Source organism: Schistocerca gregaria, chromosome 8 (assembly GCF_023897955.1).
Source record: "Schistocerca gregaria isolate iqSchGreg1 chromosome 8, iqSchGreg1.2, whole genome shotgun sequence".
Taxonomy (NCBI): domain Eukaryota; kingdom Metazoa; phylum Arthropoda; class Insecta; order Orthoptera; family Acrididae; genus Schistocerca; species Schistocerca gregaria.
The window spans coordinates 44,296,363-44,368,451 of record NC_064927.1 but is presented as its reverse complement, the minus strand read 5'-3'; positions in this window follow the sequence as shown (position 1 = coordinate 44,368,451).

The following is a 72,089-nucleotide window of genomic DNA, read 5'->3' as shown; positions in this document are numbered from 1 at the left end:
CAAATTCTGTGTTTAATCAACACTTTGAAGGTCCACAGATTACAGAATGCCTCCATATGGGCATCGGAAACTACTACTGGACTCCCAGGGAACGATCAAAACGTACACAGTTTGAGACATTACTCCCATGGAGGAAAATGCGCATGATGACTGTTGTATTCAATCCGAAGGCAATTTCTCTGTTTCATCAACATTTTGAAGGTCCACAGATTACAGAATGCCTCCAGATGTGCATCGAAAACTACTACTGGTCTTGCAGGGAACGATCAAAGCGTAGTCTGTTTGAGACATTACTCCCATGGAGGAAAGTGTGCATGGTGACTGTTGTATTCAATCCCGATGCAGTTTCTGAGTTTGAACAACACTGTGATAGTGTACAGATTACAGAATGCCTCCAGATGTGCATCGGAAGCTACTACTGGTCTGCCAGGGAACGATCAAACCGTAAACTGTTTGAGACATTACTCCCATGGATGAAAGTGCGCATGATGACTGTTGTATTCAATCCCGAGTCAATTTCTGTGTTTCACCTACACTTTGAAGGTCCACAGATTACATAATTCCTCCAGATGTGCATCGGAAACTACTACTGGTCCTCCAGGAAACGATCAAAGCGTAGACTGTTTGAGACATTACTCCCATGGAGGAAAGTGCGCATGGTGACTGTTGTATTCAATCCCGATGCAATTTCTGTGTTTCATCAACACTCTGATAGTCCACACATTACAGAATGTCCCCAGATGTGCATCGGAAACTACTACTGGTCTTGCAGGGAACGATCAAATCGTAAACTGTTTGAGACATTACTCACATGGAGGAAAGTGCGCATGGGGACTGTTGTATTCAATCCCGATGCAATATCTGTGTTTGAACAACACTCTGATAGTTTACAGATTACAGAATGCCTCCAGATGTGCATCGGAAACTACTACTGGTCTGCCAGGGAACGATCAAAGCGTAGACTGTTTGAGACATTACTCCCATGGAGGAAAGTGCGCAAGATGACTGTTGTATTCAATCCCGAGTCAATTTCTGTGTTTCACCTACACTTTGAAGGTCCACAGATTACAGAATTCCTCCAGATGTGCATCGGAAACTACTACTGGTCCTCCAGGAAACGATCAAAGCGTAGACTGTGTGAGGCATTACTCCCATGGAGGAAAGTGCGCATGGTGGCTGTTGTATTCAATCACGCGGCAATTTCTGTGTCTCATCAACACTTTGAAGGTCCACAGATTACAGAATGCCTCCAGATGTGCATCGAAAACTACTACTGGTCTTGCAGGGAACGATCAAAGCGTAGAATGTTTGAGACATTACTCCCATTTAGGAAAGTGCCCAAGGTGACTGTTGTATTCAATCCCGAAGCAATTTCTGTGTTTCATCAACACTCTGATAGTCCACAGATTCGAGAATGATATCAGATGTGCATCGGAAACTATTACTGGTCTTCCAGGGAACGATCAAATCGTAAACTGTTTGAGACATTACTCCCATGCAGGAAAGTGCGCATGGTGACTGTTGTATTCAATCCCGATGCAATTTCTGTGTTTCATCAACACTCTGCTAGACCACACATTACAGAATGCTCCCAGATGTTCATCGGAAACAACTACTGGTCTTCCAAGGAACGATCAGAGCGTAAACTGTTTGAGACATTACTCCCATGGAGGAAAGTGCGCATAATGACTGTTGTATTCAATCCCGAGGCAATTTTTGTGTTTCATCAACACTTTGAAGGTCCAAAGATTACAGAATGCCTCCAGATGTGCATCGGAAACTACAACTGGTCTTGCAGGAAACGATCAAAGCGTAGAGTGTTAGGGACATTACTCATATAGAGGAAAGTGCGCATGGTGTTTCTTGTATTCAATCCCGATGCAATATCTGTGTTTCATCAACAGTCTGATAGTCCACACATTACAGAATGCCCCCAGATGAGCATCGGAAACTAGTACTGGTCTTCCAGGGAACGATCAATGCGTAAACTGTTTGAGACATTACTCCCATGGAGGAAAGTGTGCATGGTGACTGTTGTATTCATTCCGGATGCAATTTCCGTGTTTGAACGACACTCTGATAGTTTACAGATTACAGAATGCCTCCAGATGTGCATCGGAAACTACTACCGGTCTTGCAGGGAGCGATCAAAGCGTAGACTGTTAGAGACATTACTCCCATGGAGGAAAGTGCGCATGGTGTCTGTTGTATTCAATCCCGATGCAATTTCTGTGTTTCATCAACACTCTGATAGTCCACACATTACAGAATGCCCCCAGATGTGCATCGTAATCTACTACTGGTCTTGCAGGGAACGATCAAATCGTAGAATGTTTTAGACATTACTCCCGTGGTGGAAAGTGCGCATGGTGACTGTTGTATTCAATCCCGATGCCAACTCTGTGTTTCATCAACACTCTGATAGTCCACACATTACAGAATGCCCCCAGTTGTGCATCGGAAACTACTAGTGGTCTTGCAGGGAAAGATCAAAGCGTAAACTGTTTGAGACATTACTCCCATGGAGGAAAGCGCGCATGGTGACTGTTGTTTTCAATCCCGATGCAATTTCTGTGTTTGAACAACACTCTGATAGTTTACAGATTACAGAATGCCTCCAGATGTGCATCGGAAACTACTACTGGTCTTCCACGGATCGATCAAAACGTAGAATGTTTGAGACATTACCCCCATGAAGGAAAGAGCGCATGATGACTGTTGTATTCAATCCCTAGTCAATTTCCGTGTTTCACCTACACTTTGAAGGTCGACAGATTACAGAATTCCTCCAGATGTGCATCGGAAACTACTAACGGTCCTCCAAGAAACGAACAAAGCGTAGACTGTGTGAGGCGTTACTCCCATGAAGGAAAGTGCGCATGGTGACTGTTGTATTCAATCACGCGGCAATTTCTGTGTTTCATCAACAGTTTGAAGGTCCACAGATTACAGAATGCCTCCACATGGGCATCGGAAACTACTACTGGACCCCAGGGAACGATCAAAACGTAGACAGTTTGAGACATTACTCCCATGGAGGAAAATGCGCATGATGACTGTTGTATTCAATCCGAAGGCAATTTCTCTGTTTCATCAACATTTTGAAGGTCCACAGATTACAGAATGCCTCCAGGTGTGCATCGAAAACTACTACTGGTCTTGCAGGGAACGATCAAAGCGTAGAATGTTTGAGACATTACTCGCATTTAGGAAAGTGCGCAAGGTGACTGTTGTATTCAATCCCGAAGCAATTTCTGTGTTTCATCAACACTCTGATAGTCCACAGATTCGAGAATGACACCAGATGTGCATCGGAAACTACTACTGGTCTCGCAGGAAACGATCAAAGCGTAGACTGTTAGAGACATTACTCCCATAGAGGAAAGTGCGCATGGTGTCTGTTGTATTCAATCCCGATGCAATTTCTGTGTTGCATCAACACTCTGATAGTCCACACATTACAGATTGCCCCCAGATGTGCATCGGAAACTAGTACTGGTCTTCCAGGGAACGATCAAAGCGTAAACTGTTTGAGACATTTTTCCCATGGAGGAAAGCGCGCATGGTGACTGTTGTATTCAATCCGGATGCAATTTCTGTGTTTGAACAACACTCTGATAGTTTACAGATTACAGCATGCACCCAGATGTGCATCGCAAACTACTACTGGTCTTGCAGGGAACGAGCAAAGCGGAGACTGTTTGAGACATTACTCCCGTGGAGGAAAGTGCGAATGGTGACTGTTGTATTCAATCCCGATGCAATTTCTGTGTTTCATCAACACTCTGATATTCCACACATTACAGAATGCCCCCAGTTGTGCATCGGAAACTACTAGTGGTCTTGCAGGGAACGATCAAAGCGTAAACTGTTTGAGACATTACTCCCATGGAGGAAAGCGCGCATGGTGACTGTTGAATTCAATCCCGAGTCAATTTCTGTGTTTCACCTACACTTCGAAGGTCCACAGATTACAGAATTCCTCCAGATGTGCATCGGAAACTACTACTGGTCCTCCAGGAAACGATCAAAGCGTAGACTGTGTGAGACATTACTCCCATGGAGGAAAGTGCGCATGGTGACTGTTGTATTCAATCACACGGCAATTTCTGTGTTTCATCAACACTTTGAAGGTCCACAGATTACAGAATGCCTCCAGATGTGCATCGGAAACTACTACTGGACTTCCAGGGAACGATCAAAACGTAGACAGTTTGAGACATTACTCCCATGGAGGAAAATGCGCATTATGACTGTTGTATTCAATCCGGAGGCAATTTCTCTGTTTCATCTACATTCTGAAGATCCACAGATTACAGAATACCTCCAGATGTGCATCGAAAACTACTACTGGTCTTGCAGGGAACGATGAAAGCGTAGAATGTTTGAGACATTACTCCCATGGAGGAAAGTGCGGAAGGTGACTGTTGTATTCAATCCCGAAGCAATTTCTGTGTTTCATCAACACTCTGATAGTCCACAGATTAGAGAATGACACCTGATGTGCATCGGAAACTATTACTGGTGTTCCAGGGAACGATCAAATCGTAAACTGTTTGAGACATTACTCCCATTTAGGAATGTGCGCATGGTGACTGTTGTATTCAATCCCTATGCAATTTCTGTGTTGGCCCCCAGATGTGCATCGGAAACTACTACTGGACTTCCAGGGTACGATCAAAGCGTCAACTGTTTGAGACATTACTCCCATGGAGGAAGGTGCGCATGGTGACTGTTGTATTGATTCCGGATGCAATTTCTGTGTTTCAACAACACTCTGATTGTTTACAGATTACAGAATGCCTCCAGATGTGCATCGGAAAGTACTATTGGTCTTGCAGGGAACGATCAAAGCGTAGTCTGTTTGAGACATTACTCCCATGGAGGAAAGTGCGCATGGTGACTGTTGTATTCAATCCCGATGCAGTTTCTGTGTTTGAACAACACTCTGATAGTTTACAGATTACAGAATGCCTCCTGATGTGCATCGGAAACTACTACTGGTCTGCCTGGGAACGATCAAAATTGGACTGTTTGAGACATTACTCCCATGGAGGAAAGTGCGCATGATGACTGTTGTATTCAATCCCGAGTCAATTACTGTGTTTCACCTACACTTTGAAGGTCCACAGATTACAGAATTCTTCCAGATGTGCATCGGAAACCTCTACTGGTCCTCCAGGAATCGATCAAAGCGTAGACTGTTTGAGGCATTACTCCCATGGAGGAAAGTGCGCATGGTGACTGTTGTATTCAATCACGCGGCAATTTCTGTGTTTCATCAACAGTCTGATAGTCCACACATTACAGAATGCCCCCAGATGTGCATCGGAAACTAGTACTGGTCTTCCAGGGAACGATCAAAGCTTAAACTGTTTGAGACATTACTCCCATGGAGGAAAGTGCGCATGGTGACTGTTGTATTCATTCCGGATGCAATTTCCGTGTTTGAACAACACTCTGATAGTTTACAGATTACAGAATGCCTCCAGATGTGCATCGGAAACTACTACTGGTCTTGCAGGGAACGATCAAAGCGTAGTCTGTTTTGAGACATTACTCCAATGGAGGAAAGTGTTCATGGTGACTCTTGTATTCAATCCCGATGCAGTTTCTGTGTTTGAACAGCACTCTGATAGTTTACAGATTACAGAATGCCTCCAGATGTGCATCGGAAACTATTACCGGTCTTGCAGGGAGCGATCAAAGCATAGACTGTTAGAGACATTACTCCCATGGAGGAAAGTGCGCATGGTGTCTGTTGTATTCAATCCCGATGCAATTTCTGTGTTTCTTTAACACTCTGATAGTCCACACATTACAGAATGCCCCCAGATGTGCATCGTAATCTACTACTGGTCTTGCAGGGAACGATCAAATCGTAGAATGTTTTAGACATTACTCCCGTGGTGGAAAGTGCGCATGGTGACTGTTGTATTCAATCCCGATGCAATCTCTGTGTTTCATCAACACTCTGATAGTCCACACATTACAGAATGCCGCCAGTTGTGCATCGGAAACTACTAGTGGTCTTGCAGGGAAAGATCAAAGCGTAAACTGTTTGAGACATTACTCCCACGGAGGAAAGCGCGCATGGTGACTGTTGTATTCAATCCCGATGCAGTTTCTGTGTTTGAACAACACTCTGATAGTTTACAGATTACAGAATGCCTCCAGATGTGCATCGGAAACTACTACTGGTCTTCCTCGGATCGATCAAAACGTAGAATGTTTGAGACATTACCCCCATGAAGGAAAGTGCGCATGATGACTGTTGTATTCAATCCCGAGTCAATTTCCGTGTTTCACCTACACTTTGAAGGTCCACAGATTACAGAATTCCTCCAGATGTGCATCGGAAACTACTAATGGTCCTCCAGGAAACGATCAAAGCGTAGACTGTGTGAGGCATTACTCCCATGGAGGAAAGTGCACATGGTGACTGTTGTATTCAATCCCGATGCAGTTGCTGAGTTTGAACAACACTGTGATAGTTTACAGATTACAGAATGCCTCCAGATGTGCATCGGAAGCTACTACTGGTCTGCCAGGGAACGATCAAATCGTAAACTGTTTGAGACATTACTCCCATGGAGGAAAGTGCGCATGATGACTGTTGTATTCAATCCCGAAGCAATTTCTCTGTTTCATCAACATTTTGAAGGTCCACGGATTACAGAATGCCTCCAGGTGTGCATCGAAAACTACTACTGGTCTTGCAGGGAACGATCAAAGCGTAGAATGTTTGAGACATTACTCCCATTTAGGAAAGTGCGCAAGGTGACTGTTGTATTCAATCCCGAAGCAATTTCTGTGTTTCATCAACAATCGGATAGTCCACAGATTCGAGAATGACACCAGATGTGCATCGGAAACTACTACTGGTCTTGCAGGAAACGATCAAAGCGTAGACTGTTAGAAACATTACTCCCATAGAGGAAAGTGCGCATGGTGTCTGTTGTATTCAATCCCGACGCAATTTCTGTTTTGCATCAACACTCTGATAGTCCACACATTACAGAATGCCCCCAGATGTGCATCGGAAACTAGTACTGGTCTTCCAGGGAACGATCAAAGCGTATACTGTTTGAGGCATTACTCCCATGGAGGAAAGTGCGTATGGTGACTGTTGTATTCAATCCCGATGCAGTTTCTGTGTTTGAACAACACTCTGATAGTTTACAGATTACAGAATGCCTCCAGATGTGCATCGGAAACTACTACTGGTCTTGCAGGGAGCGATCAAAGCCTAGACTGTTAGAGACATTACTCCCATGGAGGAAAGTGCGCATGGTGTCTGTTGTATTCAATCCCGATGCAATTTCTCTGTTTCATCAACACTCTGATAGTCCACACATTACATAATGCCCCCAGATGTGCATTGTAAACTACTACCGGTCTTCCAGGGAACGATCAAAGCGTAAACTGTTTGAGACATTACTCCCATGGAGGAAAGTGCGCATGGTGACTGTTGTATTCAATCCGGATGCAATTTCTGTGTTTGAACAACACTCTGATAGTTTACAGATTACAGAATGCCTCCAGATGTGCATCGCAAACTACTACTGGTCTTGCAGGGAACGATCAAAGCGTAGACTGTTTGAGACATTACTCCCGTGGTGGAAAGTACGCATGGTGACTGTTGTATTCAATCACGATGCATTTTCTGTGTTTCATCAACACTCTGATAGTCCACACATTACAGAATGCCCCCAGTTGTACATCGGAAACTACTAGTGGTCTTGCAGGAAAGATCAAAGCGTAAACTGTTTGAGACATTACTCCCATGGAGGAAAGTGCGCATGGTGACTGTTGTATTCATTCCCGAGTCAATTTCTGTGTTTCACCTACACTTTGAAGGTCCACAGATTACAGAATTCCTCCAGATGTGCATCGGAAACTACCACTGGTCCTCCAGGAAACGATGATAACGTAGACTGTGTGAGGCATTACTCCCATGGAGGAAAGTGCGCATGGTGACTGTTGTATTCAATCACGTGGCAATTTCTGTGTTTCATCAATACTTTGAAGGTCCACAGATTACAGAATGCCTCCAGATGTGCATCGGAAACTACTACTGGACTCCCAGGGAACGATCAAAACGTAGACAGTTTGAGACATTACTCCCATGGAGGAAAATGCGCATGATGACCCTTGTATTTAATCCGAAGGCAATTTCTCTGTTTCATCAACATTTTGAAGGTCCACAGATTACAGAATGCCTCCAGATGTGCATCGAAAACTACTACTGGTCTTGCAGGGAACGATCAAAGCGTAGAATGTTTGAGACATTACTCCCTTGGAGGAAAGTGCGCAAGGTGACTGTTGTATTCAATCCCGAAGCAATTTCTGTGTTTCATCAACACTCTGATAGACCACACATTACAGAATGCCCCCAGATGTGCATCGGAAACTACTACTGGTCTTGCAGGAAACGATCAAAGCGTAGACTGTTAGAGACATTACTCCCATGGAGGGAAGTGCGCATGGTGTCTGTTGTATTCAATCCCCATGCAATTTCTGTGTTTCATCAACACTCTGATAGTCCACACTTTACAGAATGCCCCCAGATGTGCGTCGGAATCTACTACTGGACTTCCAGGGAACGATCAAAGCGAAAACTGTTTGAGACATTACTCCCATAGAGGAAAGTGCGAATGGTGACTGTTGTATTCATTCCGGATGCAATTTCTGTGTTTGAACAACACTCTGATAGTTTACAGATTACAGAATGCCTCCAGATGTGCATCGGAAACTACTACTGGTCTTGCAGGGAACGATCAAAGCGTAGTCTATTTGAGACATTACTCCCATGGAGGAAAGTGCGCATGGTGACTGTTGTATTCAATACCGATGCAGTTTCTGTGTTTGAACAACACTCTAATAGTTTACAGATTACAGAATGCCTCCAGATGTGCATCGGTAACTACTACTGGTCTTGCAGGGAGCGATCAAAGCCTAGAATGTTAGAGACATTACTCCCATGGAGGAAAGTGCGCATGGTGACTGTTGTATACAATCCCGATGCAATTTCTGTGTATCATCAACACTCTGATAGTCCACACATTACAGAATGACCCCAGATGTGCATCGGAAACTACTACTGGTCTTCCAGGGAACGATCAAAGCGTAAACTGTTTGAGACATTACTCCCATGGAGGAAAGTGCGCATGGTGACTGTTGTATGCATTCCGGATGCAATTTCTGTGTTTGAACAACACTCTGATAGTTTACAGATTACAGAATGCCTCCAGATGTGCATCGGAAACTACTACTGGTCTTGCAGGGAGCGATCAGAGCGTAGACTGTTAAAGACATTACTCCCATGGAGGAAAATGCGCATGATGACCGTTGTATTCCATCCGGATTCAATTTCTCTGTTTCATCAACATTTTGAAGGTCCACAGATTACAGAATAGCACCAGATGTGCATCGAAAGCTATTACTGTTCTTCCAGGGAACGATCAAAGCGTAAACTGTTTGAGACATTAGTCCCATGGAGGAAAGTGCGCATGGGGACTGTTGTATTCAATCCCGATGCAATTTCTGTGTTTGAACAACTCTCTGATAGTTTACAGATTACAGAATGCCTCTAGATGTGCATCGGAAACTACTACTGGACTTCCACGGAACGATCAAAACGTTGACAGTTTGAGACATTACTCCCATGGAGGAAAATGCGCATGATGGCTGTTGTATTCAATCCGGAGGCTATTTCTCTGTTTCAGCAACATTTTGAAGGTCTACAGATTACAGAATGCCTCCAGATGTGCATCGAAAACTACTACTGGTCTTGCAGGGGTCGATCAAAGCGTAGAATGTTTGAGACATTACTCCCATGGAGGAAAGTGCGCAAGGTGACTGTTGTGTTCAATCCCGAAGCAATTTCTGTGTTTCATCAACACTCTGATAGTCCACAGATTACAGAATGACACCTGATGTGCATCGGAAACTATTACTGGTCTTCCAGGGAACGATCAAATCGTAAACTGTTTGAGACATTACTCACATGGAGGAAAGTGCGCATGGTGACTGTTGTATTCAATCCCGATGCAATTTCTGTGTTTCATCAACACTCTGATAGACCACACATTACAGAGTGCCCCCAGATGTGCATCGGAAACTACTACTGGTCTTGCAGGAAACGATCAAAGCGTAGACTGTTAGAGACATTACTCCCATGGAGGGAAGTGCGCATGGTGTCTGTTGTATTCAATCCCGATGCAATTTCTGTGTTTCATCAACACTCTGATAGTCCACACATTACAGAATGCCCCCAGATGTGCATCGGAAACTACTACTGGACTTCCAGGGAACGATCAAAGCATAAACTGTTTGAGACATTACTCCCATTGAGGGACATGCGCATGATGACTGTTGTATTCAAACCGGAGGCAATTACTCTGCTTCATCAACATTTTGAAGGTCCACAGATTACAGAATGCCTCCAGATGTGCATCGAAAACTACTACTGGTCTTCCAGGGAACGATCAAACCGTAAACTGTTTGAGACATTACTCCCATGGAGGAAAGTGCGCATGGTGACTGTTGTATTCATTCCGGATGCAATTTTTGTGTTTCAACAACACTCTTATAGTTTACAGATTACAGAATGCCTCCAGATGTGCATCGGAAACTACTACTGGTCTAGCAGGGAACGATCAAAGCGTATTCTGTTTAAGACATTACTCCCATGGAGGAAAGTGCGCATGGTGACTGTTGTATTCAATCCCGACGCAGTTTCTGTGTTTCATCAACACTCTGATAGTCCACACATTACAGAATGCCCCCAGATGTGCATCGGAATCTACTAGTGGACTTCCAGGGAAGGATCAAAGCGAAAACTGTTTGAGACATAACTCCCATGGAGGAAAGTGCGAATGGTGACTGTTGTATTCATTCCGGATGCAATTTCTGCGTATCATCAACAGTTTGAAGGCCCACAGATTACAGAATGCCTCCAGATGTGCATCGGAAAATACTACTGGTCTTCCAGGGAACGATCAAACCGTAAACTGTTTGAGACATTACTCCCATGGAGGAAAGTGCGCATGGTGACTGTTGTATTCATTCCGGATGCAATTTTTGTGTTTCAACAACACTCTTATAGTTTACAGATTACAGAATGCCTCCAGATGTGCATCGGAAACTACTACTGGTCTAGCAGGGAACGATCAAAGCGTATTCTGTTTAAGACATTACTCCCATGGAGGAAAGTGCGCATGGTGACTGTTGTATTCAATCCCGACGCAGTTTCTGTGTTTCATCAACGCTCTGATAGTCCACACATTACAGAATGCCCCCAGATGTGCATCGGAAACTACTACTGGTCTTCCAGGGAACGATCAAAGCGTAAACTCTTTGAGACATTACTCCCATGGAGGAAAGTGCGCATGGTGACTGTTGTATGCATTCCGGATGCAATTTCTGTGTTTCAACAACACTCTGATAGTTTACAGATTACAGAATGCCTCCAGATGTGCATCGGAAACTACTACTGGTCTTGCAGGGAGCGATCAGAGCGTAGACTGTTAAAGACATTACTCCCATGGAGGAAAATGCGCATGATGACCGTTGTATTCCATCCGGATTCAATTTCTCTGTTTCATCAACATTTTGAAGGTCCACAGATTACAGAATGCCTCCTGATGTGCATCGAAAGCTATTACTGGTCTTCCAGGGAACGATCAAAGCGTAAACTGTTTGAGACATTAGTCCCATGGAGGAAAGTGCATATGGGGACTGTTGTATTCAATCCCGATGCAATTTCTGTGTTTGAACAACACTCTGATAGTTTACAGATTACAGAATGCCTCTAGATGTGCATCGGAAACTACTACTGGACTTCCACGGAACGATCAAAACGTTGACAGTTTGAGACATTACTCCTATGGAGGGAAATGCGCATGATGGCTGTTGTATTCATTCCGGAGGCTATTTCTCTGTTTCAGCAACATTTTGAAGGTCTACAGATTACAGAATGCCTCCAGATGTACATCGAAAACTACTACTGGTCTTGCAGGGAACGATCAAAGCGTAGAATGTTTGAGACATTACTCCCATGGAGGAAAGTGCGCAAGGTGACTGTTGTGTTCAATCCCGAAGCAATTTCTGTGTTTCATCAACACTCTGATAGACCACACATTACAGAATGCCCCCAGATGTGCATCGGAAACTACTACTGGTCTTGCAGGAAACGATCAAAGCGTAGACTGTTAGAGACATTACTCCCATGGAGGGAAGTGCGCATGGTGTCTGTTGTATTCAATCCCGAAGCAATTTCTGTGTTTCATCAACACTCTGATAGTCCACACATTACAGAATGCCCCCAGATGTGCATCGGAATCTACTACTGGACTTCCAGGGAACGATCAAAGCGAAAACTGTTTGAGACATTACTCCCATGGAGGAAAGTGCGAATGGTGACTGTTGTATTCATTCCGGATGCAATTTCTGTGTTTGAACAACACTCTGATAGTTTACAGATTACAGAATGCCTCCAGATGTGCATCGGAAACTACTACTGGTCTTGCAGGGAACGATCAAAGCGTAGTCTGTTTGAGACATTACTCCCATGGAGGAAAGTGCGCATGGTGACTGTTGTATTCAATACCGATGCAGTTTCTGTGTTTGAACAACACTCTGATAGTTTACAGATTACAGAATGCCTCCAGATGTGCATCGGAAACTACTACTGGTCTTGCAGGGAGCGATCAAAGCCTAGAATGTTAGAGACATTACTCCCATGGAATAAAGTGCGCATGGTGTCTGTTGTATACAATCCCGATGCAATTTCTGTGTATCATCAACACTCTGATAGTCCACACATTACAGAATGCCCCCAGATGTACATCGGAAACTACTACTGGTCTTCCAGGGAACGATTAAAGCGTAAACTGTTTGAGACATTACTCCCATGGAGGAAAGTGCGCATGGTGACTGTTGTATGCATTCCGGATGCAGTTTCTGTGTTTGAACAACACTCTGATAGTTTACAGATTACAGAATGCCCCCATATGTGCATCGGAAACTACTACTGGTATTGCAGGGAGCGATCAGAGCGTAGACTGTTAAAGACATTACTCCCATGGAGGAAAATGCGCATGATGACCGTTGTATTCCATCCGGATTCAATTTCTCTGTTTCATCAACATTTTGAAGGTCCACAGATTACAGAATGCCTCCTGATGTGCATCGAAAGCTATTACTGTTCTTCCAGGGAACGATCAACGCGTAAACTGTTTGAGACATTAGTCCCATGGAGGAAAGTGCGCATGGGGACTGTTGTATTCAATCCCGATGCAATTTCTGTGTTTGAACAACACTCTGATAGTTTACAGATTACAGAATGCCTCTAGATGTGCATCGGAAACTAATACTGGACTTCCACGGAACGATCAAAACGTTGACAGTTTGAGACATTACTCCCATGGAGGAAAATGCGCATGATGGCTGTTGTATTCAATCCGGAGGCTATTTCTCTGTTTCAGCAACATTTTGAAGGTCTACAGATTACAGAATGCCTCCAGATGTGCATCGAAAACTACTACTGGTCTTGCAGGGAACGATCAAAGCGTAGAATGTTTGAGACATTAATCCCATGGAGGAAAGTGCGCAAGGTGACTGTTGTGTTCAATCCCGAAGCAATTTCTGTGTTTCATCAACACTCTGATAGTCCACACATTACAGAATGACACCTGATGTGCATCGGAAACTATTACTGGTCTTCCAGGGAACGATCAAATCGTAAACTGTTTGAGACATTACTCACATGGAGGAAAGTGCGCATGGTGACTGTTGTATTCAATCCCGATGCAATTTCTGTGTTTCATCAACACTCTGATAGACCACACTTTACAGAATGCCCCCAGATGTGCATCGGAAACTACTACTGGTCTTGCAGGAAACGATCAAAGCGTAGACTGTTAGAGACATTACTCCCATGGAGGGAAGTGCGCATGGTGTCTGTTGTATTCAATCCCGATGCAATTTCTGTGTTTCATCAACACTCTGATAGTCCACACATTACAGAATGCCCCCAGATGTGCATCGGAAACTACTACTGGACTTCCAGGGAACGATCAAAGCATAAACTGTTTGAGACATTACTCCCATTGAGGAACATGCGCATGATGACTGTTGTGTTCAAACCGGAGGCAATTACTCTGCTTCATCAACATTTTGAAGGTCCACAGTATACAGAATGCCTCCAGATGTGCATCGAAAACTACTACTGGTCTTCCAGGGAACGATCAAACCGTAAACTGTTTGAGACATTACTCCCATGGAGGAAAGTGCGCATGGTGACTGTTGTATTCATTCCGGATGCAATTTTTGTGTTTCAACAACACTCTTATAGTTTACAGATTACAGAATGCCTCCAGATGTGCATCGGAAACTACTACTGGTCTAGCAGGGAACGATCAAAGCGTATTCTGTTTAAGACATTACTCCCATGGAGGAAAGTGCGCATGGTGACTGTTGTATTCAATCCCGACGCAGTTTCTGTGTTTCATCAACACTCTGATAGTCCACACATTACAGAATGCCCCCAGATGTGCATCGGAATCTACTACTGGACTCCCAGGGAAGGATCAAAGCGAAAACTGTTTGAGACATTACTCCCATGGAGGAAAGTGCGAATGGTGACTGTTGTATTCATTCCGGATGCAATTTCTGTGTTTGAACAACACTCTGATAGTTTACAGATTACAGAATGCCTCCAGATGTGCATCGGAAACTACTACTGGTCTTGCAGGGAACGATCAAAGCGTAGTCTGTTTGAGACATTACTCCCATGGAGGAAAGTGCGCATGGTGACTGTTGTATTCATTCCGGATGCAATTTTTGTGTTTCAACAACACTCTTATAGTTTACAGATTACATAATGCCTCCAGATGTGCATCGGAAACTACTACTGGTCTTGCAGGGAGCGATCAAAGCCTAGACTGTTAGAAACATTACTCCCATGGAGGAAAGTGCGCATGGTGTCTGTTGTATACAATCCCGATGCAATTTCTGTGTATCATCAACACTCTGATAGTCCACACATTACAGAATGCCCCCAGATGTGCATCGGAAACTACTACTGGTCTTCCAGGGAACGATCAAAGCGTAAACTGTTTGAGACATTACTCCCATGGAGGAAAGTGCGCATGGTGACTGTTGTATGCATTCCGGATGCAATTTCTGTGTTTGAACAACACTCTGATAGTTTACAGATTACAGAATGCCTCCAGATGTGCATCGAAAACTACTACTGGTCTTGCAGGGAGCGATCAGAGCGTAGACTTTTAAAGACATTACTCCCATGGAGGAAAATGCGCATGATGACCGTTGTATTCCATCCGGATTAAATTTCTCTGTTTCATCAACATTTTGAAGGTCCACAGATTACAGAATGCCTCCAGATGTGCATCGAAAGCTATTACTGGTCTTCCAGGGAACGATCAAAGCGTAAACTGTTTGAGACATTAGTCCCATGGAGGAAAGTGCGCACGGGGACTGTTGTATTCAATCCCGATGCAATTTCTGTGTTTGAACAACACTCTGATAGTTTACAGATTACAGAATGCCTCTAGATGTGCATCGGAAACTACTACTGGACTTCCACGGAACGATCAAAACGTTGACAGTTTGAGACATTACTCCCATGGAGGAAAATGCGCGTGATGGCTGTTGTATTCAATCCGGAGGCTATTTCTCTGTTTCAGCAACATTTTGAAGGTCTACAGATTACAGAATGCCTCCAGATGTGCATCGAAAACTACTACTGGTCTTGCAGGGAACGATCAAAGCGTAGAATGTTTGAGACATTACTCCCATGGAGGAAAGTGCGCAAGGTGACTGTTGTGCTCAATCCCGTAGCAATTTCTGTGTTTCATCAACACTCTGATAGTCCACACATTACAGAATGACACCTGATGTGCATCGGAAATTATTACTGGTCTTCCAGGGAACGATCAAATCGTAAACTGTTTGAGACATTACTCACATGGAGGAAAGTGCGCATGGTGACTGTTGTATTCAATCCCGATGCAATTTCTGTGTTTCATCAACACTCTGATAGACCACACATTACAGAATGGCCCCAGATGTGCATCGGAAACTACTACTGGTCTTGCAGGAAACGATCAAAGCGTAGACTGTTAGAGACATTACTCCCATGGAGGGAAGTGCGCATGGTGTCTGTTGTATTCAATCCCGATGCAATTTCTGTGTTTCATCACCACTCTGATAGTCCACACATTACAGAGTGCCCCCAGATGTGCATCGGAAACTACTACTGGACTTCCAGGGAACGATCAAAGCATAAACTGTTTGAGACATTACTCCCATTGAGGAACATGCGCATGAAGACTGTTGTATTCAAACCGGAGGCAATTACTCTGCTTCATCAACATTTTGAAGGTCCACAGATTACAGAATGCCTCCAGATGTGCATCGAAAACTACTACTGGTCTTCCATGGAACGATCAAACCGTAAACTGTTTGAGACATTACTCCCATGGAGGAAAGTGCGCATGGTGACTGTTGTATTCATTCCGGATGCAATTTTTGTGTTTCAACAACACTCTTATAGTTTACAGATTACAGAATGCCTCCAGATGTGCATCGGAAACTACTACTGGTCTAGCAGGGAACGATCAAAGCGTATTCTGTTTAAGACATTACTCCCACGGAGGAAAGTGCGCATGGTGACTGTTGTATACAATCCCGATGCAATTTCTGTGTTTCATCAACACTCTGATAGTCCACACATTACAGAATGCCCCCAGATGTGCATCGGAAACTACTACTGGTCTTCCAGGGAAAGATCAAAACGTAAACTGTATGAGACATTACTCCCATGGAGGAAAGTGCGCATGGTGACGATTGTATTCATTCCGGATGCAATTTCTGTGTTTGAACAACACTCTGATAGTTTACAGATTACAGAATGCCTCCAGATGTGCATCGGAAACTACTACTGGTCTTGCAGGGAGCGATCAAAGCGTAAACTGTTAGAGACATTACTCCCATGGAGGAAAATGCGCATGATGACTGTTGTATTCAATCCGGAGGCAATTTCTCTGTTTCATCAACATTTTGAAGTTCCACAGATTACAGGATGCCTCCAGATGTGCATCGAAAACTACTACTGGTCTTCCAGGGATCGATCAAAGCGTAAACTGTTTGAGACATTACTCCCATGGAGAAAAGTGCGCATGGTGACTGTTGTATTCAATCCCGAAGCAATTTCTGTGTTTCATCGACACTCTGATAGTCCACAGATGAGAGAATGACACCAGATGTGTATCGGGAACTATTACTGGTCTTCCAGGGAACGATCAAATCGTAAACTGTTTGAGACATCACTCCCATTGAGGAAAGTGCGCATGGTGACTGTTGTATTCAATCCCGATGCAATTTCTGTGTATCATCAACACTCTGATAGACCACCCATTACAGAATGCCCCCAGATGTTCATCGGAAACAACTACTGGTCTTCCAGGGAACGATCAAAGCGTAAACTTTTTGAGACATTACTCCCATGGAGGAAAGTGCGCATAATGACTGTTGTATTTAATCCCGATCCATTTTCTGTGTTTCATCAACACTTAAAAGGTCCACAGATTACAGAATGCCTCCACATGTGCATCCGAAACTACTACTGGTCTTGCAGGAAACGATCAATGCGTAGACTGTTAGAGACATTACTCCCATGGAGGAAAGTGCGCATGGTGTCTGTTGTATTCAATCCCGATGCAATATCTGTGTTTCATCACCCTTTGAAGGTCCACAGATTACAGAATGCCTCCAGATGTGCATCGGAAACTACTACTGGTATTGCAGTGAACGATCAAAGCGTAGACTGTTTGAGACATTACTCCCATGGAGGAAAGTACGCATGGTGACTGTTGTATTCAATCCCGATGCAATTTCTGTGTTACATCAACACATTGAAGGTCCACAGATTACAGAGTGCCCACAGATGTGCATCGGAAACTATTACTGGTCTTCCAGGGAACGATCAAATCGTAAACTGTTTGAGACATTACTCCTATGGAGGAAGGTGCGCATGGTGACTGTTGTATTCAATCCCGATGCAATTTATGTGTTTCATCAACACTCTGATAGACCACACATTACAGGATGCCCCCAGATGATCATCGGAAACAACTACTGGTCTTGCAGGGAACGATCAAAGCGTAAACTGTTTGAGACATTACTCCCATGGAGGAAAGTGCGCATAATGACTGTTGTATTCAATCCCGAGGCAATTTCTGTGTTTCATCAACACTTTGAAGGTCCACAGATTACAGAATGCCTCCAGATGTGCATCGGAAACAACTACTGGTCTTGCAGGAAAGGATCAAATCGTAGACTGTTAGAGACATTACTCCCATGGAGGAAAGTGCGCATGGTGTCTGTTGTATTCAATCCCGATGCAATTTCTGTGTTTCATCACCACTGTTATAGACCACACATTACAGAATGCCCCCAGACGTTCATCGCAAACAACTACTGGTCTTCCAGGGAACGATCATAGCGTAAACTGTTTGAGACATTACACCCATGGAGGAAAGTGCGCATAATGACTGTTGTATTCAATCCCGAGGCAATTTCTGTGTTTCATCAACACTTTGAATGTCCACAGATTACAGAATGCCTCCAGATGTGCATCGGAAACTACTACGTGTCTTCCAGGGAACGATCAAAGCGTAGAATGATTGCGACATTACTCCCATGCAGGAAAGTGCGCATGGTGACTGTTGTATTTTATCCCGATGCAATTTCTGTGTTTCATCAACACTCTGATAGTCCACAGATTAGAGAATGACACCAGATGTGCATCGGAAAGTATTACTAATCTTCCAGGGAACGATGAAATCGTAAACTGTTTGAGACATCACACCCATGAAGGAAAGGGCGCATGGTGACTGTTGTATTCAATCCCGATGCAATTTCTGTGTTTCATCAACACTCTGATAGACCACACATTACAGAATGCCCCCAAATGTTCATCGGAAACAACTACTGGTCTTCCAGGGAACGATCAAAGCGTAAACTGTTTGTGACATTACTCCCGTCGAGGAAAGTGCGCATAATGACTGTTGTATTCAATCCCCTGGCAATTTCTGTGTTTCATCAACACTTTGAAGGTCCACAGATTACAGAATTCCTCCAGATGTGCATCGGAAACTACTACTGGTCTTGCAGGAAAAGATCAAAGCGTAGACTGTTAGAGACATTTCTCCCATGGAGGAAAGTGCGCATGGTGTCTGTTGTATTCAATCCCGATGCAATTTCTGTGTTTGAACAACACTCTGATAGTTTACAGATTACAGAATGCCTCCGGATGTGCATCGGAAACTACTACTGGTCCTCCAGGAAACGATCAAAGCGTAGACTGTTTGAGGCATTACTCCCATGGAGGAAAGTGCGCATGGTGACTGTTGTATTCAATCACACGGCAATTTCTGTGTTTCATCAACACTTTGAAGGTCCACAGATTACAGAATGCCTCCAGATGTGCATCGGAAACTACTACTGGTCTTGCAGGGAGCGATCAAAGCCTAGACTGTTAGAGACATTACTCCCATGGAGGAAAGTGCGCATGGTGCCTGTTGTATTCAATCCCGATGCAATTTCTGTGTTTCATAACACTCTGATAGTCCACGCATTACAGAATGCCCCCAGACGTGCATCGGAAACTACTACTGGTCTTCCAGGGAACGATCAAAACGTAAACTGTTTGAGACATTACTCCCATGGAGGAAAGTGCGCATGGTGACGGTTGTATTAATTCCGGATGCAATTTCTGTGTTTGAACAACACTCTGATAGTTTACAGATTACAGAATGCCTCCAGATGTGCATCGGAAACTACTACTGGTCTTGCAGGGAGCGATCAAAGCGTAGACTGTTAGAGACATTACTCCCATGGAGGAAAATGCGTATGATGACAGTTGTATTCAATCCGGAGGCAATTTCTCTGTTTCATCAACATTTTGAAGGTCCACAGATTACAGAATGCCTCCAGATGTGCATCGAAATCTACTACTTGTCTTCCAGGGAACGATCAAAGCGTATACTGTTTGAGACATTACTCCCATGGAGGAAAGTGCGCATGGTGACTGTTGTACTCAATCCCGAAGCAATTTCTGTGTTTCATCAACACTCTGATAGTCCACAGATTAGAGAATGACACCAGATTTGCATCGGAAACTATTACTGGTCTTCCAGGGAACGATCAAAGCGTAAACTGTTTGAGACATTACTCCCATGGAGGAAAGTGCGCATGGTGACTGTTGTATTCAATCCCGATGCAATTTCTGTGTTTCATCAACACTCTGATAGACCACACATTACAGAATGCCCCCAGATGTTCATCGGAAACACCTACTGGTCTTCCAGGGAACGATCAAAGCGTAAACTTTTTGAGACATTACTCCCATGGTGGAAAGTGCGCATAATGACTGTTGTATTTAATCCCGAGGCAATTTCTGTGCTTCATCAACACTTTGAAGGTCCACAGATTACAGAATGCCTCCAGATGTGCATCGGAAACTACTACTGGTCTTGCAGGAAACGATCAATGCGTAGACTGTTAGAGACATTGTTGTATTCAATCCCGATGCAATTTATGTGTTTGAACAACACTCTGATAGTTTACAGATTACAGAATGCCTCCAGATGTGCATCGGAAACTACTACTGGTCTTCCAGGGAACGATCAAATCGTAAACTGTTTGAGACATCACTCCCATGGAGGAAAAGGCGAATGGTGACTGTTGTATACAATCCCGATGCAATTTCTGTGTTTCATCAACACTCTGATAGACCACACATTACAGAATGCCCCCAGGTGTTCATCGGAAACAATTACTGGTCTTCCAGGGAACGATCAAAGCGTAAACTGTTTGAGACATTACTCCCGTGGAGGAAAGTGCGCATAATGACTGTAGTATTCAATCCCGAGGCAATTTCTGTGTTTCATCAACACTTTGAAGGTCCACAGATTACAGAGTGCCTCCAGATGTGCATCGGAAACTACTACTGGTCTGGCAGGAAAAGATCAATGCGTAGAGTGTTAGAGACATTACTCCCATGGAGGGAAGTGCGCATTTTGACTGTTGTATTCAATCACGCGGCAATTTCTGTGTTTCATCAACACTTTGAAGGTCCACAGATTACAGAATGCCTCCAGATGTGCATCGGAAACTACTACTGGTATTGCAGGAAACGATCAAAGCGTATACTGTTTGAGACATTACTCCCATGGAGGAAAGTGCGCATGGTGACTGTTGTATTCAATCCCGATGCAATTTCTGTGTTACATCAACACTTTGAAGTTCCACAGATTACAGAATGCCCACAGATGTGCATCGGAAACTATTACTGGTCTTCCAGGGAACGATCAAGTCGTAAACTGTTTGAGACATTACTCCCATGGAGGAAAGTGCGCATGGTGACTGTTGTGTTCAATCCCGATGCAATTTATGTGTTTCATCAACACTCTGATAGACCACACATTTCAGAATGCCCCCAGATGTTCATCGGAAACAACTACTGGTCTTCCAGGGAACGATCAAAGCGTAAACTGTTTGAGACAATACTCCCATGGAGGAAAGTGCGCATAATGACTGTTGTATTCAATCCCGAGGCAATTTCTGTGTTTCATCAACACTTTGAAGGTCCACAGATTACAGAATGCCTCCAGATGTGCATCGGAAACTACTACTGGTCTTGCAGGAAACGATCAAAGCGTAGACTGTTAGAGACATTACTCCCATGGAGGAAAGTGCGCATGGTGTCTGTTGTATTCAATCCCGATGCAATTTCTGTGTTTCATCAACACTGTGATAGTCCACACATTACAGAATGCCCCCAGATGTTCATCGGAAACAACTACCGGTCTTCCAGGGAACGATCAAAGCGTAAACTGTTTGAGACATCACTCCCATGGAGGAAAAGGCGAATGGTGACTGTTGTATACAATCCTGATGCAATTTCTGTGTTTCATCAACACTCTGATAGACCACACATTACAGAATGCCCCAGATGTTCATCGGAAACAATTACTGGTCTTCCAGGGAACGATCAAAGCGTAAACTGTTTGAGACATTACTCCCGTGGAGGAAAGTGCGCATAATGACTGTTGTATTCAATCCCGAATCAATTTCTGTGTTTCATCAACACTTTGAAGGTCCACAGATTACAGAATGCCTCCAGATGTGCATCGGAAACTACTACTGGTCTTGCAGGAAAAGATCAATGCGTAGAGTGTTAGAGACATTACTCCCATGGAGGAAAGTGCGCATGGTGTCTGTTGTATTCAATCCCGATGCAATTTCTGTGTTTGAACAACACTATAATAGTTTACAGATTACAGAATGCCTTCAGATATGCATCGGAAACTACTACTGGTCCTCCAGGAAACGATCAAAGCGTAGACTGTTTGAGGCATTACTCCCATGGAGGAAAGTGCGCATGGTGACTGTTGTATTCAATCACGCGGCAATTTCTGTGTTTCATCAACACTTTGAAGGTCCACAGATTACAGAATGCCTCCAGATGCGCATCGGAAACTACTACTGGTATTGCAGGAAACGATCAAAGCGTAGACTGTTTGAGACATTACTCCCATGGAGGAAAGTGCGCATGGTGACTGTTGTATTCAATCCCGATGCAATTTCTGTGTTACATCAACACTTTGAAGGTCCACAGATTACAGAATGCCCACAGATGTGCATCGGAAACTATTACTGGTCTTCCAGGGAACGATCAAGTCGTAAACTGTTTGAGACATTACTCCCATGGAGGAAAGTGCGCATGGTGACTGTTGTATTAAATCCCGATGCAATTTATGAGTTTCATCAACACTCTGATAGACCACACATTACAGAATGCCCCCAGATGTTCAACGGAAACAACTACTGGTCTTCCAGGGAACGATCAAAGCGTAAACTGTTTGAGACATTACTCCCATGGAGGAAAGTGCGCATAATGACTGTTGTATTCAATCCCGAGGCAATTTCTGTGTTTCATCAACACTTTGAAGGTCCACAGATTACAGAATGCCTCCAGATGTGCATCGGAAACTACTACTGGTCTTGCAGGAAACGATCAAAGCGTAGACTGTTAGAGACATTACTCCCATGGAGGAAAGTGCGCATGGTGTCTGTTGTATTCAATCCCGATGCAATTTCTGTGTTTCATCAACACTGTGATAGTCCACACATTACAGAATGCCCCCAGATGTTCATCGGAAACAACTACCGGTCTTCCAGGGAACGATCAAAGCGTAAACTGTTTGAGACATTACTCCCGTGGAGGAAAGTGCGCATAATGACTGTTGTATTCAATCCCGAGGCAATTTCTGTGTTTCATCAACACTTTGAAGGTCCACAGATTACAGAATGCCTCCAGATGTGCATCGGAAACTACTACTGATCTTGCAGGGAACGATCAAAGCGTAGAATGATTGCGACATTACTCCCATGGAGGAAAGTGCGCATGGTGACTGTTGTATTCAATCCCGAAGCAATTTCTGTGTTTCATCAACACTCTGATAGTCCACAGATTAGAGAATGACACCAGATGTGCATCGGAAACTATTACTAATCTTCCAGAGAACGATCAAATCGTAAACTGTTTGAGACATCACTCCCATGGAGGTAAGGGCGCATGGTGACTGTTGTATTCAATCCCGATGCAATTTCTGTGTTTAATCAACACTCTGATAGACCACACATTACAGAATGCCCCCAGATGTTCATCGGAAACAACTACTGGTCTTCCAGGGAACGATCAAAGCGTAAACTGTTTGAGACATCACTCCCATGGAGGAAAGTGCGCATGGTGTCTGTTGTATTCAATCCCGATGCAATTCCTGTGTTTGAACAACACTCTGATAGTTTACAGATTACAGAATGCCTCCAGATTTGCATCGGAAACTACTACTGCTCCTCCAGGGAACGATCAAAGCGTAGACTGTTTGAGGCATTACTCCCATGGAGGAAAGTGCGCATGGTGACTGTTGTATTCAATCACGCGGCAATTTCTGTGTTTCATCAACACTTTGAAGGTCCACAGATTACAGAATTCCTCCAGATGTGCATCGGAAACTACTACTGGTCTTGCAGGAAACGATCAAAGCGTAGACTGTTAGAGACATTACTCCCATGGAGAAAAGTGCGCATGGTGTCTGTTCTATTCAATCCCGATGCAATTTCTTTGTTTCATCAACACTCTGATAGTCCACACGTTACAGAATGCCCCCAGATGTGCATCGGAAACTACTACTGGTCTTCCAGGGAACGATCAAATCGTAAACTGTTTGAGGCATTACTCCGATGTAGGAAAGTGTGCATGGTGACGGTTGTATTCATTCCGGATGCAATATCTGTGTTTGAACAACACTCTGATAGTTTACAGATTACAGAATGCCTCCAGATGTGCATCGGAAACTACTAGTGGTCTTGCAGGGAGCGATCAAAGCGTAGACTGTTAGAGACATTACTCCCATGGAGGAAAATGCGCATGATGACTGTTGTATTCAATCCGGAGGCAATTTCTCTGTTTCATCAACATTTTGAAGGTCCACAGATTACAGGATGCCTCCAGATGTGTATCGAAAACTACTACTGGTCTTCCAGGGAACGAGCAAAGCGTAAACTGCTTGAGACATTACTCCCATGGAGGAAAGTGCGCTGGGGACTGTTGTATTTAATCCCGATGCAATTTCTGTGTTTCATCAACACTCTGATAGACCACACATTACAGAATGCCCCCAGATGTTCATCGGAAACAACTACTGGTCTTCCAGGGAACGATCAAATCGTAAACTGTTTGAGACATTACTCCCGTGGAGGAAAGTGCGCATAATGACTGTTGTATTAAATCCCGAGGCAATTTCTGTGTTTCATCAACACTTTGAAGGTCCACAGATTACAGAATGCCTCCAGATGTGCATCGGAAACTACTACTGGTCTTGCAGGAAAAGATCAATGCGTAGAGTGTTAGAGACATTACTCCCATGGAGGAAAGTGCGCATGGTGACTGTTGTATTCAATCCCGATGCAATTTCTGTGTTACATCAACACTTTGAAGGTCCACAGATTACAGAATGCCCACAGATGTGCATCGGAAACTATTACTGGTCTTCCAGGTAACGATCAAGTCGTAAACTGTTTGAGACATTACTCCCATGGAGGAAAGTGCGCATGGTGACTGTTGTATTCAATCCCGATGCAATTTATGTGTTTCATCAACACTCTGATGGACCACACATCACAGAACGCCCCCACATGTTCATCGGAAACAACTACTGGTCTTCCAGGGAACGATCAAAGCGTAAACTGTTTGAGACATTACTCCCATGGAGGAAAGTGCGCATAATGACTGTTGTATTCAATCCCGAGGCAATTTCTGTGTTTCATCAACACTTTGAAGGTCCACAGATTACAGAATGCCTCCAGATGTGCATCGGAAACTACTACTGGTCTTGCAGGAAACGATCAAAGCGTAGACTGTTAGAGACATTACTCCCATGGAGGAAAGTGCGCATGGTGACTGTTGTATTCAATCCCGATGCAATTTCTGTGTTACATCAACACTTTGAAGGTCCACAGATTACAGAATGCAGACAGATGTGCATCGGAAACTATTACTGGTCTTCCAGGTAACGATCAAGTCGTAAACTGTTTGAGACATTACTCCCATGGAGGAAAGTGCGCATGGTGTCTGTTGTATTCAATCCCGATGCAATTTCTGTGTTTCATCAACACTGTGATAGTCCACACATTACAGAATGCCCCCAGATGTTCATCGGAAACAACTACCGGTCTTCCAGGGAACGATCAAAGCGTAAACTGTTTGAGACATCACTCCCATGGAGGAAAAGGCGAATGGTGACTGTTGTATACAATCCCGATGCAATTTCTGTGTTTCATCAACACTCTGATAGACCACACATTACAGAATGCCCCCAGATGTTCATCGGAAACAATTACTGGTCTTCCAGGGAACGATCAAAGCGTAAACTCTTTAAAACATTACTCCCGTGGAGGAAAGTGCGCATAATGACTGTTGTATTCAATCCCGAGGCAATTTCTGTGTTTCATCAACACTTTGAAGGTCCACAGATTACAGAATGCCTCCAGATGTGCATTGGAAACTACTACTGGTCTTGCAGGAAAAGATCAATGCGTAGAGTGTTAGAGACATTACTCCCATGGAGGAAACTGCGCATGGTGTCTGTTGTATTCAATCCCGATGCAATTTCTGTGTTTGAACAACACTCTGATAGTTTACAGATTACAGAATGCCTCCAGATATGCATCGGAAACTACTACTGGTCCTCCAGGAAACGATCAAAGCGTAGACTGTTTGAGGCATTACTCCCATGGAGGAAAGTGCACATGGTGCCTGTTGTATTCAATCACGCGGCAATTTCTGTGTCTCATCAACACTTTGAAGGTCCACAGATTACAGAATGCCTCCAGATGTGCATCAGAAACTACTCCTGGTATTGCAGGAAACGATCAAAGCGTAGACTGTTTGAGACATTACTCCCATGGAGGAAAGTGCGCATGGTGACTGTTGTATTCAATCCCGATGCAATTTCTGTGTTACATCAACACTTTGAAGGTCCACAGATTACAGAATGCCCACAGATGTGCATCGGGAAACTATTACTGGTCTTCCAGGGAACGATCAAGTCGTAAACTGTTTGAGACATTACTCCCATGGAGGAAAGTGCGCATGGTGGCTGTTGTATTCAATCCCGATGCAATTTATGTGTTTCATCAACACTCTGATAGACCACACATTACAGAATGCCCCCCGATTTTCATCGGAAACAACTACTGGTCTTCCAGGGAACGATCAAAGCGTAAACTGTTTGAGACATTACTCCCATGGAGGAAAGTGCGCATAATGACTGTTGTATTCAATCCCGAGGCAATTTCTGTGTTTCATCAACACTTTGAAGGTCCACAGATTACAGAATGCCTCCAGATGTGCATCGGAAACTACTACTGGTCTTGCAGGAAACGATCAAAGCGTAGACTGTTAGAGACATTACTCCCATGGAGGAAAGTGCGCATGGTGTCTGTTGTATTCAATCCCGATGCAATTTCTGTGTTTCATCAACACTGTGATAGTCCACACATTACAGAATGCCCCCAGATGTTCATCGGAAAAAACTACCGGTCTTCCAGGGAACGATCAAAGCGTAAACTGTTTGAGACATTACTCCCGTGGAGGAAAGTGCGCATAATGACTGTTGTATTCAATCCCGAGGCAATTTCTGTGTTTCATCAACACTTTGAAGGTCCACAGATTACAGAATGCCTCCAGATGTGCATCGGAAACTACTACTGATCTTGCAGGGAACGATCAAAGCGTAGAATGATTGCGACATTACTCCCATGGAGGAAAGTGCGCATGGTGACTGTTGTATTCAATCCCGAAGCAATTTCTGTGTTTCATCAACACTCTGATAGTCCACAGATTAGAGAATGACACCAGATGTGCATCGGAAACTATTACTAATCTTCCAGGGAACGATCAAATCGTAAACTGTTTGAGACATCACTCCCATGGAGGAAAGGGCGCATGGTGACAGTTGTATTCAATCCCGATGCAATTTCTGTGTTTAATCAACACTCTGATAAACCACACATTACAGAATGCCCCCAGATGTTCATCGGAAACAACTACTGGTCTTCCAGGGAACGATCAAAGCGTAAACTGTTTGAGACATCACTCCCATGGAGGAAAGTGCGCATGGTGTCTGTTGTATTCAATCCCGATGCAATTCCTGTGTTTGAACAACACTCTGATAGTTTACAGATTACAGAATGCCTCCAGATGTGCATCGGAAACTACTACTGCTCCTCCAGGAAACGATCAAAGCGTAGACTGTTTGAGGCATTACTCCCATGGAGGAAAGTGCGCATGGTGACTGTTGTATTCAATCACGCGGCAATTTCTGTCTTTCATCAACACTTTGAAGGTCCACAGATTACAGAATGCCTCCAGATGTGCATCGGAAACTACTACTGGAATTGCATGGAACGATCAAAGCGTAGACTGTTTGAGACATTACTCCCATGGAGGAAAGTGCGCTAGGTGACTGTTGTATTCAATCCCGATGCAATTTCTGTGTTACATCAACACTTTGAAGGTCCACAGATTACAGAATGCCCACAGATGTGTATCGGAAACTATTACTGGTCTTCCAGGGTACGATCAAATCCTAAACTGTTTGAGACATTACTCCCATGGAGGGAAGTGCGCATGGTGACTGTTGTATTCAATCCCGATGCAATATATGTGTTTCATCAACACTCTGATAGACCACACATTACAGAATGCCCCCAGATGTTCATCGGAAACAACTACTGGTCTTCCAGGGAACGATCAAAGCGTAAACTGTTTGAGACATTACTCCCATGGAGGAAAGTACGCATAATGACTGTTGTATTCAATCCCGAGGCAAATTCTGTGTTTCATCAACTCTTTGAACGTCCACAGATTACAGAATTCCTCCAGATGTGCATCGGAAACTACTACTGGTCTTGCAGGAAACGATCAAAGCGTAGACTGTTAGAGACATTACTCCCATGGAGAAAAGTGCGCATGGTGTCTGTTCTATTCAATCCCGATGCAATTTCTTTGTTTCATCAACACTCTGATAGTCCACACGTTACAGAATGCCCCCAGATGTGCATCGGAAACTACTACTGGCCTTCCAGGGAACGATCAAAGCGTAAACTGTTTGAGGCATTACTCCGATGTAGGAAAGTGTGCATGGTGACGGTTGTATTCATTCCGGATGCAATATCTGTGTTTGAACAACACTCTGATAGTTTACAGATTACAGAATGCCTCCAGATGTGCATCGGAAACTACTAGTGGTCTTGCAGGGAGCGATCAAAGCGTAGACTGTTAGAGACATTACTCCCATGGAGGAAAATGCGTATGATGACTGTTGTATTCAATCCGGAGGCAATTTCTCTGTTTCATCAACATTTTGAAGGTCCACAGATTACAGGATGCCTCCAGATGTGTATCGAAAACTACTACTGGTCTTCCAGGGAACGATCAAAGCGTAAACTGCTTGAGACATTACACCCATGGAGGAAAGTGCACTGGGGACTGTTGTATTCAATCCCGATGCAATTTCTGTGTTTCATCAACACTCTGATAGACCACACATTACAGAATGCCCCCAGATGTTCATCGGAAACAACTACTGGTCTTCCAGGAAACGATCAAAGCGTAAACTGTTTGAGACATTACTCCCGTGGAGGAAAGTGCGAATAATGACTGTTGTATTAAATCCCGAGGCAATTTCTGTGTTTCATCAACACTTTAAAGGTCCACAGATTCAGAATGCCTCCAGATGTGCATCGGAAACTACTACTGGTCTTGCAGGAAAAGATCAAAGCGTAGACTGTTAGAGACATTTCTCCCATGGAGGAAAGTGCGCATGGTGTCTGTTGTATTCAATCCCGATGCAATTTCTGTGTTTGAACAACATTCTGATAGTTATCAGATTACAGAATGTCTCCAGATCTGCATCGGAAACTACTACTTGTCCTCCAGGAAACGATCAAAGGGTAGACTGTTTGAGGCATTACTCCCATGGAGGGAAGTGCGCATGGTGACTGTTGTATTCAAACACGCGGCAATTTCTGTGTTTCATCAACACTTTGAAGGTCCACAGATTACAGAATGCCTCCAGATGTGCATCGGAAACTACTACTTTTATTGCAGGGAACGATCAAAAGCGTAGACTGCTTGAGACATTACTCCCATGGAGGAAAGTGCGCATGGTGACTGTTGTATTCAATCCCGATGCAATTTCTGTGTTACATCAACACTTTGAAGGTCCACAGATTACAGAATGCCCACAGATGTGCATCGGAAACTATTACTGGTCTTCCAGGGAACGATCAAATCGTAAACTGTTTGAGGCATTACTCCCATGGAGGAAAGTGCGCATGGTGACTGTTGTATTCATTCCGGATGCAATTTTTGTGTTTGAACAACACTCTGATAGTTTACAGATTACAGAATGCCTCCAGATGTGCAACTGAAACTACTACTGGTCTTGCATCGAGCGATCAAAGCGTAGACTGTTAGAGACATTACTCCCATGGAGGAAAGTGCGCATGGTGACTGTTGTATTCAATCCCGGTGCAATTTCTGTGTTACATCAACACTTTGAAGGTCCACAGATTACAGAATGCCCCCAGATGTTCACCGGAAACAACTACTGGTCTTCCAGGTAACGATCAAAGCGTAGACTGTTTGAGACATTACTCCCATGGAGGAAAGTGCGCATGGTGACTGTTGTAATCAATCCCGATGCAATTTCTGTGTTACATCAACACTTTGAAGGTCCACAGATTACAGAATGCCCACAGATGTGAATCGGAAACTATTACTCTTCTTCCAGGGAACGATCAAATCGTAAACTGTTTGAGACATTACTCCCATGGAGGAAAGTGCGCATGGTGACTGTTGTATTCATTCCGGATGAAATTTCTGTGTTTGAACAACACTCTGATAGTTTACAGATTACAGAATGCCTCCAGATGTGCATCTGAAACTACTACTGGTCTTGCAGGGAGCGATCAAAGCGTAGACTATTAGAGACATTACTCCCATGGAGGAATGTGCGCATGGTGACTGTTGTATTCAATCCCGAAGCAATTTCTGTGTTTCATCAACACTCTGATAGTCCACAGATTAGAGAATGACACCAGATGTGCATCGGAAACTATTACTAATCTTCCAGGGAACGATCAAATCGTAAACTGTTTGAGACATCACTCCCATGGAGGAAAGGGCGCATGGTGACTGTTGTATTCAATCCCGATGCAATTTCTGTGTTTCATCAACACTCTGATAGACCACACATTACAGAATGCCCCCAGATATTCATCGGAAACAACTACTGGTCTTCCAGGGAACGATCAAAGCGTAAACTGTTTGAGACATTACTCCCGTGGAGGAAATTGAGCATAATTACTGTTGTATTCACTCCCCTGGCAATATCTGTGTTTCATCAACACTTTGAAGGTCCACAGATTACAGAATGCCTCCAGATGTGCATCGGAAACTACTACTGGTCTTGCAGGAAAAGATCAAAGCGTAGACTGTTAGAGACATTTCTCCCATGGAGGAAAGTGCGCATGGTGTCTGTTGTATTTAATCCCGATGCAATTTCTGTGTTTGAACAACACTCTGATAGTTTACAGATTACAGAATGCCTCCAGATGTGCATCGGAAACTACTACTGCACCTCCAGGAAACGATCAAAGCGTAGACTGTTTGAGGCATTACTCCCATGGAGGAAAGTGCGCATGGTGACTGTTGTATTCAATCACGCGGCAATTTCTGTGTTTCATCAACACTTTGAAGGTCCACAGATTACAGAATGCCTCCAGATGTGTATCGGAAACTACTACTGGAATTGCATGGAACGATCAAAGCGTAGACTGTTTGAGACATTACTCCAATGGAGGAAAGTGCGCATGGTGACTTTTGTATTCAATCCCGATGCAATTTCTGTGTTACATCAACACTCTGATAGACCACACATTACAGAATGCCCCCAGATGTTCATCGGAAACAACTACTGGTCTTCCAGGGAACGATCAAAGCGTAAACTGTTTGAGACATTACTCCCATGGAGGAAAGTACGCATAATGACTGTTGTATTCAAACCCGAGGCAAATTCTGTGTTTCATCAACTCATTGAATGTCCACAGATTACAGAATGCCTCCAGATGTGCATCGGAAACTACTACTGGTCTTGCAGGAAACGATCAAAGCGTAGACTGTTAGAGACGTTACTCCCATGGAGGAAAGTGCGCATGGTGTCTGTTGTATTCAATCCCGATGCAATTTCTGTGTTTCATCAACACTCTGATAGTACACACATTACAGAATGCCCCCAGATGTGCATCGGAAACTACTACTGGTCTTCCAGGGAACGATCAAAACGTAAACTGTTTGAGGCATTACTCCCATGTAGGAAAGTGCGCATGGTGACGGTTGTATTCATTCCGGATGCAATATCTGTGTTTGAACAACACTCTGATAGTTTACAGATTACAGAATGCCTCCAGATGTGCATCGGAAACTACTACTGGTCTTGCAGGGTGCGATCAAAGCGTAGACTGTTAGAGACATTACTCCCATGGAGGAAAATGCGCATGATGACTGTTGTATTCAATCCGGAGGCAATTTCTCTGTTTCATAACATTTTGAAGGTCCACAGAATACAGGATGCCTCCAGATGTGTATCGAAAACTACTACTGGTCTTCCAGGGAACGATCAAAGCGTAAACTGCTTGAGACATTACTCCCATGGAGGAAAGTGCGCTGGGGACTGTTGTATTCAATCCGGATGCAATTTCTGTGTTTGAACAACACTCTGATAGTTTACAGATTACAGAATGCCTCCAGATGTGCATCGGAAACTACTACTCGTCTTGCAGGGAGCGATCAAAGCGTAGACTGTTAGAGACATTACTCCCATGGAGGAAAGTGCGCATGGTGACTGTTGTATTCAATCCCGAAGCAATTTCTGTGTTTCATCAACACTCTTATAGTCCACAGATTAGAGAATGACACCAGATGTGCATCGGAAACTACCACTGGTCTTGCAGGAAACGATCAATGCGTAGACTGTTAGAGACATTACTCCCATGGAGGAAAGTGAGCATCGTGTCTGTTGTATTCAATCCCGATGCAATTTCTGTGTTTGAACAATACTCTGGTAGTTTACTGATTACAGAATGCCTCCAGATGTGCATCGGAAACTACTACTGGTCTTGCAGGGAGCGATCAAAGCGTAAACTGCTTGAGACATTACTCCCGTGGAGGAAAGTGCGAATAATGACAGTTGTATTAAATCCCGAGGCAATTTCTGTGTTTCATCAACACTTTAAAGGTCCACAGATTCAGAATGCCTCCAGATGTGCATCGGAAACTACTACTGGTCTTGCAGGAAAAGATCAAAGCGTAGAGTGTTAGAGACATTTCTCCCATGGAGGAGAGTGCGCATGGTGTCTGTTGTATTCAATCCCGATGCAATTTCTGTGTTTGAACAACATTCTGATAGTTATCAGATTACAGAATACCTCCAGATCTGCATCGGAAACTACTACTGGTCCTCCAGGAAACGATCATAGGGTAGACTGTTTGAGGCATTACTCCCATGGAGGAAAGTGCGCTTGGTGACTGTTGTATTCAAACACGCGGCAATTTCTGTGTTTCATCAACACTTTGAAGGTCCACAGATTACAGAATGCCTCCACATGTGCATCGGAAACTACTACTTTTATTGCAGGGAACGATCAAAAGCGTAGACTGCTTGAGACATTACTCCCATGGAGGAATGTGCGCATGGTGACTGTTGTATTCAATCCCGATGCAATTTCTGTGTTACATCAACACTTTGAAGGTCCACAGATTACAGAATTCCCACAGATGTGCATCGGAAACTATTACTGGTCTTCCAGGGAACGATCAAATCGTAAACTGTTTGAGACATTACTCCCATGGAGGAAAGTGCGCATGGTGACTGTTATATTCATTCCGGATGCAATTTCTGTGTTTGAACAACACTCTGATAGCTTACAGATTACAGAATGCCTCCAGATGTGCATCTGAAACTACTACTGGTCTTGCAGGGAGCGATCAAAGCGTAGACTGTTAGACACATTACTCCCATGGTGGGAAGTGCGCATGGTGTCTGTTGTATTCAATCCCGATGCAATTTCTGTGTTTGAACAACACTCTGATAGTTTACAGATTACAGAATGCCTCCAGAAGTGCATTGGAAACTACTACTGGTCTTCCAGGGAACGATCAAATCGTGAACTGTTAGAGACATCACTCCCATGAAGGAAAGGTCGCATGGTGACTGTTGTATTTAATCCCGATGCAATTTCTGTGTTTCATCAACACTCTGATAGACCACACGTTACAGAATGCCCCAAGATGTTCAACGGAAACAACAACTGGTCTTCCAGGGAACGATCAAAGCGTAAACTGTTTGAGACATTACTCCCATGGAGGAAAGTGCGCATAATGACTGTTGTATTCAATCAACAGGCAATTTCTGTGTTACATCAACACTTTGAAGGTCCACAGATTCAGAATGCCTCCAGATGTGCATCGGAAACTACTACTGGTCTTGCAGGAAAAGATCAAAGCGTAGGATGTTAGAGACATTTCTCCCATGGAGGAAAGTGCGCATGGTGTCTGTTGTATTCAATCCCGATGAAATTTCTGTGTTTGAACAACATTCTGATAGTTATCAGATTACAGAATGCCTCCAGATCTGCATCGGAAACTACTACTGGTCCTCCAGGAAACGATTAAAGGGTAGACTGTTTGAGGTATTACTCCCATGGAGGAAAGTGCGCATGGTGACTGTTGTATTTAATCACGCGGCAATTCCTGTGTTTCATCAACACTTTGAAGGTCCACAGATTAAAGAATGCCTCCAGATGTGCATCGGAAACTACTACTGGTATTGCAGGGAACGATCAAAGCGTAGACTGTTTGAGACATTACTCCCATGGAGGAAAGTGCGCATGGTGACTGTTGTATTCAATCCCGATGCAATTTCTGTGTTACATCAACACTTTGAAGGTCCACAGATTACAGAATGCCCACAGATGTGCATCGGAAACTATTACTGGTCTTCCAGGGAACGATCAAATCGTAAACTGTTTGAGACATTACTCCCATGGAGGAAAGTGCGCATGGTGACTGTTGTATTCAATCCCGATGCAATTTATGTGTTTCATCAACACTCTGATAAACCACACATTACAGAATGCCCCCAGATGTTCATCGGAAACAACTACTGGTCTTCCAGGGAACGATCAAAGCGTAAACTGTTTGAGACATTACTCCCATGGAGCAAAGTGCGCATAATGACTGTTGTATTCAATCCCGAGGCAATTTCTGTGTTTCATCAACACTTTGAAGGTCCACAGATTACAGATTGCTTCCAGATGTGCATCGGAAACTACTACTGGTCTTCCAGGAAAAGATCAAAGCGTAGACTGTTAGAGACATTACTCCCATGGAGGAAAGTGCGCATGGTGTCTGTTGTATTCAATCCCGATGCAATTTCTGTGTTTCATCAACACTGTGATAGTCCACACATTACAGAATGCCCCCAGATGTGCATCGGAAACTACTACTGGACTTCCAGGGAACGATCAAAGCGTAAACTGTTTGAGACATTACTCCCATGGAGGAAAGTGCGCATGGTGACTGTTGTATTCATTACGGATGCAATTTCTGTGTTTGAACAACACTCTGATAGTTTACAGATTACTGAATGCCTCCAGATGTGCATCGGGAACTACTACTGATCTTGCAGGGAACGATCAATCCGTAGTCTGTTTGAGACATTACTCGCATGGAGGAAAGTGCGCATGGTGACTGTTGTATTCAATCCCGATGCAGTTTCTGTATTTGAACAACACTCTGATAGTTTACAGATTACAGAATGCCTCCAGATGTGCATCGGAAACTACTACTGATCTTGCAGGGAACGATCAATCCGTAGTCTGTTTGAGACATTACTCCCATGGAGGAAAGTGCGCATGGTGACTGTTGTATTCAATCCCGATGCAATATATGTGTTTCATCAACACTCTGATAAACCACACATTACAGAATGCCCCCAGATGTTCATCGGAAACATCTACTGGTCTTCCAGGGAACGATCAAAGCGTAGAATGATTGAGACATTACTCCCATGGAGGAAAGTGCGCATGGCGACTGTTGTATTCAATCCCGAAGCAATTTCTGTGTTTCATCAACACTCTGATAGTCCACAGATTAGAGAATGACACCAGATGTGCATCGGAAACTATTACTAATCTTCCAGGGAACGATCAAATCGTAAACTGTTTGAGACATCACTCCCATGGAGGAAAGGGCGCATGGTGACTGTTGTATTCAATCCCGATGCAATTTCTGTGTTTCATCAACATTCTGATAGACCACACATTACAGAATGCCCCCAGATGTTCATCGGAAGCAACTACTGGTCTTCCAGGGAACGATCAAAGCGTAAACTGTTTGAGACATTACTCCCATGGAGGAAAGTGCGCATGGGGACTGTTGTATTCAATCCCGATGCAATTTCTGTGTTTGAACAACAATTTGATAGTTTACAGATTACAGAAAGCCTATAGATGTGCATCGGAAACTACTACTGGACTTCCAGGGAACGATCAAAACGCAGACAGTTTGAGACATTACTCCCATGGTTGAAAATGCGCATAATGACTGTTGTATTCAATCCCGAGGCAATTTCTCTGTTTCATTAACATTTTGAAGGTACACAGATTACAGAATGCCTCCAGGTGTGCATCGAAAACTACTACTGGTCTTGCTGGGAACGATCAAAGCGTAGAATGTTTGAGACATTACTCCCATGGAGGAATGTGCGCAAGGTGACTGTTGTATTCAATCCCGAAGCAATTTCTGTGTTTCCTCAACACTCTGATAGTCCACAGATTCGAGAATGACACCAGATGTGCATCGGAAACTATTACTGGTCTTGGAGGGAACGATCAAATCGTAAACTGTTTGAGACATTACTCCCATGGAGGTAAGTGCGCATGGTGACTGTTGTATTCAATCCCGATGCAATTTCTGTGGTTCATCAACACTCTGATAGACCACACATTACAGAATGCCCCAGATATTAATCTGAAACTAGTACTGTTCTTCCAGGGAACGACCAAAGCGTAAACTGTTTGAGACATTACTCCCATGGAGGAAAGTGCGCATGGTGACTGTTGTATTCATTCCGGATGCAATTTCTGTGTTTGAACAACACTCTGATAGTTTACAGATTACAGAATGAATCTAGATGTGCATCGGAAACTACTACTGGTCTTGCAGGGAACGATCATAGCGTAGTCTGTTTTGAGACATTACTCCCATGGAGGAAAGTGCGCATGGTGACTGTTGTATTCAACCCCGATGCAGTTTCTGTGTTTGAACAACACTCTGATAGTTTACAGATTACAGAATGCCTCCAGATGTGCATCGGAAACTACTACCGGTCTTGCAGGGAGCGATCTAAGCGTAGACTGTTAGAGACATTACTCCCATGGAGGAAAGTGCGCATGGTGTCTGTTGTATTCAATCCCGATGCAATTTCTGTGTTTCATCAACACTCTGATAGTCCACACATTACAGAATGCCCCCAGATGTGCAACGTAAACTACTGCCGGTCTTCCAGGGAACGATCAAAGCGTAAACAGTTTGAGACATTACTCCCATGGAGGAAAGTGCGCATGGTGACTGTTGTATTCAATCCGGATGCAATTTCTGTGTTTGAACAACACTCTGATAGTTTACAGATTACAGAATGCCTCCAGATGTGCTTCGCAAACTACTACTGGTCTTGCAGGGAACGATCAAAGCGTAGACTGTTTGAAACATTACTGCCGTGGAGGAAAATGCGCATGGTGACTGTTGTATTCAATCGAGATGCAATTTCTGTGTTTCATCAACACTCCGATAGCCCACACATTACAGAATGCCCCCAGTTGTGCATGGGAAACTACTACTGGTCTTGCAGGGAACGATCAAAGCGTAAACTGTTTGAGACATTACTTCCATGGAGGAAAGCGCGCATGGTGACTGTTGTATTCAATCCCGATGCAATTTCTGTGTTTGAACAACACTCTGATAGTTTACAGATTCGAGAATGACACCAGATGTGCATCGGAAACTATTACTGGTCTTCCAGGGAACGATCAAATCGTAAACTGTTCGAGACATTACTCCCATGGAGGAAAGTGCGCATGGTGACTGTTGTATTCAATCCCGATGCAATTTCTGTGGTTCATCAACACTCTGATAGACCACACATTACAGAATGCCCCCAGATGTTCATCGGAAACAACTACTGGTCTTCCAGGGAACGATCAAAGCGTAAACTGTTTGAGACATTACTCCCATTTAGGAAAGTGCGCATAATGACTGTTGTATTCAATCCCGAGGCAATTTCTGTGTTTCATCAACACTTTGAAGGTCCAAAGATTACAGAATGTCTCCAGAAGTACATCGGAAACTACTACTGGTCTTGCAGGAAACGATCAAAGCGTAGACTGTTAGAGACATTACTCCCATGGAGGAAAGTGCGCATGGTGTCTGTTGTATTCAATCCCGATGCAATTTCTGTGTTTCATCAACACTCTGATAGTCCACACATTACAGAATGCCCCCAGATGTGCATCGGAAACTACTACAGGACTTCCAGGGAACGATCAAAACGTAGACAGTTTGAGACATTACTCCCATGGAGGAAAATGCGCATGGTGACTGTTGTATTCAATCCGGAGGCAATTTCTCTGTTTCATCAACATTTTGAAGGTTCACAGATTACAGAATGCCTCCAGATGTGCATCGAAAACTACTACTGGTCTTCCAGAGAACGATCAAAGCGTAAAATGTTTGAGACATTACTCCCATGGAGGTAAGTGCGCAAGGTGACTGTTGTATTCAATCCCGAAGCAATTTCTGTGTTTCATCAACACTCTGATAGTAAACAGATTAGAGAATGACACCTGATGTGCATCGGAAACTATTACTGGTCTTCCAGGGAACGATCAAAACGTAAACTGTTTGAGACATTACTACCATGGAGGAAAGTGCGCATGGTGACTGTTGTATTCAATCCCGATGCAATTTCTGTGTTTCATCAACACTCTGATAGTAAACAGATTAGAGAATGACACCTGATGTGCATCGGAAACTATTACTGGTCTTCCAGGGAACGATCAAATCGTAAACTGTTTGAGACATCACTCCCATGGAGGAAAGGGCGCATGGTGACTGTTGTATTCAATCCCGATGCAATTTCTGTGTTTCATCAACATTCTGATAGACCACACATTACAGAATGCCCCCAGATGTTCATCGGAAGCAACTACTGGTCTTCCAGGGAACGATCAAAGCGTAAACTGTTTGAGACATTACTCCCATGGAGGAAAGTGCGCATGGGGACTGTTGTATTCAATCCCGATGCAATTTCTGTGTTTGAACAACACTTTGATAGTTTACAGATTACAGAAAGCCTATAGATGTGCATCGGAAACTACTACTGGACTTCCAGGGAACGATCAAAACGCAGACAGTTTGAGACATTACTCCCATGGTTGAAAATGCGCATAATGACTGTTGTATTCAATCCCGAGGCAATTTCTCTGTTTCATTAACATTTTGAAGGTACACAGATTACAGAATGCCTCCAGGTGTGCATCGAAAACTACTACTGGTCTTGCTGGGAACGATCAAAGCGTAGAATGTTTGAGACATTACTCCCATGGAGGAATGTGCGCAAGGTGACTGTTGTATTCAATCCCGAAGCAATTTCTGTGTTTCCTCAACACTCTGATAGTCCACAGATTCGAGAATGACACCAGATGTGCATCGGAAACTATTACTGGTCTTGGAGGGAACGATCAAATCGTAAACTGTTTGAGACATTACTCCCATGGAGGTAAGTGCGCATGGTGACTGTTGTATTCAATCCCGATGCAATTTCTGTGGTTCATCAACACTCTGATAGACCACACATTACAGAATGCCCCAGATATTAATCTGAAACTAGTACTGTTCTTCCAGGGAACGACCAAAGCGTAAACTGTTTGAGACATTACTCCCATGGAGGAAAGTGCGCATGGTGACTGTTGTATTCATTCCGGATGCAATTTCTGTGTTTGAACAACACTCTGATAGTTTACAGATTACAGAATGAATCTAGATGTGCATCGGAAACTACTACTGGTCTTGCAGGGAACGATCATAGCGTAGTCTGTTTTGAGACATTACTCCCATGGAGGAAAGTGCGCATGGTGACTGTTGTATTCAACCCCGATGCAGTTTCTGTGTTTGAACAACACTCTGATAGTTTACAGATTACAGAATGCCTCCAGATGTGCATCGGAAACTACTACCGGTCTTGCAGGGAGCGATCTAAGCGTAGACTGTTAGAGACATTACTCCCATGGAGGAAAGTGCGCATGGTGTCTGTTGTATTCAATCCCGATGCAATTTCTGTGTTTCATCAACACTCTGATAGTCCACACATTACAGAATGCCCCCAGATGTGCAACGTAAACTACTGCCGGTCTTCCAGGGAACGATCAAAGCGTAAACAGTTTGAGACATTACTCCCATGGAGGAAAGTGCGCATGGTGACTGTTGTATTCAATCCGGATGCAATTTCTGTGTTTGAACAACACTCTGATAGTTTACAGATTACAGAATGCCTCCAGAGGTGCTTCGCAAACTACTACTGGTCTTGCAGGGAACGATCAAAGCGTAGACTGTTTGAAACATTACTGCCGTGGAGGAAAATGCGCATGGTGACTGTTGTATTCAATCGAGATGCAATTTCTGTGTTTCATCAACACTCCGATAGCCCACACATTACAGAATGCCCCCAGTTGTGCATGGGAAACTACTACTGGTCTTGCAGGGAACGATCAAAGCGTAAACTGTTTGAGACATTACTTCCATGGAAGAAAGCGCGCATGGTGACTGTTGTATTCAATCCCGATGCAATTTCTGTGTTTGAACAACACTCTGATAGTTTACAGATTCGAGAATGACACCAGATGTGCATCGGAAACTATTACTGGTCTTCCAGGGAACGATCAAATCGTAAACTGTTCGAGACATTACTCCCATGGAGGAAAGTGCGCATGGTGACTGTTGTATTCAATCCCGATGCAATTTCTGTGGTTCATCAACACTCTGATAGACCACACATTACAGAATGCCCCCAGATGTTCATCGGAAACAACTACTGGTCTTCCAGGGAACGATCAAAGCGTAAACTGTTTGAGACATTACTCCCATTTAGGAAAGTGCGCATAATGACTGTTGTATTCAATCCCGAGGCAATTTCTGTGTTTCATCAACACTTTGAAGGTCCAAAGATTACAGAATGTCTCCAGAAGTACATCGGAAACTACTACTGGTCTTGCAGGAAACGATCAAAGCGTAGACTGTTAGAGACATTACTCCCATGGAGGAAAGTGCGCATGGTGTCTGTTGTATTCAATCCCGATGCAATTTCTGTGTTTCATCAACACTCTGATAGTCCACACATTACAGAATGCCCCCAGATGTGCATCGGAAACTACTACAGGACTTCCAGGGAACGATCAAAACGTAGACAGTTTGAGACATTACTCCCATGGAGGAAAATGCGCATGGTGACTGTTGTATTCAATCCGGAGGCAATTTCTCTGTTTCATCAACATTTTGAAGGTTCACAGATTACAGAATGCCTCCAGATGTGCATCGAAAACTACTACTGGTCTTCCAGAGAACGATCAAAGCGTAAAATGTTTGAGACATTACTCCCATGGAGGTAAGTGCGCAAGGTGACTGTTGTATTCAATCCCGAAGCAATTTCTGTGTTTCATCAACACTCTGATAGTAAACAGATTAGAGAATGACACCTGATGTGCATCGGAAACTATTACTGGTCTTCCAGGGAACGATCAAAACGTAAACTGTTTGAGACATTACTACCATGGAGGAAAGTGCGCATGGTGACTGTTGTATTCAATCCCGATGCAATTTCTGTGTTTCATCAACACTCTGATAGACCACACATTACAGAATGCCCCCAGATGTGCATCTGAAACTACTACTGGTCTTGCAGGAAACGATCAAAGCGTAGACTGTTAGAGACATTACTCCCATGGAGGGAAGTGCGCATGTTGTCTGTTGTATTCAATCCCGATGCAATTTCTGTGTTTCATCAACACTCTGATAGTCCACACATTACAGAATGCCCCCAGATGTGCATCGGAAACTACTACTGGACTTCCAGGGAACGATCAAAACGTAAACTGTTTGAGACATTACTCCCATGGAGGAAAGTGCGCATGGTGACTGTTGTATTCATTCCGGATGCAATTTCTGAGTGTGAACAACACTCTGATAGCTTACAGATTACAGAATGCCTCCAGATGTGCATCGGAAACTACTACTGGTCTTGCACTGAACGATCAAAGCGTAGTCTGTTTGAGACATTACTCCCATGGAGGAAAGTGCGCATGGTGACTGTTGTATTCAATCCCGATGCAGTTTCTGTGTTTAAACAACACTCTGATAGTTTACAGATTACAAAATGCCTCCAGATGTGCATCGGAAACTACTACTGGTCTTGCAGGGAGCGATCAAATCCTAGACTGTTAGAGACATTTCTCCCATGGAGGAAAGTGCGCATGGTGTATGTTGTATTCAATCCCGATGCAATTTCTGTGTTTCATCAACACTCTGATAGTCCACACATTATAGAATGCCCCCAGACGTGCATCGGAAACTACTACTGGCCTTCCAGGGAACGATCAAAGCGTAAACTGTTTGAGACATTACTCCCATGGAGGAAAGTGCGCATGGGGAATGTTGTATTCAATCCCGATGCAATTTCTGTGTTTGAACAACACTCTGATAGTTTACAGATTACAGAATGCCTCCAGATGTACATCGGAAACTACTACTGGTCTTGCAGGGAACGATCAAAGCCTAGACTGTTAGAGACGTTACTCCCATGGAGGAAAGCGGGCATGGTGGCTGTTGTATTCATTCCGGATGCAATGTCTGTGTTTGAACAACACTCTGATAGTTTACAGATTACAGTATGCCTCCAGATGTTCATCGGAAACTACTACTGGTCTTGCAGGGAGCGATCAAAGCGTAGACTGTTAGAGACATTACTCCCATGGAGGAAAATGCGCATGATGACTGTTGTATTCAATCCGGAGGCAATCTCTCTGTTTCATCAACATTTTGCAGGTCCACAGATTACAGAATGCCTCCAGATGTGCATCGAAAACTACTACTGGTCTTCCAGGGAACGATCAAAGCGTAAACTGTTTGAGACATTACTCCCATGGAGGAAAGTGCGCATGGGGAATGTTGTATTCAATCCCGATGCAATTTCTGTGTTTGAACAACACTCTGATAGTTTACAGATTACAGAATGCCTCTAGATGTGCATCGGAAACTACTCCTGGACTTCCAGGGAATGATCAAAACGTAGACAGTTTGAGACATTACTCCCATGGAGGAAAGTGCGCATGGTGACTTTTGTATTCATTCCGGATGCAATTTCTGTGTTTGAACAACACTCTGATATTTTACAGATTACAGAATGCCTCCAGATGTGCATCGGAAACTACTACTGGACTTGCAGGGAACGATCAAAGCGTATTCTGTTTGAGACATTAATCCCATGGAGGAAAGTGCGCATGGTGACTGTTGTATTCAATCCCGATGCAGTTTCTGTGTTTGAACAACACTCTGATAGTTTACAGATTACAGAATGCCTCCAGATGTACATCGGAAACTACTACTGGTCTTGCAGGGAACGATCAAAGCCTAGACTGTTAGAGACGTTACTCCCATGGAGGAAAGTGCGCATGGTGTCTGTTGTATTCAATCCCGATGCAATTTCTGTGTTTCATCAACACTCTGATAGTCCACACGTTACAGAGTGCCCACAGATGTGCATCGGAAACTACTACTGGTCTTCCAGGGAACGATCAAAACGTAACCTGTTTGAGACATTACTCCCATGGAGGAAAGTGCGCATGGTGACGGTTGTATTCATTCCGGATGCAATTTCTGTGTTTGAACTACACTCTGATTGTTTACAGATTACAGAATGCCTCTAGATGTGCATCGGAAACTACTACTGGTCTTGCAGGGAGCGATCAAAGCGTAGACTGTTGGAGACATTACTCCCATGGAGGAAAATGCGCATGATGACTGTTGTATTCAATCCGGAGGCAATTTCTCTGTTTCATCAACATTTTGAAAGTCCACAGATTACAGAATGCCTCCAGATGTGCATCGAAAACTACTACTGGTCTTCCATTGAACGATCAAAGCATAAACTGTTTGAGACATTACTCCCATGGAGGAAAGTGCGCATGGTGACTGTTGTATTCAATCCCGATGCAATTTCTGTGTTTCATCATCACACATTACAGAATGCCCCCAGATGTGCATCGGAAACTACTAGTGGTCTTACAGGGAACGATCAAAGCGTAAACTGTTTGAGACATTACTCCCATGGAGGAAAGTGCGCATGTTGACTGTTGTATTCAATCCCGATACAATGTCTGTGTTTGAACAACACTCTGATAGTTTACAGATTACAGAATGCCTCCAGATGTGCATCGGAAACTACTACTGGACTTCCAGGGTACGATCAAAACGTAGACAGATTGAGACATTACTCCTATGGAGGAACATGCGCATGATGACTGTTGTATTCAATCCGGAGGCAATTTCTCTGTTTCATCAACATTTTGAAGGTCCACAGATTACAGAATGCCCCCAGATGTGCATCGGAAACTATTACTGGTCTTCCAGGGAACGATCAAATCGTAAACTGTTTGAGACATTACTCCCATGGAGGAAAGTGCGCATGGTGACTGTTGTTTTCATTCCGGATGCAATTTCTGTGTTTGAACAACAATCTGATAGTCTACAGATTACAGAATGCCTCCAGATGTGCATCGGAATCTACTACTGGTCTTGCAGGGAGCGATCAAACCGTAGACTGTTAGAGACATTACTCCCATGGAGGAAAATGCGCATGATGACTGTTGGATTCAATCCGGATTCAATTTCTCTGTTTCATCAACATCTTGAAGGTCCACAGATTACAGAATGCCTCAAGATGTGCATCGAAAACTACTACTGGTCTTCCAGGGAACGATCAAAGCGTAAACTGTTCGAGACATTACTCCCATGGAGGCAAGTGCGCATGGGGACTGTTGTATTCAATCCCGATGCAATTTCTGTGTTTGAACAACACTCTGATAGTTTACAGATTACAGAATGCCTCTAGATGTGCATCGGAAACTACTACTGGACTTCCAGGGAACGATCAAAACGTAGACAGATTGAGACATTACTCCCATGGAGGAAAATGCGCATGATGACTGTTGTATTCAATCCGGAGGCAATTTCGCTGTGTCATCAACATTTTGAAGGTCCACAGATTACAGAATGCCTCCAGATGTTAATTAAAAACTACTACTGGTCTTCCAGGGAACGATCAAAGCGTAAACCTTTTGAGACATTACTCACATAGAGGAAAGTGCGCATGGTGACTGTTGTATTCATTCCGGATGCAATTTCGGTGTTTGAACAACACACTGATAGTTTACAGATTACAGAATGCCTACAGATGTGCATCGCAAACTACTACTGGTCTTGCAGAGAACGATCAAAGCGTAGACTGTTTGAGAAATTACTCCCGTGGTGGAAAGTGCGCATGGTGACTGTTGTATTCAATCCCGATGCAATTTCTGTGTTTCATCATCACACATTACAGAATGCCCCCAGATGTGCATCGGAAACTACTAGTGGTCTTACAGGGAACGATCAAAGCGTAAACTGTTTGAGACATTACTCCAATGGAGGAAAGTGCGCATGTTGACTGTTGTATTCAATCCCGATACAATGTCTGTGTTTGAACAACACTCTGATAGTTTACAGATTACAGAATGCCTCCAGATGTGCATCGGAAACTACTACTGGACTTCCAGGGTACGATCAAAACGTAGACAGATTGAGACATTACTCCTATGGAGGAACATGCGCATGATGACTGTTGTATTCAATCCGGAGGCAATTTCTCTGTTTCATCAACATTTTGAAGGTCCACAGATTACAGAATGCCCCCAGATGTGCATCGGAAACTATTACTGGTCTTCCAGGGAACGATCAAATCGTAAACTGTTTGAGACATTACTCCCATGGAGGAAAGTGCGCATGGTGACTGTTGTTTTCATTCCGGATGCAATTTCTGTGTTTGAACAACAATCTGATAGTCTACAGATTACAGAATGCCTCCAGATGTGCATCGGAATCTACTACTGGTCTTGCAGGGAGCGATCAAACCGTAGACTGTTAAAGACATTACTCCCATGGAGGAAAATGCGCATGATGACTGTTGGATTCAATCCGGATTCAATTTCTCTGTTTCATCAACATTTTGAAGGTCCACAGATTACAGAATGCCTCAAGATGTGCATCGAAAACTACTACTGGTCTTCCAGGGAACGATCAAAGCGTAAACTGTTCGAGACATTACTCCCATGGAGGCAAGTGCGCATGGGGACTGTTGTATTCAATCCCGATGCAATTTCTGTGTTTGAACAACACTCTGATAGTTTACAGATTACAGAATGCCTCTAGATGTGCATCGGAAACTACTACTGGACTTCCAGGGAACGATCAAAACGTAGACAGTTTGAGACATTACTCCCATGGAGGAAAATGCGCATGATGACTGTTGTATTCAATCCGGAGGCAATTTCGCTGTGTCATCAACATTTTGAAGGTCCACAGATTACAGAATACCTCCAGATGTTAATTAAAAACTACTACTGGTCTTCCAGGGAACGATCAAAGCGTAAACCTTTTGAGACATTACTCACATAGAGGAAAGAGCGCATGGTGACTGTTGTATTCATTCCGGATGCAATTTCGGTGTTTGAACAACACACTGATAGTTTACAGATTACAGAATGCCTACAGATGTGCATCGCAAACTACTACTGGTCTTGCAGAGAACGATCAAAGCGTAGACTGTTTGAGAAATTACTCCCGTGGTGGAAAGTGCGCATGGTGACTGTTGTATTCAATCCCGATGCAATTTCTGTGTTTCATCATCACACATTACAGAATGCCCCCAGATGTGCATCGGAAACTACTAGTGGTCTTACAGGGAACGATCAAAGCGTAAACTGTTTGAGACATTACTCCCATGGAGGAAAGTGCGCATGGTGACTGTTGTATTCAATCCCGAAACAATTTCTGTGTTTGAACAACAATCTGATAGTTTACAGATTACAGAATGCCTCCAGATGTGCATCGGAAACTACTACTGGACTTCCAGGGTACGATCAAAACGTAGACAGTTTGAGACATTACTCCCATGGTGGAACATGCGCATGATGACTGTTGTATTCAATCCGGAGGCAATTTCTCTGTTTCATCAACATTTTGAAGGTCCTCAGATTATTGAATGCCTCCAGATGTGCATCGAAAACTACTACTGGTCTTCCAGGGAACGATCAAAGCGTAAACTGTTTGAGACATTACTCCCATGGAGGAAAGTGCGCATGGTGACTGTTGTATTCATTCCTTATGCAATTTCTGTGTTTGAACAACACTCTGATAGTTTACAGATTACAGAATGCCTCCAGATGTGCATCGGAAACTACTACTGGTCTTACAGGGAACGATCAAAGCGTATTGTGTTTGAGACATTACTCCCATGGAGGAAAGTGCGCATGGTGACTGTTGTATACAATCCCGATGCAGTTTCTGTGTTTCAACAACACTCTTATAGTTTACAGATTCCAGAATGCCTCCAGATGTGCATCGGAAACTACTACTGGTCTTGCAGGGAGCGATCAAAGCCTAGACTCTTAGAGACATTACTCCCATGGAGGAAAGTGCGCATGGTGTCTGTTGTATTCAATCCCGATGCAATTTCTGTGTTTCATCACTACTCTGATAGTCCACACATTACAGAATGCCCCCAGATGTGCATCGGAAACTATTACTGGTCTTCCAGGGAACGATCAAAGCGTAAACTTTTTGAGACATTACTCCCATGGAGGAAAGTGCGCATGGTGACTGTTGTATTCATTCCGGATGCAATTTCTGTGTTTGAACAACACACTGATAGTCTACAGATTACAGAATGCCTCCAGATGTGCATCGGAAACTACTACTGGTCTTGCAGGGAGCGATCAAAGCGCAGACGGTTAGAGACATTACTCCCATGGAGGAAAATGCGCATGATGACTGTTGTATTCAATCCGGAGGCAATTTCTCTGTTTCATCAACATTTGGAAGGTCCACAGATTACAGAATGCCTCCAGATGTGCATCGCAAACTACTACTGGTCTTCCAGGGAACGATCAAAGCGTAAACTGTTTGAGACATTACTCCCATGGAGAAAGTGCGCATGGGGACTGTTGTATTCAATCCCGATGCAATTTCTGTGTTTGAACAACACTCTGATAGTTTACAGATTACAGATTGCCTCTAGATGTGCATCGGAAACTACTACTGGACTTCCAGGGAACGATCAAAACGTAGACAGTTTGAGGCATTACTCCCATGGAGGAAAATGCGCATGATGACTGTTGTATTCAATCCGGAGGCAATTTCTCTGTTTCATCAACATTTTGAAGGTCCACAGATTACAGAATGCCTCCAGATGTGCATCGAAAACTAGTACTGGTCTTCCAGGGAACGATCAAACCGTAAACTGTTTGAGACATTACTCCCAAAGAGGAAAGTGCGCATGGTGACTGTTGTATTCATTCCGAATGCAATTTCTGTGTTCGAACAACACTCTGATAGTTTACATATTACAGAATGCCTCCAGGTGTGCATCGGAAACTACTACTGGTCTTGCAGGGAGCGATCAAAGCGTAGACTGTTAGAGACATAACCCCCATGGAGGAAAATGCGCATGATGACTGTTGTATTCAATCCGGAGGCAATTTCTCTGTTTCATCAACATTTTGAAGGTCCACAGATTACAGAATGCCTCCAGATGTTAATCGAAAACTACTACTGGTCTTCCAGGGAACGATCAAAGCGTAAACTGTTTGAGACATTACTCCCGTGGAGGAAAGTGCGCATGGGGACTGTTTTATTCAATCCCGATGCAATTTCTGTGTTTGAACAACACTCTGATAGTTTACAGATTACAGGTTGCCTCTAGATGTGCATCGGAAACTACTACTGGACTTCCAGGGATCGATCAAAACGTAGACATTTTGAGACATTACTCCCATGGTGGAAAGTGCGCATGGTGACTGTTGTATTCATTCCGGATGCAATTTCGGTGTTTGAACAACACACTGATAGTTTACAGATTACAGAATGCCTACAGATGTGCATCGCAAACTACTACTGGTCTTGCAGGGAACGATCAAAGCGTAGACTGTTTGAGAAATTACTCCCGTGGTGAAAAGTGCGCATGGTGACTGTTGTATTCAATCCCGATGCAATTTCTGTGTTTCATCATCACACATTACAGAATGCACCCAGATGTGCATCGGAAACTACTAGTGGTCTTACAGGGAACGATCAAAGCGTAAACTGTTTGAGACATTACTCCCATGGAGGAAAGTGCGCATGGTGACTGTTGTATTCAATCCCGATACAATTTCTGTGTTTGAACAACACTCTGATAGTTTACAGATTACAGAATGCCTCCAGATGTGCATCGGAAACTACTACTGGACCTCCAGGGTACGATCAAAACGTAGACAGTTTGAGACATTACTCCCATGGTGGAACATGCGCATGATGACTGTTGTATTCAATCCGGAGGCAATTTCTCTATTTCATCAACATTTGGAAGGTCCACAGATTACAGAATGCCTCCAGATGTGCATCGCAAACTACTACTGGTCTTCCAGGGAACGATCAAAGCGTAAACTGTTTGAGACATTACTCCCGTGGAGGAAAGTGCGCATGGTGACTGTTGTATTCAATCCCGATGCTATTTCTGTTTTTCATCATCACACATTACAGAATGCCCCCAGATGTGCATCGGAAACTACTAGTGGTCTTACAGGGAACGATGAAAGCGTAAACTGTTTGAGACATTACTCCCATGGAGGAAAGTGCGCATGTTGACTGTTGTATTCAATCCCGATACAATATCTGTGTTTGAACAACACTCTGATAGTTTACAGATTACAGAATGCCTCCAGATGTGCATCGGAAACTACTACTGGACTTCCAGGGTACGATCAAAACGTAGACAGTTTGAGACATTACTCCCATGGAGGAACATGCGCATGATGACTGTTATATTCAATCCGGAGGCAATTTCTCTGTTTCATCAACATTTTGAAAGTCCACAGATTACAGAATGCCTCCAGATGTGCATCGAAAACTACTACTGGTCTTCCATTGAACGATCAAAGCATAAACTGTTTGAGACATTACTCCCATGGAGGAAAGTGCGCATGGTGACTGTTGTATTCATTCCTTATGCAATTTCTGTGTTTGAACAACACTCTGATAGTTTACAGATTACAGAATGCCTCCAGATGTGCATCGGAAACTACTACTGGTCTTGCAGGGAACGATCAAAGCGTAGACTGTTTGAGACATTACTCCCGTGGAGGAAAGTGCGCATGGTGACTGTTGTATTCAATCCCGATGCAATTTCTGTGTTTCATCATCACACATTACAGAATGCCCCCAGATGTGCATCGGAAACTACTAGTGGTCTTACAGGGAACGATCAAAGCGTAAACTGTTTGAGACATTACTCCCATGGAGGAAAGTGCGCATGTTGACTGTTGTATTCAATCCCGATACAATGTCTGTGTTTGAACAACACTCTGATAGTTTACAGATTACAGAATGCCTCCAGATGTGCATCGGAAACTACTACTGGACTTCCAGGGTACGATCAAAACGTAGGCAGATTGAGACATTACTCCTATGGAGGAACATGCGCATGATGACTGTTGTATTCAATCCGGAGGCAATTTCTCTGTTTCATCAACATTTTGAAGGTCCACAGATTACAGAATGCCCCCAGATGTGCATCGGAAACTATTACTGGTCTTCCAGGGAACGATCAAATCGTAAACTGTTTGAGACATTACTCCCATGGAGGAAAGTGCGCATGGTGACTGTTGTTTTCATTCCGGATGCAATTTCTGTGTTTGAACAACAATCTGATAGTCTACAGATTACAGAATGCCTCCAGATGTGCATCGGAATCTACTACTGGTCTTGCAGGGAGCGATCAAACCGTAGACTGTTAGAGACATTACTCCCATGGAGGAAAATGCGCATGATGACTGTTGGATTCAATCCGGAATCAATTTCTCTGTTTCATCAACATTTTGAAGGTCCACAGATTACAGAATGCCTCAAGATGTGCATCGAAAACTACTACTGGTCTTCCAGGGAACGATCAAAGCGTAAACTGTTTGAGACATTACTCCCATGGAGGCAAGTGCGCATGGGGACTGTTGTATTCAATCCCGATGCAATTTCTGTGTTTGAACAACACTCTGATAGTTTACAGATTACAGAATGCCTCTAGATGTGCATCGGAAACTACTACTGGACTTCCAGGGAACGATCAAAACGTAGACAGTTTGAGACATTACTCCCATGGAGGAAAATGCGCATGATGACTGTTGTATTCAATCCGGAGGCAATTTCGCTGTGTCATCAACATTTTGAAGGTCCACAGATTACAGAATGCCTCCAGATGTTAATTAAAAACTACTACTGGTCTTCCAGGGAACGATCAAAGCGTAAACCTTTTGAGACATTACTCCCATGGAGGAAAGTGCGCATGGGGACTGTTGTATTCAATCCCGATGCAATTTCTGTGTTTGAACAACACTCTGATAGTTTACAGATTACAGATTGCCTCTAGATGTGCATCGGAAACTACTACTGGACTTCCAGGGAACTATCAAAACGTAGACATTTTGAGACATTACTCCCATGGAGGAAAATGCGCATGATGACTGTTGTATTCAATCCGGAGGCAATTTCTCTGTTTCATCAACATTTTGAAGGTCCACAGATTACAGAATGCCTCCAGATGTGCATCGAAAACTAGTACTGGTCTTCCAGGGAACGATCAAAGCGTAAACTCTTTGAGACATTACTCACATAGAGGAAAGTGCGCATGGTGACTGTTGTATTCATTCCGGATGCAATTTCGGTGTTTGAACAACACACTGATAGTTTACAGATTACAGAATGCCTACAGATGTGCATCGCAAACTACTACTGGTCTTGCAGAGAACGATCAAAGCGTAGACTGTTTGAGAAATTACTCCCGTGGTGGAAAGTGCGCATGGTGACTGTTGTATTCAATCCCGATGCAATTTCTGTGTTTCATCATCACACATTACAGAATGCCCCCAGATGTGCATCGGAAAATACTAGTGGTCTTACAGGGAACGATCAAAGCGTAAACTGTTTGAGACATTACTCCCATGGAGGAAAGTGCGCATGGTGACTGTTGTATTCAATCCCGAAACAATTTCTGTGTTTGAACAACACTCTGATAGTTTACAGATTACAGAATGCCTCCAGATGTGCATCGGAAACTACTACTGGACTTCCAGGGTACGATCAAAACGTAGACAGTTTGAGACATTACTCCCATGGTGGAACATGCGCATGATGACTGTTGTATTCAATCCGGAGGCAATTTCTCTGTTTCATCAACATTTTGAAGGTCCACAGATTATTGAATGCCTCCAGATGTGCATCGAAAACTACTACTGGTCTTCCAGGGAACGATCAAAGCGTAAACTGTTTGAGACATTACTCCCATGGAGGAAAGTGCGCATGGTGACTGTTGTATTCATTCCTTATGCAATTTCTGTGTTTGAACAACACTCTGATAGTTTACAGATTCCAGAATGCCTCCAGATGTGCATCGGAAACTACTACTGGTCTTGCAGGGAGCGATCAAAGCCTAGACTCTTAGAGACATTACTCCCATGGGGGAAAGTGCGCATGGTGTCTGTTGTATTCAATCCCGATGCAATTTCTGTGTTTCATCACTACTCTGATAGTCCACACATTACAGAATGCCCCCAGATGTGCATCGGAAACTATTACTGGTCTTCCAGGGAACGATCAAAGCGTAAACTTTTTGAGACATTACTCCCATGGAGGAAAGTGCGCATGGTGACTGTTGTATTCATTCCGGATGCAATTTCTGTGTTTGAACAACACTCTGATAGTCTACAGATTACAGAATGCCTCCAGATGTGCATCGGAAACTACTACTGGTCTTGCAGGGAGCGATCAAAGCGCAGACGGTTAGAGACATTACACCCATGGAGGAAAATGCGCATGATGACTGTTGTATTCAATCCGGAGGCAATTTCTCTGTTTCATCAACATTTGGAAGGTCCACAGATTACAGAATGCCTCCAGATGTGCATCGCAAACTACTACTGGTCTTCCAGGGAACGATCAAAGCGTAAACTGTTTGAGACATTACTCCCATGGAGGAAAGTGCGCATGGGGACTGTTGTATTCAATCCCGATGCAATATCTGTGTTTGAACAACACTCTGATAGTTTACAGATTACAGATTGCCTCTAGATGTGCATCGGAAACTACTACTGGACTTCCAGGGAACGATCAAAACGTAGACAGTTTGAGGCATTACTCCCATGGAGGAAAATGCGCATGATGACTGTTGTATTCAATCCGGAGGCAATTTCTCTGTTTCATCAACATTTTGAAGGTCCACAGACTACAGAATGCCTCCAGATGTGCATTGAAAACTAGTACTGGTCTTCCAGGGAACGATCAAACCGTAAACTGTTTGAGACATTACTCCCAAAGAGGAAAGTGCGCATGGTGACTGTTGTATTCATTCCGAATGCAATTTCTGTGTTCGAACAACACTCTGATAGTTTACATATTACAGAATGCCTCCAGGTGTGCATCGGAAACTACTACTGGTCTTGCAAGGAGCGATCAAAGCGTAGACTGTTAGAGACATTACCCCCATGGAGGAAAATGCGCATGATGACTGTTGTATTCAATCCGGAGGCAATTTCTCTGTTTCATCAACATTTTGAAGGTCCACAGATTACAGAATGCCTCCAGATGTTAATCGAAAACTACTACTGGTCTTCCAGGGAACGATCAAAGCGTAAACTGTTTGAGACATTACTCCCGTGGAGGAAAGTGCGCATGTTGACTGTTGTATTCAATCCCGATGCAATTTCTGTGTTTGAACAACACTCTGATAGTTTACAGATTACAGATTGCCTCTAGATGTGCATCGGAAACTACTACTGGACTTCCAGGGAACGATCAAAACGTAGACATTTTGAGACATTACTCCCATGGTGGAAAGTACGCATGGTGACTGTTGTATTCATTCCGGATGCAATTTCGGTGTTTGAACAACACACTGATAGTTTACAGATTACAGAATGCCTACAGATGTGCATCGCAAACTACTACTGGTCTTGCAGGGAACGATCAAAGCGTAGACTGTTTGAGAAATTACTCCCGTGGTGAAAAGTGCGCATGGTGACTGTTGTATTCAATCCCGATGCAATTTCTGTGTTTCATCATCACACATTACAGAATGCCCCCAGATGTGCATCGGAAACTACTAGTGGTCTTACGGGGAACGATCAAAGCGTAAACTGTTTGAGACATTACTCCCATGGAGGAAAGTGCGCATGGTGACTGTTGTATTCAATCCCGATACAATTTCTGTGTTTGAACAACACTCTGATAGTTTACAGATTACAGAATGCCTCCAGATGTGCATCGGAAACTACTACTGGACCTCCAGGGTACGATCAAAACGTAGACAGTTTGAGACATTACTCCCATGGTGGAACATGCGCGTGATGACTGTTGTATTCAATCCGGAGGCAATTTCACTGTTTCATCAACATTTTGAAGGTCCACAGATTATTGAATGCCTCCAGATGTGCATCGGAAACTACTACTGGTCTTCCATGGAACGATCAAAGCGTAAACTGTTTGAGACATTACTCCCATGGAGGAAAGTGCGCATGGTGACTGTTGTATTCATTCCTTATGCAATTTCTGTGTTTGAACAACACTCTGATAGTTTACAGATTACAGAATGCCTCCAGATGTGCATCGGAAACTACTACTGGTCTTGCAGGGAACGATCAAAGCGTATTGTGTTTGAGACTTTACTCCCATGGAGGAAAGTGCGCATGGTGACTGTTGTATACAATCCCGATGCAGTTTCTGTGTTTCAACAACACTCTGATAGTTTACAGATTCCAGAATGCCTCCAGATGTGCATCGGAAACTACTACTGGTCTTGCAGGGAGCGATCAAAGCCTAGACTCTTAGAGACATTACTCCCATGGAGGAAAGTGCGCATGGTGTCTGTTGTATTCAATCCCGATGCAATTTCTGTGTTTCATCACTACTCTGATAGTCCACACATTACAGAATGCCCCCAGATGTGCATCGGAAACTATTACTGGTCTTCCAGGAAACGATCGAAGCGTAAACTTTTTGAGACATTACTCCCAAAGAGGAAAGTGCGCATGGTGACTGTTGTATTCATTCCGAATGCAATTTCTGTGTTCGAACAACACTCTGATAGTTTACATATTACAGAATGCCTCCAGGTGTGCATCGGAAACTACTACTGGTCTTGCAGGGAGCGATCAAAGCGTAGACTGTTAGAGACATTACCCCCATGGAGGAAAATGCGCATGATGACTGTTGTATTCAATCCGGAGGCAATTTCTCTGTTTCATCAACATTTTGAAGGTCCACAGATTACAGAATGCCTCCAGATGTTAATCGAAAACTACTACTGGTCTTCCAGGGAACGATCAAAGCGTAAACTGTTTGAGACATTACTCCCGTGGAGGAAAGTGCGCATGGGGACTGTTGTATTCAATCCCGATGCAATTTCTGTGTTTGAACAACACTCTGATAGTTTACAGATTACAGAATGCCTCTAGATGTGCATCGGAAACTACTACTGGACTTCCAGGGAACGATCAAAACGTAGACAGTTTGAGACATTACTCCCATGGAGGAAAATGCGCATGATGACTGTTGTATTCAATCCGGAGGCAATTTCTCTGTTTCATCAACATTTTGAAGGTCCACAGATTACAGAATGCCTCCAGATGTGCATCGAAAACTAGTACTGGTCTTCCAGGGAACGATCAAACCGTAAACTGTTTGAGACATTACTCCCAAAGAGGAAAGTGCGCATGGTGACTGTTGTATTCATTACGAATGCAATTTCTGTGTTCGAACAACACTCTGATAGTTTACATATTACAGAATGCCTCCAGGTGTGCATCGGAAACTACTACTGGTCTTGCAGGGAGCGATCAAAGCGTAGACTGTTAGAGACATTACCCCCATGGAGGAAAATGCGCATGATGACTGTTGTATTCAATCCGGAGGCAATTTCTCTGTTTCATCAACATTTTGAAGGTCCACAGATTACAGAATGCCTCCAGATGTTAATCGAAAACTACTACTGGTCTTCCAGGGAACGATCAAAGCGTAAACTGTTTGAGACATTACTCCCGTGGAGGAAAGTGCGCATGGGGACTGTTGTATTCAATCCCGATGCAATTTCTGTGTTTGAACAACACTCTGATAGTTTACAGATTACAGATTGCCTCTAGATGTGCATCGGAAACTACTACTGGACTTCCAGGGAACTATCAAAACGTAGACATTTTGAGACATTACTCCCATGGTGGAAAGAGCGCATGGTGACTGTTGTATTCATTCCGGATGCAATTTCGGTGTTTGAACAACACACTGATAGTTTACAGATTACAGAATGCCTACAGATGTGCATCGCAAACTACTACTGGTCTTGCAGGGAACGATCAAAGCGTAGACTGTTTGAGAAATTACTCCCGTGGTGGAAAGTGCGCATGGTGACTGTTGTATTCAATCCCGATGCAATTTCTGTGTTTCATCATCACACGTTACAGAATGCCCCCAGATGTGCATCGGAAACTACTAGTGGTCTTACAGGGAACGATCAAAGCGTAAACTGTTTGAGACATTACTCCCATGGAGGAAAGTGCGCATGGTGACTGTTGTATTCAATCCCGATACAATTTCTGTGTTTGAACAACACTCTGATAGTTTACAGATTACAGAATGCCTCCAGATGTGCATCGGAAACTACTACTGGACCTCCAGGGTACGATCAAAACGTAGACAGTTTGAGACATTACTCCCATGGTGGAACATGCGCATGATGACTGTTGTATTCAATCCGGAGGCAATTTCACTGTTTCATCAACATTTTGAAGGTCCACAGATTATTGAATGCCTCCAGATGTGCATCGAAAACTACTACTGGTCTTCCATGGAACGATCAAAGCGTAAACTGTTTGAGACATTACTCCCATGGAGGAAAGTGCGCATGGTGACTGTTGTATTCATTCCTTATGCAATTTCTGTGTTTGAACAACACTCTGATAGTTTACAGATTACAGAATGCCTCCAGATGTGCATCGGAAACTACTACTGGTCTTGCAGGGAACGATCAAAGCGTATTGTGTTTGAGACATTACTCCCATGGAGGAAAGTGCGCATGCTGACTGTTGTATACAATCCCGATGCAGTTTCTGTGTTTCAACAACACTCTGATAGTCTACAGATTACAGAATGCCTCCAGATGTGCATCGGAAACTACTACTGGTCTTGCAGGGAGCGATCAAAGCGCAGACAGTTAGAGACATTACTCCCATAGAGGAAAATGCGCATGATGACTGTTGTATTCAATCCGGAGGCAATTTCTCTGTTTCATCAACATTTGGAAGGTCCACAGATTACAGAATGCCTCCATATGTGCATCGCAAACTACTACTGGTCTTCCAGGGAACGATCAAAGCGTAAACTGTTTGAGACATTACTCCCGTGGAGGAAAGTGCGCATGGTGACTGTTGTATTCAATCCCGGTGCAATTTCTGTGTTCCATCATCACACATTACAGAATGCCCCCAGATGTGCATCGGAAACTACTAGTGGTCTTACAGGGAACGATCAAAGCGTAAACTGTTTGAGACATTACTCCCATGGAGAAAAGTGCGCATGTTGACTGTTGTATTCCTTCCGGATGCAATTTCTGTGTTTGAACAACACTCTGATAGTTTACAGATTACAGAATGCCTCTAGATGTGCATCGGAAACTACTACTGGACTTCCAGGGAACGATCAAAACGTAGACAGTTTGAGACATTACTCCCATGGAGGAAAGTGCGCATGGTGTCTGTTGTATTCAATCCCGATGCAATTTCTGTGTTTCATCATCACACATTACAGAATGCCCCCAGATGTGCATCGGAAACTACTAGTGGTCTTACAGGGAACGATCAAAGCGTAAACTGTTTGAGACATTACTCCCATGGAGGAAAATGCGCATGATGACTGTTGTATTCAATCCGGAGGCAATTTCGCTGTGTCATCAACATTTTGAAGGTCCACAGATTACAGAATGCCTCCAGATGTGCATCGAAAACTAGTACTGGTCTTCCAGGTAACGATCAAACCGTAAACTGTTTGAGACATTACTCCCATAGAGGAAAGTTCGCATGGTGACTGTTGTATTCCTTCCGGATGCAATTTCTGTGTTTGAACAACACTCTGATATTTTACAGATTACAGAATGCCTCCAGGTGTGCATCGGAAACTACTACTGGTCTTGCAGGGAGCGATCACAGCGTAGACTGTTAGAGACATTACTCCCATGGAGGAAAGTGCGCATGGTGTCTGTTGTATTCAATCCCGATGCAATTTCTGTGTTTCATCAACACTCTGATAGTCGACACATTACAGAATGCCCCCAGATGTGCATCGGAAACTACTACTGGTCTTCCAGGGAACGATCAAATCGTAAACTGTTTGAGTCATTACTCCCTTGGCGGAAAGTGCGCATGGTGACGGTTGTATTCATTCCGGATGCAATTTCTGTGTTTGAACAACACTCTGATAGTTTACAGATTACAGAATGCCTCTAGATGTGCATCGGAAACTACTACTGGACTTCCAGGGAACGATCAAAACGTAGACATTTTGAGACATTACTCCCATGGAGGAAAATGCGCATGATGACTGTTGTATTCAATCCGGAGGCAATATCTCTGTTTCATCAACATTTTGAAGGTCCACAGATTACAGAATGCCTCCAGATGTGCATCGGAAACTACTACTGGTCTTGCAGGGAACGATCAAAGCGTATTCAGTTTGAGACATTACTCCCATGGAGGAAAGTGCGCATGGTGACTGTTGTCTTCATCCGGATGCAATTTCTGTGTTTGAACAACACTCTGATAGTCTACAGATTACAGAATGCCTCCAGATGTGCATCGGAAACTACTACTGGTCTTGCAGGGAGCTATAAATGCGTAGACTGTTAGAGACATTACTCCCATGGTGGAAAATGCGCATGATGACTGTTGTATTCAATCCGGAGGCAATTTCTCTGTTTCATCAACATTTGGAAGGTCCACAGATTACAGAATGCCTCCAGATGTGCATCGAAAACTACTACTGGTCTTCCAGGGAACGATAAAAGCGTAAACTGTTTGAGACATTACTCCCGTGGAGGAAAGTGCGCATGGTGTCTGTTGTATTCAATCCCGATGCAATTTCTGTGTTTGAACAACACTCTGATAGTTTACAGATTACAGAATGCCTCTAGATGTGCATCGGAAACTACTACTGGACTTCCAGGGAACGATCAAAACGTAGACAGTTTGAGACATTACTCCCATGGAGAAAATGCGCATGATGACTGTTGTATTCAATCCGGAGGCAATTTCGCTGTGTCATCAACATTTTGAAGGTCCACAGATTACAGAATGCCTCCAGATGTGCATCGAAAACTAGTACTGGTCTTCCAGGTAACGATCAAACCGTAAACTGTTTGAGACATTACTCCCATAGAGGAAAGTGCGCATGGTGACTGTTGTATTCATTCCGGATGCAATTTCTGTGTTTGAACAACACTCTGATAGTTTACAGATTACAGAATGCCTCCAGGTGTGCATCGGAAACTACTACTGGTCTTGCAGGGAGCGATCAAAGCGTAGACTGTTAGAGACATTACTCCCATGGAGGAAAGTGCGCATGGTGTCTGTTGTATTCAATCCCGATGCAATTTCTGTGTTTCATCAACACTCTGATAGTCGACACATTACAGAATGCCCCCAGATGTGCATCGGAAACTACTACTGGTCTTCCAGGGAACGATCAAACCGTAAACTGTTTGAGTCATTACTCCCTTGGAGGAAAGTGCGCATGGTGACGGTTGTATTCATTCCGGATGCAATTTCTGTGTTTGAACAACACTCTGATAGTTTACAGATTACAGAATGCCTCCAGATGTGCATCGGAAACTACTACTGGACTTCCAGGGTACGATCAAAACGTAGACAGTTTGAGACATTACTCCCATGGAGGAACATGCGCATGATGACTGTTGTATTCAATCCGGAGGCAATTTCTCTGTTTCATCAACATTTCGATTGTCCACAGATTACAGAATGCCTCCAGATGTGCATCGGAAACTACTACTGGTCTTGCAGGGAACGATCAAAGCCTATTCAGTTTGAGACATTACTCCCATGGAGGAATGTGCGCATGGTGACTGTTGTATTCATTCCGGATGCAATTTCTGTGTTTGAACAACACTCTGATAGTTTACAGATTCCAGAATGCCTCCAGATGTGCATCGGAAACTACTACTGGTCTTGCAGGGAGCTATAAAAGCGTAGACTGTTTGAGACATTACTCCCATGGAGGAAAGTGCGCATGGTGTCTGTTGTATTCAATCCCGATGCAATTTCTGTGTTTCATCAACACTCTGATAGTCGACACATTACAGAATGCCCCCAGATGTGCATCGGAAACTACTACTGGTCTTCCAGGGAACGATCAAATCGTAATCTGTTTGAGTCATTACTCCCTTGGAGGAAAGTGCGCATGGTGACGGTTGTATTCATTCCGGATGCAATTTCTGTGTTTGAACAACACTCTGATAGTTTACAGATTACAGAATGCCTCTAGATGTGCATCGGAAACTACTACTGGACTTCCAGGGAACAATCAAAACGCAGACATTTTGAGACATTACTCCCATGGAGGAAAATGCGCATGATGACTGTTGTATTCAATCCGGAGGCAATTTCTCTGTTTCATCAACATTTTGAAGGTCCACAGATTACAGAATGCCTCCAGATGTGGATCGGAAACTACTACTGGTCTTGCAGGGAACGATCAAAGCGTATTCAGTTTGAGACATTACTCCCATGGAGGAAAGTGCGCATGGTGACTGTTGTCTTCATTCCGGATGCAATTTCTGTGTTTGAACAACACTCTGATAGTCTACAGATTACAGAATGCCTCCAGATGTGCATCGGAAACAACTACTGGTCTTGCAGGGAGCTATAAAAGCGTAGACTGTTAGAGACATTACTCCCATGGTGGAAAATGCGCATGATGACTGTTGTATTCAATCCGGAGGCAATTTCTCTGTTTCATCAACATTTGGAAGGTCCACAGATTACAGAATGCCTCCAGGTGTGCATCGAAAACTACTACTGGTCTTCCAGGGAACGATAAAAGCGTACACTGTTTGAGACATTACTCCCATGGAGGAAAGTGCGCAAAGTGTCTGTTGTATTCAATCCCGATGCAATTTCTGTGTTTGAACAACACTCTGATAGTTTACAGATTACAGAATGCCTCTAGATGTGCATCGGAAACTACTACTAGACTTCCAGGGAACGATCAAAACGTAGACAGTTTGAGACATTACTCCCATGGAGGAAAATGCGCATGATGACTGTTGTATTCAATCCGGAGGCAATTTCGCTGTGTCATCAACATTTTGAAGGTCCACAGATTACAGAATGCCTCCAGATGTGCATCGAAAACTAGTACTGGTCTTCTAGGTAACGATCAAACCGTAAACTGTTTGAGACATTACTTCCATAGAGGAAAGTGCGCATGGTGACTGTTGTATTCATTCCGGATGCAATTTCTGTGTTTGAACAACACTCTGATAGTTTACAGATTACAGAATGCCTCCAGGTGTGCATCGGAAACTACTACTGGTCTTGCAGGGAGCGATCAAATCGTAGACTGATAGAGACATTACTCCCATGGAGGAAAGTGCGCATGGTGTCTGTTGTATTCAATCCCGATGCAATTTCTGTGTTTCATCAACACTCTGATAGTCGACACATTACAGAATGCCCCCAGATGTGCATCGGAAACTACTACTGGTCTTGCTGGGAACGATCAAATCGTAAACTGTTTGAGTCATTACTCCCTTGGAGGAAAGTGCGCATGGAGACGGTTGTATTCATTCCGGATGCAATTTCTGTGTTTGAACAACACTCTGATAGTTTACAGATTACAGAATGCCTCTAGATGTGCATCGGAAACTACTACTGGACTTCCAGGGAACGATCAAAACGTAGACATTTTGAGACATTACTCCCATGGAGGAAAATGCGCATGATGACTGTTGTATTCAATCCGGAGGCAATTTCTCTGTTTCATCAACATTTTGAAGGTCCACAGATTACAGAATGCCTCCAGATGTGCATCGAAAACTAGTACTGGTCTTCCAGGGAACGATCAAAGCGTAAACTGTTTGAGACATTACTCCCAAAGAGGAAAGTGCGCATGGTGACGGTTGTATTCATTCCGGATGCAATTTCTGTGTTTGAACAACACTCTGATAGGTTACAGACTACAGAATGCCTCCAGATGAGCATCGGAAACTACTACTGGTCTTGCAGGGAGCGATCAAAGCGTAGACTGTTGGAGACATTACTCCCATGGAGGAAAATGCGCATGATAACTGTTGTATTCAATCCGGAGGCAATTTCTCTGTTTCATCAACATTTTGAAGGTCCACAGATTACAGAATGCCTCTAGATGTGCATCGAAAACTACTACTGGTCTTCCAGGGAACGATCGAAGCGTAAACTGTTTAAGACATTACTCCCATGGAAGAAAGTGCGCATGGTGACTGTTGTATTCAATCCCGATGCAGTTTCTGTGTTTGAACAACAATCTGATAGTTTACAGATTCCAGAATGCCTCCAGATGTGCATCGGAAACTACTACTGGTCTTGCAGGGAGCGATCAAAGCCTAGACTCTTAGAGACATTACTCCAATGGAGAAAAGTGCGCATGGTGTCTGTTGTATTCAATCCCGATGCAATTTCTGTGTTTCATCACTACTCTGATAGTCCACACATTACAGAATGCCCCCAGATGTGCATCGGAAACTATTACTGGTCTTCCAGGGAACGATCAAAGCGTAAACTTTTTGAGACATTACTCCCATGGAGGAAAGTGCGCATGGTGACTGTTGTATTCATTCCGGATGCAATTTCTGTGTTTGAACAACACTCTGATAGTCTACAGATTACAGAATGCCTCCAGATGTGCATCGGAAACTACTACTGGTCTTGCAGGGAGCGATCAAAGCGCAGACGGTTAGAGACATTACTCCCATGGAGGAAAATGCGCATGATGACTGTTGTATTCAATCCGGAGGCAATTTCTCTGTTTCATCAACATTTGGAAGGTCCACAGATTACAGAATGCCTCCAGATGTGCATCGCAAACTACTACTGGTCTTCCAGGGAACGATCAAAGCGTAAACTGTTTGAGACATTACTCCCGTGGAGGAAAGTGCGCATGGTGACTGTTGTATTCAATCCCGATGCAATTTCTGTGTTTCATCATCACACATTACAGAATGCCCCCAGATGTGCATCGGAAACTACTAGTGGTCTTACAGGGAACGATCAAAGCGTAAACTGTTTGAGACATTACTCCCATGGAGGAAAGTGCGCATGTTGACTGTTGTATTCAATCCCGATACAATTTCTGTGTTTGAACAACACTCTGATAGTTTACAGATTCCAGAATACCTCCAGATGTGCATCAGAAACTACTACTGGTCTTGCAGGGAGCGATAAAAGCCTAGACTCTTAGAGACATTACTCCCATGGAGGAAAGTGCGCATGGTGTCTGTTGTATTCAATCCCGATGCAATTTCTGTGTTTCATCACCACTCTGATAGTCCACACATTACAGAATGCCCCCAGATGTGCATCGGAAACTATTACTGGTCTTCCAGGGAACGATCAAAGCGTAAACTGTTTGAGACATTACTCCCATGGAGGAAAGTGCGCATGGTGACTGTTGTATTCATTCTGGATGCAATTTCTGTGTTTGAACAACACTCTGATAGTCTACAGATTACAGAATGCCTCCAGATGTGCATCGGAAACTACTACTGGTCTTGCAGGGAGCTATAAAAGCGTAGACTGTTAGAGACATTACTCCCATGGAGGAAAATGCGCATGATGACTGTTGTATTCAATCCGGAGGCAATTTCTCTGTTTCATCAACATTTGGAAGGTCCACAGATTACAGAATGCCTCCAGATGTGCATCGAAAACTACTACTGGTCTTCCAGGGAACGATAAAAGCGTAAACTGTTTGAGACATTACTCCCATGGAGGAAAGTGCGCATGGTGACTGTTGTATTCAATCCCGATGCAATTTCTGTGTTTGAACAACACTCTGATAGTTTACAGATTACAGAATGCCTCTAGATGTGCATCGGAAACTACTACTGGACTTCCAGGGAACGATCAAATCGTAAACTGTTTGAGTCATTACTCCCTTGGAGGAAAGTGCGCATGGTGACTGTTTTATTCATTCCGGATGCAATTTCTGTGTTTGAACAACACTCTGATAGTTTACAGATTACAGAATGCCTCTAGATGTGCATCGGAAATTACTACTGGACTTCCAGGGAACGATCAAAACGTAGACATTTTGAGACATTACTCCCATGGAGGAAAATGCGCATGATGACTGTTGTATTCAATCCGGAGGCAATTTCTCTGTTTCATCAACATTTTGAAGGTCCACAGGTTACAGAGTGCCTCCAGATGTGCATCGAAAACTAGTACTGGTCTTCCAGGGAACGATCAAAGCGTAAACTGTTTGAGACATTACTCCCAAAGAGGAAAGTGCGCATGGTGACGGTTGTATTCATTCCGGATGCAATTTCTGTGTTTGAATAACACTCTGATAGTTTACAGATTACAGAATGCCTCCAGATGTGCATCGGAAACTACTACTGGTCTTGCAGGGAGCGATCAAAGCATAGACTGTTTGAGACACTACTCCCATGGAGGAAAGTGCGCATGGTGTCTGTTGTATTCAATCCCGATGCAATTTCTGTGTTTCATCATCACACATTACAGAATGCCCCCAGATGTGCATCGGAAACTACTAGTGGTCTTACAGGGAACGATCAAAGCGTATACTGTTTGAGACATTTCTCCCATGGAGGAACATGCGCATGATGACTGTTGTATTCAATCCAGAGGCAATTTCTAAGTTTCATCAACATTTTGAAGGTCCACAGGTTACAGAATGTCTCCAGATGTGCATCGAAAACTACTACTGGTCTTCCAGGGAACGATCAAAGCGTAAACTGTTTGAGACATTACTCCCATGGAGGAAAGTGCGCATGGTGATTGTTGTATTCATTCCGGATGCAATTTCTGTGTTTGAACAACACTCTGATAGTTTACAGATTACAGAATGCCTCCAGATGTGCATCGGAAACTACTACTGGTCTTGCAGGGATCGATCAAAGCGTATTCTGTTTGAGACATTACTCCCATGGAGGAAAGTGCGCATTGTGACTGTTGCATTCAATGCCGATGCAGTTTCTGTGTTTGAACAACACTCTGATAGTCTACAGATTACAGAATGCCTCCAGATGTGCATCGGAAACTACTTCTAGTCTTGCAGGGAGCGATCAAAGCGTAGACTGTTAGAGACATTACTCCCATGGAGGAAAATGCGCATGATGACTGTTGTATTCAATCCGGAGGCAATTTCTCTGTTTCATCAACATTTGGAAGGTCCACATATTACAGAATGCCTCTAGATGTGCATCGGAAACTACTACTGGACTTCCAGGGAACGATCGAAACGTAGACAGTTTGAGACATTACTCCCATGGAGGAAAATGCGCATGATGACTGTTGTATTCAATCCGGAGGCAATTTCGCTGTGTCATCAACATTTTAAAGGTCCACAGATTACAGAATGCCTCCAGATGTGCATCGAAAACTACTACTGGTCTTCCAGGTAACGATCAAACCGTAAACTGTTTGAGACATTACTCCCATAGAGGAAAGTGCGCATGGTGACTGTTGTATTCATTCCGGATGCAATTTCTGTGTTTGAACAACACTCTGATAGTTTACAGATTACAGAATGCCTCCAGGTGTGCATCGGAAACTACTACTGGTCTTGCAGGGAGCGATCAAAGCGTAGACTGTTAGAGACATTACTCACATGGAGGTAAGTGCGCATGGTGTCTGTTGTATTCGATCCCGATGCAATTTCTGTGTTTCATCAACACTCTGATAGTCGAAATATTACAGAATGCCCCCAGATGTGCATCGGAAACTACTACTGGTCTTCCAGGGAACGATCAAATCGTAAACTGTTTGAGACATTACTCCCTTGGAGGAAAGTGCGCATGGTGACGGTTGTATTCATTCCGGATGCAATTTCTGTGTTTGAACAACACTCTGATAGTTTACAGATTACAGAATGCCTCTAGATATGCATCGGAAACTACTACTGGACTTCCAGGGAACGATCAAAACGTAGGCATTTTGAGACATTACTCCCATGGAGGAAAATGCGCATGATGACTGTTGTATTCACACCGGAGGAAATTTCTCTGTTTCATCTACATTTTGAAGGTCCACAGATTACAGAATGCCTCCAGATGTGCATCGAAAACTAGTACTGGTCTTCCAGGGAACGATCAAAGCGTAAACTGTTTGAGACATTACTCCCAAAGAGGAAAGTGCGCATGGTGACGGTTGTATTCATTCCGGATGCAGTTTCTGTGTTTGAACAACACTCTGATAGTTTACAGATTACAGAATACCTCCAGATGTGCATCGGAAACTACTACTGGTCTTGCAGGGAGCGATCAAAGCCTACACTGTTGGAGACATTACTCCCATGGAGGAAAATGGGCATGATGACTGTTGTATTCAATCCGGAGGCAATTTCTCTGTTTCATCAACATTTTGAAGGTCCTCAGATTACAGAATGCCTCTAGATGTGCATCGAAAACTACTACTGGTCTTCCAGGGAACTATCGAAGCGTAAACTTTTTAAGACATTACTCCCATGAAAGAAAGTGCGCATGGTGACTGTTGTATTCAATCCCGATGCAGTTTCTGTGTTTGAACAACACTCTGATAGTTTACAGATTCCAGAATGCCTCTAGATGTGCATCGGAAACTACTACTGGACTTCCAGGGAACGATCGAAACGTAGACAGTTTGAGACATTACTCCCATGGAGGAAAATGCGCATGATGACTGTTGTATTCAATCCGGAGGCAATTTCGCTGTGTCATCAACATTTTGAAGGTCCACAGATTACAGAATGCCTCCAGATGTGCATCGGAAACTAGTACTGGTCTTCCAGGTAACGATCAAATCGTAAACTGTTTGAGACATTACTCCCATAGAGGAAAGTGCGCATGGTGACTGTTGTATTCATTCCGGATGCAATTTCTGTGTTTGAACAACACTCTGATAGTTTACAGATTACAGAATGCCTCCAGGTGTGCATCGGAAACTACTACTGGTCTCGCAGGGAGCGATCAAAGCGTAGACTGTTAGAGACATTACTCCCATGGAGGAAAGTGCGCATGGTGTCTGTTGTATTCAATCCGGAGGCAATTTCTGTGTTTCATCAACACTCTGATAGTCGACACATTACAGAATGCCCCCAGATGTGCATCGGAAACTACTACTGGTCTTCCAGGGAACGATCAAATCGTAAACTGTTTGAGACATTACTCCCTTGAAGGAAAGTGCGCATGGTGACGGTTGTATTCATTCCGGATGCAATTTCTGTGTTTGAACAACACTCTGGTAGTTTACAGATTACAGAATGCCTCTAGATGTGCATCGGAAACTACTACTGGACTTCCAGGGAACGATCAAAACGTAGACATTTTGAGACATTACTCCCATGGAGGAAAATGCGCATGATGACTGTTGTATTCAATCCGGAGGCAATTTCTCTGTTTCATCAACATTTTGAAGGTCCACAGATTACAGAATGCCTCTAGATGTGCATCGAAAACTACTACTGGTCTTCCAGGGAACGATCGAAGCGTAAACTGTTTAAGACATTACTCCCATGGAAGAAAGTGCGCATGGTGACTGTTGTATTCAATCCCGATGCAGTTTCTGTGTTTGAACAACACTCTGATAGTTTACAGATTCCAGAATGCCTCCAGATGTGCATCGGAAACTACTACTGGTCTCGCAGGGAGCGATCAAAGCGTAGACAGTTAGAGACATTACTCCCATGGAGGAAAGTGCGCATGGTGTCTGTTGTATTCAATCCCGATGCAATTTCTGTGTTTCATCAACACTCTGATAGTCCACACATTACAGAATGCCCCCAGATGTGCATTGGAAACTATTACTGGTCTTACAGGGAACGATCAAAGCGTATACTGATTGAGACATTTCTCCCATGGAGGAACATGCGCATGATGACTTTTGTATTCAATCCAGAGGCAATTTCTCTGTTTCATCAACATTTTGAAGGTCCACAGGTTACAGAATGCCTCCAGATGTGCATCGAAAACTACTACTGGTCTTCCAGGGAAAGATCAAAGCGTAAACTGTTTGAGACATTACTCCCATGGAGGAAAATGCGCATCATGACTGTTGTATTCAATCCGGAGGCAATTTCGCTGTGTCATCAACATTTTGAAGGTCCACAGATTACAGAATGCCTCCAGATGTGCATCGAAAACTACTTCTGGTCTTGCAGGGAGCGATCAAAGCGTAGACTGTTTGAGACATTACTCCCATGGAGGAAAGTGCACTTGGTGACTGTTGTATTCAATCCCGATGCAATGTCTGTGTTTCATCAACACTCTGATAATCCACACATTACAGAATGCCGACAGATGTGCATCGGAATCTATACTGGTCTTCCAGGGAACGATAAAAGCGTAAACAGATTGAGACATTACTCCCATGGAGGAAAGTGCGCATGGTGACTGTTGTATTCAATCCCGATGCAGTTTCTGTGTTTGAACAACACTCTGATAGTTTACAGATTCCAGAATGCCTCCAAATGTGCATCGGAAACTACTACTGGTCTTGCAGGGAGCGATCAAAGCCTAGGCTCTTAGAGACATTACTCCCATGGAGGAAAGTGCGCATTGTGTCTGTTGTATTCAATCCCGATGCAATTTCTGTGTTTCATCACCACTCTGATAGTCCACACATTACAGAATGCCCCCAGATGTGAATCGGAAACTATTACTGGTCTTCCAGGAAACGATCAAAGCGTAAACTGTTTGAGACATTACTCCCATGGAGGAAAGTGCGCATGGTGACTGTTGTATTTATTCCGGATGCAATTTCTGTGTTTGAACAACACTCTGATAGTCTACAGATTACAGAATGCCTCCAGATGTGCATCGGAAACTACTTCTGGTCTTGCAGGGAGCGATCAAAGCGTAGACTGTTAGAGACATTACTCCCATGGAGGAAAATGCGCATCATGACTGTTGTATTCAATCCGGAGGCAATTTCGCTGTGTCATCAACATTTTGAAGGTCCACAGATTACAGAATGCCTCCAGATGTGCACCGAAAACTAGTACTGGTCTTCCAGGGAACGATCAAAGCGTAAACTGTTTGAGACATTACTCCCATGGAGGAAAGTGCGCATGGTGACTGTTGTATTCATTCCGGATGCAATTTCTGTGTTTGAACAACACTCTGATAGTTTACAGATTACAGAATGCCTCCAGATGTGCATCGGAAACTACTACTGGTCTTGCAGGGAGCGATCAATGCCTAGACTCTTAGAGACATTACTCCCATGGAGGAAAGTGCGCATGGTGACTGTTGTATTCAATCCCGATGCAATTTCTGTGTTTCATCAACACTCTGATAGTCCACACATTACAGAATGCCCCCAGATGTGCATCGGAAACTATTACTGGTCTTCCAGGGAACGATCAAGGCGTAATCTGTTTGAGACATTACTCCCATGGAGGAAAGTGATCATGGTGACTGTTGTATTCATTCCGGATGCAATTTCTGTGTTTGAACAACAGTCTGATAGTCTACAGATTACAGAATGCCTCCAGATGTGCATCGGAAACTACTACTGGTCTTGCAGGGAGCGATCAAAGCGTAGACTGTTAGAGACATTACTCCCATGGAGGAAAATGCGCATGATGACTGTTGTATTCAATCCGGAGGCAATTTCTCTGTTTCATCAACATTTGGAAGGTCCACACATTACAGAATGCCTCCAGATGTGCATCGAAAACTACTACTGGTCTTGCAGGGAGCGATCAAAGCCTAGGCTCTTAGAGACATTACTCCCATGGAGGAAAGTGCGCATTGTGTCTGTTGTATTCAATCCCGATGCAATTTCTGTGTTTCATCACCACTCTGATAGTCCACACATTACAGAATGCCCCCAGATGTGCATCGGAAACTATTACTGGTCTTCCAGGGAACGATCAAAGCGTAAACTGTTTGAGACATTACTCCCATGGAGGAAAGTGCGCATGGTGACTGTTGTATTCATTCCGGATGCAATTTCTGTGTTTGAACAACACTCTGATAGTCTACAGATTACAGAATGCCTCCAGATGTGCATCGGAAACTACTACTGGTCTTGCAGGGAGCGATCAATGCCTAGACTCTTAGAGACATTACTCCCATGGAGGAAAGTGCGCATGGTGTCTGTTGTATTCAATCCCGATGCAATTTCTGTGTTTCATCACCACTCTGATAGTCCACACATTACAGAATGCCCCCAGATGTGCATCGGAAACTATTACTGGTCTTCCAGGAAACGATCAAAGCGTAAACTGTTTGAGACATTACTCCCATGGAGGAAAGTGCGCATGGTGACTGTTGTATTCATTCCGGATGCAATTTCTGTGTTTGAACAACACTCTGATAGTCTACAGATTACAGAATGCCTCCAGATGTGCATCGGAAACTACTTCTGGTCTTGCAGGGAGCGATCAAAGCGTAGACTGTTAGAGACATTACTCCCATGGAGGAAAATGCGCATGAAGACTGTTGTATTCAATCCGGAGGCAATTTCTCTGTGTCATCAACATTTTGAAGGTCCACAGATTACAGAATGCCTCCAGATGTGCATCGAAAACTACTACTGGTCTTCCAGGGAACGATCAAAGCGTAAACTGTTTGAGACATTACTCCCATGGAGGAAAGTGCGCATGGGGACTGTTGTATTCAATTCCGATGCAATTTCTGTGTTTGAACAACACTTTGATAGTTTACAGATTACAGAATGCCTCTAGATGTGCATCGGAAACTACTACTGGACTTCCAGGGAACGATCAAAACGTAGACAGTTTTAGACGTTACTCCCATGGAGGAAAATGCTCATGATGACTGTTGTATTCAATCCGGATTCAATTTCTCTGTTTCATCAAAATTTTGAAGGTCCACAGATTACAGAATGCCTCCAGATGTGCATCGAGAACTACTACTGGTCTTCCAGGGAACTATTAAAGCGTAAACTGTTTGAGACATTACTCCCATGGAGGAAAGTGCGCATGGTGACTGTTGTATTCATTCCGGATGCAATTTCTGTGTTTCATCAACACTCTGATAGTCCACACACTACATAATGCAACCAGATGTGCATCGTAAACTACTACCGGACTTCCAGGGAACGATCAAAGCGTAAACTGTTTGAAACATTACTTACATGGAGGAAAGTGCGCATGGTGACTGTTGTATTCAATCCGGCTGCAATTTCTGTGTTTGAACAACACTCTGATAGTTTACAGATTTCAAAATGCCTCCAGATGTGCATCGCAAACTACTACTGGTCTTGCAGGGAACGATCAAAGCGTAGTCTGTTTGAGACATTACTCCCGTGGAGGAAAGTGCGCATGGTGACTGTTGGATTCAATCCCGATGCAATTTCTGTGTTTCATCATCACACATTACAGAATGCCCCCAGATGTGCATCGGAAACTACTTGTGGTCTTGCAGGGAACGATCAAAGCGCAAACTGTTTGAGACATTACTCCCATTGAGGTAAGTGCGCATGGTGACTGTTGTATTCAATCCCGATACAATTTCTGTGTTTGAACAACACTCTGATAGTTTACAGATTACAGAATGCCTCCAGATGTGCATCGGAAACTACTACTGGTCTTCCAGGGAACGATCAAAGCGTAGACTGTTTGAGACATTACTCACATGGAGGAAAGTGCGCATGATGAGTGTTGTATTCAATCCCGAGTCAATTTCTGTGTTTCA